Source organism: Citrus sinensis, chromosome 8, assembly GCF_022201045.2.
Source record: "Citrus sinensis cultivar Valencia sweet orange chromosome 8, DVS_A1.0, whole genome shotgun sequence".
Classification (NCBI taxonomy): Eukaryota; Viridiplantae; Streptophyta; class Magnoliopsida; order Sapindales; family Rutaceae; genus Citrus; species Citrus sinensis.
The window spans coordinates 14,323,613-14,395,701 of NC_068563.1; the positions used below are offsets into that span (position 1 = coordinate 14,323,613).

At 34.1% G+C, this 72,089-nt stretch overlaps 1 long non-coding RNA gene and 2 other non-coding genes across 3 annotated transcripts; all 3 read right to left on the bottom strand.

Moving 5' to 3' along the window:
* Nucleotides 1-25,083: 25,083 nt before the first annotated feature.
* LOC102609904 (uncharacterized) lies at nt 25,084-27,481 on the bottom strand. Its single transcript, XR_008051325.1, has 4 exons — nt 27,216-27,481; nt 27,046-27,120; nt 26,339-26,460; nt 25,084-25,409 (listed from the first exon to the last, which is right to left on the bottom strand). It is a non-coding gene; the product is annotated as an uncharacterized LOC102609904 (long non-coding RNA).
* Nucleotides 27,482-41,134: 13,653 nt separating this feature from the next.
* LOC127899548 (small nucleolar RNA R71) lies at nt 41,135-41,242 on the bottom strand. Its single transcript, XR_008051426.1, has one exon. It is a non-coding gene; the product is annotated as a small nucleolar RNA R71 (small nucleolar RNA).
* Nucleotides 41,243-54,135: 12,893 nt separating this feature from the next.
* On the bottom strand, nt 54,136-54,239 carry LOC127899556 (small nucleolar RNA R71). The gene has a single exon (XR_008051434.1). It is a non-coding gene; the product is annotated as a small nucleolar RNA R71 (small nucleolar RNA).
* Between the last annotated feature and the right edge of the window lie 17,850 nt (nt 54,240-72,089).

Sequence of the window (72,089 nt, forward strand, 5' to 3'; positions counted from 1 at the left end):
TTTATGTATTTTAGGGGCATCATAGTCATTTCACAATGAACGAGAGATCAGACGGCAAAACGGACATCACTTTTGAACTCAGGACGGTCGAAAACCTTAGGAGGAGCATAAAAGGAAAAATGGCACTCTTCACATGTATGGTACTATTCAAATGTACGGTACTGTCTACGTTACTGTTCATGACACTATTTACATAGACAGATCAATGATGTGGCATTGACTAATGAGGTGTCATGATCCTGTTGGACTAAAATTCTTATGCACTGTTGATCGATGACGTGGTAGCATATCAGTGGACCTAAAATCTCGCGTACGGTACATGTATTACACAGGATTATTTTCAACCAAACCGCGTCACTGTTCAAGCCGGGTCAAACTGTGTTACTGTTCACCCGTGTGGTCAAACCGCGTACTGTTGACTGATGACGTGGCGCAATCCTGAGCGTCTGAAATGTTTTCGATTCGATGGCCATGATTTACTCAATGTATTTATAAAAAAGGGGCTCTCCCCCCCTAATTTGATATCTCTAAATCCATTTTTGAACTCCATTTTCTGTAATTCCCTCTCCATCTTGTAAGACGGTGAGGCCAGACATAAAAGATTGGTCATTAAGACTTGATGATGCATTATGGGCATATAGAATGGCTTTCAAGACCCCGATTGGGATGTCACCCCACAGGCTAGTGTATGGAAAAGCTTGCCACCTACCTGTGGAACTCGAGCATCGTGCATACTGGGCCATCAAGAAATTCAACTTTAACATGCAACAAGCTAGCTCAGAAAGAAGATTACAGCTGACAGAACTTGAAGAAATTCGTAATGATGCATACGAAAATGCCAAGATTTACAAGCAACGAATGAAAGTCTTCCATGACAAGCAAATTATGAGAAAATCGTTCACTCCAGGTCAGAAAGTGCTTTTATTCAATTCTCGTTTGCACCTATTCCCAGGTAAGTTATGCTCTCGATGGTCTGGTCCCTTTATTATTCATACTGTTTTTCCACATGGGGCAATTGAAATTAAGGACCCAAAGAACGGTCTCACATTTAAAGTTAATGGTCAAAGATTAAAGCCATATCTAGAGTACTAACCACATGGAGAAGACAACGAAATAAATTTGAGTGACCCACCAGATTTGAATTAAGTTTTTCTTTCTTTCTTTTCGGTGATTTGATTGTTTTCTTTCTTTTTATTATTATTTTTTTGCTAATTGAAATTATTTTTTGCATAAGTGTGTTTGCTTTTTTTCTTATCATTAAGTTTTTTTTTCTTATCATTGTTAATCATGAGTACCATACTTAAACCGTTCCTCCTGAACATTCTTAAACCATTTCAACGTGTAAAATCTCATCTCAAAAGGCAGATTCAATTTTGTAAAATACATCGTATTTGGGCTCTGCAACTACCAGAATTAGTATCCTATATTGAGGATTTAGAAAGCCAACTCAGAGAGATTGAGAGAAGTGTTTACGAAATCCAGTTGGAGCTTGAGGTAAATTCAATAAGAGGACGATTTTAATTTTCTTTGTGTGTTTTAATTTATTTTTCCGTTTGTGTGCTTTAGTTTGTTACCCCGTTGAAGTGGCGGATAATGGTACTCTGTGACAATCAAGTTGGTTACTTTAGTTTTCCCATAATAACTGATATTCTGAGGCGAAGGTATGGACAGAAACGAGATTCTAGCAAAGCTTCGCAATTGATTCCCTTCACTTCCTCAGAATGCCCTCCTTACAACTTATAAAGCTCGGTCCGAACGCATGTGATTTCTCATGAGAAATAATATACCTGCTGATATCCGCTAGTTAATCGAAACTAAAGTACGATTGGCAGGTGAGTTACCTCCAAAATTTATTGCGTACATGCCTAGTTGTGGTAAAGGACATTATGTAAGAAAATGAAGAGCTCGAAGAATTTCTGTTGCTTGTCATAAGTGTGCCAGAATGAGTTGCGATAAAAAAATCATTTTCTTTAGGAATGATGTCTGATAATAGGAAAGATAAAATTCAATTCATTAGGGATGACTTGAATAAGGAGTCATTGGATGATATCCTTCTGTCTCTTGAAACGCATCCCAGTGGATATGTGCAAGGAGCGATTCTCCAGTTATGGCCATTATTCCAGAAAGAGCATGCACGATATAGTCTCGGGAATCTGACTATAAACGACCCTGTTTGCCAATTTATAAGAAAACTGGATGGGAAGCCTATCCTCGACCCATAGAGGGCGTTCAAGCCGTTTCTGGACATAAAACCAGAGGATGATGGAGCCACAATCGCAACTACCTATAAATATCCTTTTACTTCACTGTTATTTTTATTTCACTGTTATTTTATCTTTTCCATTATTGTCTTTTTTATCATTATTTCTATTTCTATTTCTTTTTACTGTTTCCTTTTTGACTCGTGATCCATGTGCTTTACGCGTTATTTGACACTGACATGCCACCTCATACACAGTTGTGACCCACTGTCACAAAGATTCTTAAATATGACTTTTTGTTAAGCACTCACAAATTGTTTTTGAAAAGTATCCCAATGGCAGCTACTCCCAATAGACAATTCAAGAACATTTGTGTGCTTTCTGGATTTAACTATGACAAACATAAAGAGTTCGTTGAGGCAGCCATAGATCTTGGTCGAAGTATAGCAGAGAGAAAATTACACTTGGTGTATGGAGGAGGTAACTGAGGGTTATCAAAATTGGTCTCAGAAGCTGCTTTTGTCAGAGGAAGCCAAGTGTTAGGCATCATCCCAAGAGCTCTAAAACCTTTGGGCAGTTTGTCTGACTCATCGACTGGAGAAGAGTTAGTCATCTCAGGTATGCAAGAAAGAATAACTGAAATGCTTAATCATACTGATGCTTTTATTTTCCTTCTAGAAGATCTTGCAACACTAGAGGCACTTATCACACTAGCATCTTGGGCCCATCTGCACATTCACCAGAAACCCATCGGTTTGTTAAATGTCAATAACTTTTATGATGGCTTCATCGCATTTCTTAACCATGCAATAAAAAACTACTTCATTCCTTCCAATGCGAAAAAACTTTTTATTTGTGCTCACACTGCTAATGAGTTACTTGATATGTGACAAGCTTATAGACCGGAGCCAAACCCCTAGACCTTTGCGTTGGAGCGTCTAAATAATGATGGTAATAGTAGCCACAGTAAGAAGTACAAATTAGATTTAACTCTTCGTCTGTAAATATTTTCTCCTGTGTTGCACCATCCAGGTGATGTCTTCTAAACTCTACTTCTTTCCTTTAAAACATTGAGGACAATGTTTTGTTCTGGTTGGGGGGATAGTCGACAATTATGGAATCTTGGTTAAGTTTTTACTAATTTTTTGTTGTAGAAACTAAATGTTGCTAACTTTTTGTGTTGAAGATGGCTGAATATGGAGTGTAGTTACTCTAGAAACACATCTTCTTCATTAAAAAAAAAAAAACATTTCTTCTTCTATCATTTTAAGTGTAACTTTTCTAATTAGTTTTTCTGCATTATTTTCACATTTCTGCATGCATATTTTCCTTTCATGTTTAGAATAGGTTGGGGGGTAGAATGTTGTTTAAAAAAAAATTGTGTGATTTGTTTTAACATTGAATGACATGATTAATTTCAAATTTTAGTGTTTGTATTATCTTTGGTCTTAAGTGATGTTATGCTATGTTTGCTACTTTATATGTTGATGTCGGAGACAAATATGAGTTGCTTGAAGGAATGAACATGTCACAATAAGTACCAAGTGAGTTTTTGAGCCTATCATTTTTCTTGGAGAGTAACCCTTTTGCCCATTCTTTATACAGCTTAGCAGTTTATTATTTTATACACGATCTCTAGATTTCTTTTGAATTAACCCTAAAAAAAATTGTAAAATTAAAAAAAAAGAAAAAAATGTGTGTTGCTACATCTGGAGGCTCATCTAATTAATAGATATGGAATATTCTTTAGAACCCTAAAAAATGATGGAAAGGCCATCTTTGATTCGTTTGAGCCTTTCTAGTCATCCCTTTTGTGAAATATCCATAGTTAACCTTTAAGCCTTAAAACAAAAAAAAAATATTTTCTTTGTCAACTTATCATCTTGACCCACTCCAATTTGGAGTATTACCCGATATCTTATAAGTTTCATCACCTATTTATGTTTAAGAAAAATGTAAATAATTATTTTATTCAGTGACGTTGTGCCAAACAAAAGCAAAAAAAAAATTATTTTTTTTTAAAATAACAATAATAGGTGAAATCCACCTTGCAACTTCCAAAAAAAAAACAAAAACAAAAATCTTTGCATTTTTCTCAAACATACACTTTGTTTTCCTTATTTCTCTCCTTTGTTAGTCATGTCCCTAACCTACGTTACGTCCTAATAAAAGTCCTTTTTAATTTTAGGGAACTATAGTCTGAAGTAGAAGCTAGTTATATGGGCTAAAAAGATGTAGTGGTGCATAAAAAAATAAATAAATTGGGTTGACTAGTATTTTTATTTGACTTGAGATTGTATTATTTCTAAGCTGAGTGCATATTTCTTTCATCTTGATGAGAGCATGTGATATCACTTCTTTATTATTTTCTCTCAATTACCATTCATTGGAGTGACTATTTTTATTGGGTTTAATTTCTTTGTGAGAGTGTCACTACTTCCAGTGAGATTTTGGGGTTTGACATGTCATTCTTGAAAGTAGCTATGACAAAGTCTATTAGGCTGATTCATGTGGATGGTTGATGTGGGTGTGATGTTTCTTTAGACTGAGATAATGCTTATACTTTTATTTGATTACTATCATTAGTCTGATTGAATAAACATGATTGTTAAAAAAAAAAATTATTTTGGATTTGAATTTTGTTTTCGCTTTATTTGCCAGGGACTAGCAATAAGCTGGTTGGGGGGTGTGTTGAGTGTTAGAAAAAATATATTTATAAAGAAGAAAATCGTCATTTTACACTTCAAGTTTTACTAACATCCTTACTTTTATGTATTTAAGCTTCTTGTCATTTAATTATGTGTGTTGAATGATAATTAAGTACTTTATGTATTTTAGGGGCATCATAGTCATTTCACAATGAACGAGAGATCAGATGGCAAAACGGACATCACTTTTGAACTCAGGACTGTCGAAAACCTTAGGAGGAGCATAAAAGGAAAAATGGCATTGTTCACATGTACGGTACTGTCTACGTTACTGTTCACGACACTGTTCACATAGACGGATCGATGATGTGGCATTGACTGATGATGTGTCACGATCTTGTTGGACTAAAATTCTTATGCACTGTTGATCGATGACGTGGCAGCATATCAGTGGACCCAAAATCTCGCGTACGATATATGCATTACACATGATTATTTTCAACCAAACCGCGTCACTGTTCAAGCCGGGTCAAACCGTGTTATTATTCATCCACGTGGTCAAACCGCGTACTGTTAACTGATGACGTGGCACAATCCTGAGCATCCAAATTGTTTTTAATCCGATGGCCATGATTTACTCCATGTATCTATAAAAAAAGGGTCCTCCCCCCTCTAATTTGATATCTCTGAATCCATTTTTGGGATCCATTTTCTGTAATTCCTTCTCCATCTTGTATTTTCTACGTATTTTAATAAATTCCCATTTTGCCCCTAGTTCAATTATGAGTAGCTAATTTTCTTTCAAGCTTGGGTTGAAGGTGAAGTCTCAACATGTGTCATGGGCTTTATTTGGTAAATTTATTTTCTCTTCCCCTTTAGTTTTTGTGGATGTTTTGACTTCTCGTCGACAAATAATAATAATCTTATCTAGATACCGCCTTGGTTTCACCGGCTTTCTAGTACAAGGTTGTTATTATTTGGCACGATAAGCCCTTAGCACCATATTGATTAGAGTGTAGTTCATGAGGTGTGGATTCCCCCCTCATGATTTAATTGGTATTAATAAGGAATATTTAGCCCATGATGCATGTTGATACGGATCCAGATACCCAAGTATGTCAATTTAATAGATTTTCACTTCAATTTACTCTTGCCATCTTAATTCAAATTTTAGGATAATCCAAATCATTTTCACCACAAATCCAACCACCCATTTAGAAAATTAATTCTACACACAATTAAAATCCACTTCCTCGTGGGATCGACACTCGTCACCATTGATCTACACTACAATAGATTTGTACACTTGCGAGTTAAATAAAATTTGCACAACAAGCAGCTATTGGAGAAGAGTATGTAACCGTTGCTAGAGCAAGCAATTGGGTGCTGCAGCAACCAATATTACCCTTACAGTAACTTAAAAGATGGAACCTCTCACTTACCGCTGGAGATAATATGTGACAAATGGATGGAAGGATTTGGATAGAAATTGGGGAAAAATATCTCCGAAATTAATGCACTAATTTCTCTTGTCTATTTTTATGCGATATGCTTAATAAATTTAAAATATATTCTTCCCTAATTTATCTCTTTCTACCAAATTTATTTTCATTTAATTTCTCCTATATAAAGGAGTTACTGTGCTTAGTGACCTCTAACACTATTTTCCCTATCCTTCGCAGTCACAACTCCAATACTTCTTAACTCCTTCTTCACATTTTACTCATAAGCAAATTACCATCGAATTCTTACTGCTCTAGCAATGCCAAGGTGCAAAAGGATAACCAGCCGACTAAAAGATCCTTCATGATTCCAAAGTTACCATGCGGAAGAAAAATACGAAGAATTCATTGAACCGCGCAAGATTCTGGAAGAAAAAAGGTTTCAATTCCCACCCTAACCCACAGGAATTGTGCAATCCCTATACAATGCTGTAGCAAAGCATGGGTGGCTAGAGTTTTGTGACCACCCTCGAGACCCTGTGCTGCAAGTAGTGAAAGAATTTTACACCAATTTGGTAAGCCCTGGTCAGCACTACATTTGGGTAAGAAACTCATTTGTTCCATTAGATTCTCGAGTTATAAATGCCTTTAAAATTTACCTGCGAAAATTAATTGTGAGTATGCCAAGTTGATTGACAAATTAAACCCGCAAAAATGGAACAAAATTTTCAAGACACTCACAATAGAGGGTGTATCGTGGGTTAATGAGGAAGGGCGGGTAATTAACAGGATATATTTAAAACCCATTGCAAAGGTGTGGGTGAAATTTTTGAAATCCCGACTTATGCCAACCACCCACACCACTACTGTTTCACAAGAAAGGTTGGTGCTGTTATATGTTATTGTTCGAGGGCTTCTCATAGATGTGGGAAGCATTATCGAAAAAGAAATCTGGGACTGTGCCATAAAGAACCATAAAGCAGCCGCTTTGCTATTTCCCTCACTCATCACCAGCATCTATGTAGTATCAGGAGTTCGTTTTAATGCAAAAGATGAACATGTCAAGAATGATGGTGCCCTTATTGCATGCACCATCGAGAGAATTGTTGGTGAAGTTGCTGGAGCCACATCTGAACTAGCTGTTGTAACAAGAGCAAGATGAGTTATTAGGTTAGAATAGAGAATACAAGCACTGAGCACCAGCATCACTCAATGTGCTGAAGCTCAGCAAAGGGAAAACGATCGAATTTAGAGCTATTTACAGTACCTGGAAAGCCACATGCACCAATTTGATGTATATATGAAAAGTACCCATCGGAATTTCCCAGATGCATTGCTCCAGTAGTACAATTTTGACACCAACACTACAGAGGCTCCAACTAAAGTCAATGCAAAAGCTACTGATACAGACGAACCAGAAGAGGAGGCTACAACAGAACCACAAGCAGAGGCTGAGCCAGATTTTGCTGACCAATCTGACCAACCTGAGGAAGAGGGTGACAAGTCTGCAACTGACAGTTCACCAACAGAGGCAGAGGAAGAGTCTGAGAAAGAACGCAAAGAACCTCCAGTCAGGTCCTATTTCAAGTCCAAAAAAAAGCACATCATATAAGAAGAGGAAGAAAATGAACCTGAAAGGGAGCCTCCTATTCCAGTCCTTTCTAGGAAGGGCAAGGAAAAAGTAATTACCCCCTGCCTCTGACAATGAAGTCGAGCAAGTTGATGTAGAGCTTGAAGCTGCAGTAGCCAGAAAACTCGTACACTCACAGAGACTAAGCAGCTACTTGATATCATTGCCGCCATCATAGCTGAGGGACATGCAGCTGATGCCCCCACTCCGGCCCCTTCACAGCAAACTCCCAACAAACCTATTCTTGCCAGTCCTAGAGGACCCAGCAAAAGAAATGGAGGAACCTCTAGCAGCGTTGCTGCAGTAACCTCACCAGAAGAAAAAAGGACCATATATGTGTCAACCAAGCAAGCTGCCCCAACTATAACTCCTCCCACCAGCTCATTGCAGGAAAAGCAACAGACGTTGCCAGCTAATCCCTGCAAGAATCCCCTAAGGATAAGCTGCGAAGTGCATCCAAAAAGCGTTGAAGTCACTACACAATGTTGCAGCAGTATCCAAACAAGGGAGTATGCCCTTCCTGCTAGTCATTTTAATTAGTTTTGAAAAACTTTTCTTTCATTATATTTTCATTTTCTGATTTATTCTACATGTTTTTGTCTGGTTATGTGGTTTTATTTTGTGTGCTTGTGAGGACACCGTACATTTAAGTTTGGGGGGGTTGTGTTTCTGTGTGATCTGAATGTGTGTTTATGTATGTGCTGTGTGAAGCTCTGTTATCTAATATTTGTGTATGGATTTGAAAACCTAATGAAGATAAAATGAGTGTTATTCAATATGTAAGAAAATGCTGAGTGGAGATAGTTATAGATGGAAGTTGAAATTTTATCCTCACACTTAAACTTTGATTGGGTTTTATGAGGATGCTATAGCAAGGCTAAGAAATAAAAAAAGAGTAGAATATCTCAAGTTGGGGGAAAGTTTGGTTAAATTTTGCTTATTATGAATTGAATTTGGCTTCAATGGCTCAAGTTGCTGAGTAACTAAGGCTGAGTATGTACCCTATATGCAGATTTGAGTTTAAAAGCAAATAGAGTTATGAACAGTGTTGTAGCATCTATGTTGACTGTTCTAAAAAAAAAAGTGAGACAATAATAAGAAGGAGTCCTCTGTCTAGGATATTGAGTAGGCAGGTCTGTTCATAAGCCCCATGTTCAGCCTTGGGTTAAAAGATATCTTTAGATAAGATTATGTTGCGGATATTGCTACAACAACTCTGATCTGTGCATTGATTGAGTAATTGGGTGTCATCATTACAAATGATTGACATTCACATGAAAGATGAATGTTGCAGTGAAGAGGGTTGAGTACTCTTAAGTTTTCATTTTTATTAGAGCAGTTTGAGTATGTGTGATTTCTGCTACCCTATATGTGAATAAAATTTTGCTACCTCTAAATTACAAGCAATCTCTTGGTAATGTTGTAGCATCTCTGCAATTTAATCAAAGTAGCACACACACACTTTGGACAGAAGGAAACTTAAGTCTAGAACTGAACTACTATAGCTATTTTACATGATTAAGGTTGTGATATGAAGGTGGAAGAATTCTTGCGAATTTGATGACAGAGCTAAGTTATTTATTGCATGTTTGTGTGCATGAAGTGTTAGAATGTTGTCATTATTTGAGGACAAGTAACGGTTTAAGTTTGGGGGTGTGATAACTCTGTGAAATGAGAGTTATTATGGCAATTCCAGACTTAAATCAAGACCACTTAGAGAGTAAATGATGTGTTTTTATTACATTTTTGTTACGTTTTGCATAAACATCCATTTTAGTTTAGTCTTAATAAGTTTTACTTGATTTAAAGTAATTTGTGCTCAAAACATGTGCTTAATTGTAGGTTTTCAGAAGTTTATAATCCATGAAGGGATGTTGAGGCAGTAGGCTAGCAAAAAGAGGGAAGAATATGGCAAGAAAAGAAGTGAAACAAAACCTGGAATAGTGTAGTGTTACAGTCGTTGCTGGAGCAACCATTGCTGTAGCAATCCTGAAACAACGATGGAGAAAACTTAGCATGGGATATTTGTAGAATTGCGATTTGCAGTTTTTTAATTTGACTCATGTACGCCCTATACTCTTGTTTACCTAGTTTTCAGTTATAAAAAGGGGCGCGCATCACATAAAAAACAGCGGCAAGGAATTAACATTGAAAACGATCAAGAGGAAAAGAAGAAAAACGGTCAGAATTGAAGGGAATCGATACTGTATCCTCAAAGAATCCATCAGAGTTATTTAGATTTAATCTTTGTCGTTCTCACTTATTTTTCTCTTCTCTTTGATTAAACCAATGTATTTCATGACTAATATTTTGTTGTTTGTTTTTCTCTGTCAAAGTATGAACTAAACTTGTTGTAGTTGAGTGACAAACAATCTAAATGGGATTTTGACTGTTCGTATGAGTTGCCACATAATTGCTATAGCATTTTACTCTAGTAATTATTATTATAACTTTTATTTCGGTTGACCACCCATTTAATGGTTCAAGTTAAGATAAAGCCACAAAAGGGCATGTCTTAGTGGATATTATTAGAGTAATACTTGATCTTAATTTGAGTTTCCTGGATTAAGTTTATCTTGAATCCGATAAGGGCTATACTTGAAGTTAAGATTTGTGAAGAACTAGAAATAGGTACTTATCGTGTAGGGTGGAGAGAATAGATGTTCATAATGCCATACCATAGGTAGAATAGCAGCTAGTCATTGCTAAGATACTTAAAGGTATGAGAATTCCAACACACGACAGCTGAGGACACAAAATAATTCTGCCCAATGCTGTAGAAATTGCTGTAGCAACCGATCCTAATTTAATAAAAAGCAGTCAACCCATGAAGAGAGTTTGATCATTCAACTACCTTATTCTCATTTGATTTCTCTATGCAATTTATTTAATTTATTTCATTTCTGCATTTATTTATTTTCTTTCCTTATAGTTATCAATTTCGATAGTAATCAACTTTCAATTTGTTCATCTTGAAATAAAGGTAGGTTGCACTATTGTGATTGCTGTAGCATTTCTAGTAACATCAATCCCTGTGGAGACTATCTTGAATACTCATCACTTTATTACTTGTTGTGTACACTTGCACATTGGCATCAATAGCAATTGATTGAAAATTAACCAACACTTGTCATTCTTCCTGGAAGGTTTCTTTTGTTTTCTTTTGTTGTATTCCTGATAGCACTATAGTGTTCTTCTCATTTCTTCATCATTAGATGCTCTTGTCCAAGCAAGCATTGTTATTTTTCAGGGAGATTGGTCATGCCATTTTGACAATTGTTTGCTTGTGAACCTCTGAGCTCTTCTGGTTCTTTTGACTTGCTTTTTTAACTCCTGTACTTGGACTATAAGTTGCTGCTGTAGAGAAATAATTTCGTCCAATGCTTTATTTTGTTCTAAAGTATTGATATTATTCCAGTTGATAGCTTTCTTTATAGTCCAAATTCTGTTGGATCTGTCTTTTGGATTACCCATTTGACTGCAATATAGTGATCAGAAACTCGTTTAAGAGATTCTTCTCCAATTTCTGGAGCATTGATTACGCCAATGAATCTGGCTAAGCAAGATCTCCTTGGCATATGCAAACAGGACATCAGATGCTTTCCCTAAATCTGGCATCTTTCACATGGATACATTATTCTGATTTCCTTAGGAAAGGAAACTGAAATCCTGCCATCTTTTAGCCTGTCTGCTTTTGGAGCTTCATGGACCTATAAGGGCTTGTTATTCTGCTCATACTCATTTATCTATTGTGGTGGAAAGCTCAGTTGGTTTTGTTTAAAAGTTATGGGTTGGATGATTCTTCCTTCTCCAGCAGTAAATCTAGTGATAGAAAGATTGTTATGGCTCATAGAGAACATATGGGTTTGAATCTTGTAGGTCATGGTATGGTGAACCGCAAGGGCTGATTCATCTGGTTTCATGGTTAATCCATTTATTTGAACTAACACTTTAATGGTTTTTAGAAGGGTTGGTGTTGAGTGTTAGAAAATACATATTTATAAAGGAGAAAATCGTCATTTTACATTTCAAGTCTTATTAACAACCCTTACTTTTATGTATTTAAGCTTCTTGTAATTTAATTATGTGTGTTTGATTTTAATTAAGTATTTTATGTATTTTAGGGGCATTATAGTCATTTCACAATAAACGAGAGATCAAACGGCAAAACGGACATCACTTTTGAACTCAAGACGGTCAAAAACCTTAAGAGGAGCATAAAAGGAAAAATAGTACTGTTCACATGTATGATACTATTCACGTGTACGGTACTGTATACGTTACTATTCACGACACTGCTCACATAGATGGATCGATGATGTGGCATTGACTGATGAGGTGTCACGATCCTGTTGGACTAAAATTCTTATGTACTGTTGATGGTGACGTGGCAGCATATCAGTGGACCAAAAATCTCGCGTACGGTACATGCATCACACAGGATTATTTTCAACCAAACTGCGTCACTGTTCAACCCGGGTCAAACCGTGTTATTATTCATCCACGTGGTCAAACCGCGTACTGTTGACTGATGACGTGGCGCAATCCTGAGCGTCCAAACTGTTTTTAATCCGATGGCCAAGATTTACTCCATGTATCTATAAAAAAGGGTCCTCCCCCCTCTAATTTGATATCTCTGAATCCATTTTTGGGATCTATTTTCTGTAATTCCTTCTCCATCTTGTATTTTCTACGTATTTTAATAAATTCTCATTTTGCCCCTAGTTCAATTATGAGTAGCTAATTTTCTTTCAAGCTTGGGTTGAAGGTGAAGTCTCAACATGTGTCATGGGCTTTATTTGGTAAATTTACTTTCTCTTCTCCTCTAATATTTGTGGATGTTTTGACTTCTCGTCGACAAATAATACTAATCTTGTTTAGTACCGCCTTGGTTTCACCGGCCCCCTAGTACAAAGTTATTATTATTTAGCACGATAAGCCCTTAGCACCATATTGATTAGAGCGTGGTTCATGAGGTGTGGATCCCCCCCTCATGATTTAATTGGTATTAATAAGGAATATTTAGCCCATGATGTATGTTGATACGAATCCGAATACCCAAGTGCTTCATTTCAATAGATCAATCGTCAATTTATTCTCGCCATTTTAATTTAAATTTTAGAATATTCGAAATCAATTTCACCAGAAATCCAACCACCCATTTACAAAATTAATTCTACACACAATTAAAATCCACCTCCTTGTGGGATCGACACTTGTCACCATTAATCTATTCTACAATAGATTCGTGCACTTGCGAGTTCAATAAAATTTGCATAACAGTTGGCTTGTGTAGGTCAAGGGTAAAATTTGGTTCCACCTGAACAACTACATGTCCTTGGTTGAGTCCCACTTCAACTGCTGAGATTAGGGATGGCAAAATCCGGGTCTGGGTCCGGGTTTAGCCTTCCCGGTTCCGGACCCGGACGTCATTTTCTTTTTTCCGGACCCAGATTAAAACCCGGTTTTTTCCATCCAGGTCCGGGTTCAACCCGGAAAAATCCGGGTTCCCGGATTCCGGGTTTTGAACCCGGATCAATAATGAAATTTCAAATTTCACTTTCATTATTAGTGATAGAACCAAAACACAACTAATGTAACTAAAGGAAATATTAACATAAACAAAAAGATGAGATTTACACACACTGGACAGCCCCTGCAACATAGCATAAAAGATTGGAGAATGTCCCCAAGCTTTTCTCTACCACATACCAACATCATCACAATTAATGGCATAATAATCCAGTGCTCATAAATCACAATTAATCAACTCTCTGCAAACTCTACAATTCAAACAGCTAGTGTGCAAACTCTACAATTCAAACGGCTGTTTCAAGTAATAAAACAGCCACAAATATAAATCCATAACACAATTACACAAGTCTCAATTCAAAGTTCAAATTAAAAACCACAAATCCAAAGTTTAAACTTTTCTCCATCATTTTCTATTCTTCTTCACTTGATTCATTGTTGTTCACAACTCACTCATCAAACTTTCATCAACAAGTTGTTCTGCAGAAAGTATTGCTTCCTCTGGAATTCCATCTAAAAAATATGAATAAATCATAAAAATAAGAAACAAAACAGCTAGTTAGTAATAAATTGATACTATAACAAATTAATTTATTTTATGTAATAAATAAATGTTCCATACCTTTTAGGTTGTGGTCAAGCCAAAACCAATTTTGAGTACACACCAACGCTTCCACTGTAGATGGCTGAAGTCTACTGCGATGAGGACTCAAATGTCTACCTCCAGTGCTAAAGGCGGACTCGGAAGCAACTGTTGATACAGGAATGGACAAAAAGTCTCTCGCAATCTTTGCAAGTATAGGATATTTGCCTTGATTATTCTTCCACCATGACAAAATATCAAATTGACTAGTTGAAGGCAAAGTACTTTCCTCAAGATAAAGCTCAAATTCTGTTTTGAAATGATTATTTTGTGAGTTCTGATTTCTAAATGATTCCCACTCATCAGCCATCTCATCTAAGTCTAAGTCTACCATGATAGAATCATCTGCTTCAGCACCTTTAGAACTAGTTGAACCATTAACCCCCGAATTTGCATTTGATGAATATTTGACTTCATACTCATGCACTAAATCAACAAATAATTTGTGCACCCTTTCAATTTCAAATTCAGCTCTTTCTCCATAGATTTTGGGAAATAAAAAGTTAATTAACAACATTTTACGCCTAGGATCTAACAAAGTACCCACAGCAAGAACTCCATGAATAACATCCCAATATTTGTCATACTTCGCAATCATCTTAGTGGCCATATTTTTTACCCCCTCAATTGGTGATTGTAACCATGCATTCATTGACAATCTAATTTCACAAATCTTGCTAAAAAATAAATTAGATGTTGGATATCGTGTCCCCGAAAAAAGTTCTGTTAACTTATAAAAACTCTTCAAATAATCACACATAAGTTTCGAAAAATTCCACTCCAACTCACTAGGCAAAGATGTATAATTTCTATCACGCTCCTTTAAACGAATAAATACATCTTTATACAACAAAGTTGTACTAAGCATCAAATAAGTGGAATTCCACCTAGTTTTACAATCAAGTGCTAAGTTTTTAGTTTCTTTAACACCTAATTGTTTTTTGGCAGCCTCAAATTTTTCAAATCTAGAAGGTGTTGTTGTTCAGTAATGGACACTCTCTCTAATCTTTTCAACTTCTTTTTGTATCACAGATAAACCATCTCTAACTATCAAGTTTAATATATGTGCACAGCAGCGCATGTGAAGGAATTTCCCACCCATAATCATTGAACTAGCTGAAAATTTTCCCAACAACAAATCAATCATGGACTCGTTTGCAGAACAATTATCAACAGTTACAGTAGACAACTTCCTATCTATATTCCACTCCATCAAACACTCATACAACTCATTGCACATAACTTCACCACTATGTGGAGCCGGCACATATATAAACCTAAAAATGTAAAAAAATAATCAAAATATTAAATAAAGCAAACATTCATTTATGTTGAAACGAAAAAAAAAGTCTCGAGAATATTACCTCATAATACGACTTCGCAACACCCACGAGTTATCAATATAATGTGCCGTAACAACCATATACCCTTTCTTTTGGTTACCAGCAGTCCACATATCCGTAGTCACTGCAATTCTACTGTCACAAGCTTCCAAAACACTCATTGCCTTCGTCTTCTCAATATCGTAAAGTTTCAAAATTTCAGCCTTGATAGTGTTTCTACTAATAGTCTCAATTGAAGGTTGGAGAAGCTTTAACAGTTCGTAAAACCCAATATACTCAACAAATGATAGCGGAAGCTCATGCATTACAATCATTCTAGCTATAAAAACCCTCACTGTTGCCATATTCCACTTTGGTTCAGTACTACAATTACTAAGAACAGTAGTTCCATCTGCTTTAGAAGAAAAAGAAAGGTGCATTTGCTGCACATTCTTGATTGACCTTCTAGGACAACGTTTCGCATGATTAATCAAGTGATTAGTGCCCTGAGAATAATGCCCTTGCATAACTAACCCACAATAATTACAAATCGCTTGAACTTCCTTGCCTAACTTAACTTTTTAAAAATGATTCCAAGCATCAGAAACTAATCTACCTGAACTACTCCCTTCGTTGCCAGCGCCTCGTTTTTTTGAAGCGCCAGCAGTAGTATTACCCCTACCCCTACGGCCACGGCCACTCCCACTCCCACCCCCCTGCTCTACTGTTGTTGAATCAGGTTCTAATTCAGCAGTTGTATCATTATTTTATGCTGCCATATCCATGCCAACCCTCACACCCACACTTTCATCAGTCTCGGAAACATCTAAATCAACTCTTTGTTCATTTTCCATTACGAATTTAACACCCTACAAGAATTATGTCAAAACAAATTAAACTAACCCATCATTCCTCCAATTTCTTCCATTTTATATTTATTTTTTTTACTGTAACAATGTTCTAAGTTCTAACATTTCAAAAATACATTTTCGAATCTATTAACAGTAACAAATCCATTAATAACAACAATTTATTTTTAACTATAACAGCTTTCTAACATTTGAAATATACAATTTCGAATCTAGTAACACCAACAATCAACAACATTTCAAGCATAAATCAGTGGTATAACAGAACAACATTTCAAGCACAATCAACAATTTATTTTTAACTGTAACTGCAACAGCAACATTTCAAACATAAAACAAAGTATAACAGCAACTCACGCCGGTGAATCAAACGAATTGAGGAACTGCACTGCTACAAGCATGCGACGGTGGTGATCAAAGTGCTATCCTTGTAGGACTCCTCACCCAGGGCATCCAACTTAGCAATTGCCTCGTCAAAAGCCTGGTAAATGGAACAACAGAACACAACAAAGAAAGCAAACTTATTAATTTGAAAACAGTAAATCATACACTATTTAATTGCTTTGTAGAGAATGCTAGAACTTATTAAACAAAGGCCATATGTGGTAAGAATTTTAATATCCGTAAACAGTACGAAGATCAGAATTCAATAACTAAAAGAGTATTAACTGAATACAATAAAATCAACTTGCCATTCTTCTTACACTTATAACTATTTTTGAGTGGTGTTCACAGGAATCACAGTAGTAGATTTTACACCAAGTACACAACACAAATCAATGGTGTTCACAGCAGTATAACACAAGTACACAACACAAATCACATAGCACAAATCACACAACACAAATCACATAACACAAATCACTTATCAATTCTGTTAATTAATTCATTTTCAACATGCGAATTCGAGCTTGGAGAGTCTGATCTGATGGCAATAATCTCTCTCGTCAGTAAAAATGCAAAGGAAACATGCTCAGTTACAAAACCAAAACGGTCAGCTAGAGGAATGATCCCCAACATTCTCAGAAGAAAACCGAACCCAGAAAATTCACACAAGGAAATCAAAATCAACAGTAAAAGGAAATGTAATTTTCACAAGCTTCTTGAACCCAACCTTGCGACGACGGCGAACCCAGCCGAGAGTTGTTTGACTTGCTTGCGGGACAGCGGAAGCCGGAAGGTAGCAGCAGTGGCGGCGGCACAGCTAGAGTTTGTCTTGTTTGGGTAAATCGCGATTTGTGTGTGAGTTTTGAAATAGAATTAGGTTTTTTTTTTAATGTTTGTATTTATATTTACTAATAAATATAATTAAAAATAATATAAAAATGAATCCGGGTCCGGGTTCCGGATACATGGGTTATCCCAAACCCGGATCCGGACCCGGATTCATCCGGGTTATTAAAACCCATTCCGGATCCGAATTTTTTCCCTCTCCGGTACGGGTTCAACCCGGCCCGGATTATCCGGGTTCGTCCGGGTCCGGGCCGGGTCCGGGTTATTTTGACATCCCTAGCTGAGATCAAGGCTTTTTCAAAAGTTTGCCATCTTGTATCAAAAATGGTAAGGAAACAAGTAACATTTTTGCCTGCAAGAAATAAAAGTTGAATTCTAATTCTGATTGCACCGAGATGCAACCCACTATATCCTTCAGTCCTATATCTCTTGATATCTTGAGGAGAGAGAATAGGAAGATAGGTTTCCTTGGAACTAGAAGAAATATACTGGACTGTAAGGTTTCCTTGGAACTAGAAGAAATATACTGGACTGCAACTTCAAAAGATTTATACACAGACTTAAGTTTCGGCTAACGAAAAGGAACAACAAATTTTATGGAAGAAATTAAGGTGTTTACATTAGAGAACTTATAGGGATTTAATGGATCTAATCTAAGAGGTTGGATAGCCTTTTGATTGGTTTCGTCTTAGGTTTCGAAATGAAAATTTACAATGGGAGAATTATTATTTAGAGAGGAAGATGAGGAAGAAGAGGAGGCTTCCATATTAGGAATATGAGCTTCTGACTTGGCTATTTTCTAGTTGTCCATAGTCCTCGACTGCCTTAACACCGGGTCTTAATATCCAGGAGGATACATAGTAGACTTTCTTCTACTAGTGATAAGCCCAACACAAATAGCTCTCTTTGGCCTAACAATAGGGCGCCACACCTTTCAAAGAAATTTTTTCTATATATCTCTTAACCAAATAACCTAGTTTTGAGAACACAAACTTTCTAGTCTTCTATAATATTTATGTTGTGGAAGATTCGTTTCAACGGCGACCATAGAGCATACTTTATTATAGAAGGGTTTAGGAAACTCCTTTTGGGAGTACTAGCTCTGATACCAAAATAAAGAAAGAAAAACACAAAGGATTATTTTATTACTAGAAGAGAGAATACAAGATTTCACCAAAGTATTCTTACTACAACTCTATATTACAAGTCTGCAGGACTCGATGATCTTACACACTCCTAGGGAGTCCCTTTTATGGTCATCAAGGGAATCTCTTTTTACTATTAGGAAGCAATATGACAGAACTTATTTTTATGTTGGTTTATTTATAAAAACTTTAGTTCTAGGAGTGATTAATTCAATCGTATGGCTTATGGGATGTGGTTATTGTTTTAATAAGCACATATGCATATTGGTATAATTATAATTAATTAATTAAATTTAGCATTATTAAACTAGGTCTTTTTAAGTTCAGTTCTTATAATCTAGACAACAGTGCTCAATCAGGGAATCAATTATCTTTTTTTGATTTGTTGTTTTGACCTGTAAATTAAAATTAAGATTAAATTTGTGATTTTTGAAAACAAGGACTGAACGTTTAATTTCTCTTATGGTTCAAGTAACTTGTTGGGTTACTTTTATATCATTAAAATCTTTTTAATTAATTGATTGTCAATTGCAAAAAAAATAATCTCTTGTTGTTCAAGTAAAATATGTCAGGACAATCACATGATAATCAACAAGATGGCCAAGTTACCAACTAATTTTGTTGATGTTCTGATGCGTGAAGAAATTCCTGACAATAATCCAGTAATAGTTTCTATAGCAGAAGTTGAGCATAATGGCACTCTAAGGAGAAATTTAAGAACTGTGATGTGGAATCAATTTAAAAGGCAGAAAATTAATGGAGAATACACGTATGTTTGTAACTACTCTGGTAAGAGACTAGGAGGAAAAATTAAGAGTGGGACCAAACACTTCATGATCATTTTAAAATATGCCTTAGTTCTATTCAACCATTCTTTAAGGTGGTTTCCCAAAATACAATGAAGAATGACATTCTAATGATCTATGATTATGAGAAGTCTAAAACAATAAGTTTGTTGGAAAGTAATGAAAGCAGAATTGCTATTACTACTAATATGTGGACTTCCAATAATAAAAAAAGGGGGTTTATGGCCATCACAACGCATTTTATCGACGAATCGTGGAAATTATAGAGCCAAATTATGAGGTATTTTCTATACCATGAAATATTTTAAATTATTTTATATTAGCATGACTAAGTTTTTTTTTAATATCTTTGATAATATTTACTTTCTAATTAATTGGTATTCTTCATTTTTAGGTTTATTAACTCCATGTCCACATACTTCTGATGTTCTTGTTAATGTGTTGATGGAATGTTTATTGGATTGGAAAATTGATCGCAAATTTTCTACTTTAACATTAGATAATTGTACCACTAATGATGCTATGATTGAAATCCTTACTGAGAAGTTATCTGATAGTTCACTTCTATTGGGTGGAGACTTTTTCTATATGTGTTGTTGTGACCATATCCTAAATTTAATAGTGAAAGAAGGATTGGATGTGATTAGTAATAATGTTGAAAGAATTCATAATAGTGTTGCTTATCTCTTGATTGCAAAACTAGGTGGAATTTTACCTATTTAATGTTTCATACTGCTTTGATATATAAAGTTGTTTTCCCTCGTTTAAAACAACGAGAGTCACAATATAAATATTTGCCTTTTGAAGAAGATTGGATGTTGGCGGAGGAGATTTGCGATAGATTAGAAATATATTTTTAAAGTGGCTGAGTTATTTTCTGTACCTAGTATCCTACAGCCAACCTTTACTTTCCAAAGATTTATCACATTAGGCTATGGATTTCAGAGTGGCTTATTTCTCCATGTGAAGTAATAAAGGATATGGCATCATATAATATATGGTAACAAAATTTGACAAATATTGGAAAGTGATTCATGGGATAATGGTTGTAGCCACTGTTTTAGATCCAAGATTCAAAATGAAATTATTGGAGTTTAACTTTCCAAAAATATACCAAAATGATTCTTCGTATGAAATTAATAAAATTTATGAGTTGGTAACAAAATATTATCTGAAGAGTAATACAAAAGAAGGAGTTTGTCAATCTATAATTGCTTCATCTTCTCAATCAGAATTAGTTTAGGGATAGGTGGATCATTTGGCATGATTTGACTTATTTGTTAGCAATTCCACTAGTGATGAGCATGTTAAATCAGAGCTGGACCATTATTTGAGGGAACTTGTCTTACCTAGGTCTTCTAATTTTGACATATTTGCTTGGTAGAAAGCAAATGGAAGTAAATACCTTACTTTGCATACTATTGCTAAAGATATTTTAATCATTCCTATTTCTACAAGTGCTTCTGAGTTTATTTATATTATCAAACAATTGTGTTTGTGTGTGTGTGTGTGTGTTTATAATTCTATTTTATTTTCACTTGGTTTTAGCAAACTGTTGTTCATACGTGAGTTTGTTTATATTATCAGGTTCTAGTTCTGGTTCTTTTACACAAAAAAAAAGACACGACTCATTTTATGAAGATATAGATGAGGTAAATTGCTATTTGAATGAGATTAACCATCTTATTTATTACAAGTGTTTACAAATGGCATATGACAAAACTTTTTCTTAAATAAATTTGTAGTAGACTAATAGTCATTAATTTTATTATTTGATATTGCAGGATTAAAGTGACAATCATAGACTGTATGAATATGATAAAGAAAAGATAAAGTTGAAAAAAGAAGGATTTGAAACATTACTATACATTATTATTTTTTTAGTTATTATTTATCCAAACATTTTGTAGTTTTGATATCATTTAAAGATATTGTTTCAAACTTTTGAAGTTTTTTTCAATAATTTAAATACTTTATAATATGGTGATGATTTTATTTTATTTAAGTCTCAAATTTTTTATTTATTGAAATTATGTATCCAAACCTATTATAAAATAATTAAATAAGTAAATGGGGAATGAGGTGGAGATGGGAAATCATTCCCCACATGTGGATTGCCCATCCTTACCCCACTAAATTTATTGGGGAATAGGGCATGAAATGAGGGTCAAAATTTTTGTTGGGGTAGGGAATGGGGTAGGCCTTCCCACCTAAATGATTGGCTTCCCTTGTTAGGAATTATCTACTTATCGTTAAAAGAAATCCTAAATCTCTTATACGCTTTTAAACATTACCTCACTTTCACTTGTCGCCATTAGTCATTCTTACATATTTAGCAATAGTCCCTCTAAGAAGTATTGACATTGGTTTCATTTCTCATACTCATGATACAGACACTTCAAGAGTAGCCCGTTGAATCACTCCCATTCTTTGAAGAATAGCTCGTCTTCTCTCTAAGTAGACTTAGAGATTTCCCTACGAGGTAGCATTGGTTTTATGCACTAGAAAGTATTTATTTAAAAACTTAGTTATTATTTGTCCCCATTATGTGATACTATTAGCAAGCAATGTATTGAACCAAAAACAAGCTCTATCCCTTAGAGAGAATGAAAATAATCTAAGCTTAACATTTTCATCTGAAAAATTTTCATATTTAAAAGTTTGACAAATAATATGAAAATTATTCAAATGGCTGTATTGGTCCTTGTTTTCTAAGCCATAAAATGATGGGAGACAATTTAGCACATTAGGTTTTAACTTAAAACTCCTAACTGATACATTTGTTGTTTCATGCATGATGTGCTCAAATTAGCTAGTGGATTGAAGTAATCCTTAAATGGCCTTTCTTGTGGTGCTTGAGGTTATTCTTTCAAATTCATTTGAATTTTAACTTGTGATGCAATTTGTCTATGTGTGTGAAGTGTCTTTTCCAATTCAAGATCTATAGGTTCAAAATCATATGATTGTGACCTTTGACAGTGCGTGCAAAGAATACATAAAATTTAAAAACAAAACTACTAAAAATAAAGAGAGATGAGAAGTTAGAATGTTGGCCTTATCACGCTGTGACACACTTACTATGAAAATACACTCAAAACCTGCATACAAAGTAATTCACACAATATTTGCAAAGAAGATTAACCCTACAAATTAAAATGACTTACTTTCCTAGCAACGACGCCAAAAACTTGATGTTTATTGTACTCTCAATTGCACAAATCTAATATAATATAGATTTATGGTGACAAGTGTCGATCCCACAAGAAGGTAAATTTAATTATATAAGGTTAATTTTTCTACATGTGTATGTGAATTGCATGGAGATGATTTTTTTATCAATACTAAGATTTAAAATAAAAATGGAAAAAATAAATTAAGGATGAAAATAATTCAAATAAAACATTGAGTTTCTAAATTCACTCTCAACACTTCACCATAGTCTTAATATTCATTTTTTCTTCCAATTAATTTATGAAGGGTATTTACATTCCTTATAAGCCTCACTCTAATAAATATGATATCATACACTCAGTGTGTTAGAAGGTAATGATCTTCCACTAAGTGTGGTGTTAAGTACATATTGTGCTAGACAATAATAATTCTTCTGTCGACAACGTGGCAAAATCATCCACTAAATAACTTAGATGTGCTCTCTGTCAACACTAAGTCAAGATGACCCACAAATACTGAAGTCTTTTTTCTAATAAATATGGTGTGAAGTGCTCACTTGCAAGACAATAATAATCTTTCACTAGAGACCGGTATATCATGTAAAATCTAGACAAGATACATTGTCTGTTGACAATGAGTTAAAACAACCATATAAATTAGAGAGAAAAATAAAATAAACTTGCCAAATTAAGCCCATGAATCATGTTGAGGGTTTACCTTGCACCCAAGCTTCAAATTAAATTAGCCACTCATGATTGGACTAGAGATAAAATGGTAATTTTATTAAAATAAGTAGAAAATAAAAAGAAGGAGAAAGAATTCCAGAAAATAGAGCTCAAATTTGGATTTTGAGCTGTCAAATTAGTGGGGGAGAGCCCTTATTTATAGACACAATGAGTAAATCATGACCATTGGATGAAAATAATTTAGATGCCTAAGATTACGCCACGTGACAATATTTGATTGGATGGGACATATCATCATGTCCCATAACATGCTGCCACATCATTGGTCAACGCCACATCTGCATTTTTTGGTCCAATAGGCTACTGCTACATCATCAATTAATGGCACATCATCAGTCAATGCCACCTTAGCATTTTTCAGTCTAATAAGATACTACCACTTTATCTAATCAATACCACGTCAGCTGGGCCTCACCAAAATCTCAAAATTATATATTTTTTCCTTTATGCCCTTATAAGGTTTTCAACTATTCTAAGCTTAAAAATGTTTTCCACTTGGCTATCCACTTCTCATTAATCATAAAATGTCTAAAATACCCCTGAAATATATAAAATACTCAAATTATAACAAAACACACACAATTAAAGTTTAAAGGACTTGAATACATAAAAGTATAAATGTTAGTGAGGGTTGGAGTGCAAAATGATAATTTCACCCTTTGTAAATATACATTCTCTAGCTCTTAACATATACATCTCCGCAGAATTAGTGCTAGATGATGCAAACACTGATGAAATAAATAACCAAAAATAGAAAAGTCTTCATAAAGACTTCAAGAAAACATTTAATCATATCATAAAAATGCTTAACATGCATAATTGAAATGTGGCAGTTGCACTGTATAATTCAAATATCATTCTCCTAAATACAAAAGTGTCAAAAGGGCAAGTGAAAGTGATTGTCTCCTAGTCCTTTGGTGCAATTGGAGCCTAATTATATCCTAAGTAGTCATCTAGAAAGCGATAGAAGTTATGACTCGCTAATCCATGGTAAAAGAAAATAGTATTTTTGTGTAACAAAATTCAACTTCTTATAATCAATGCCTACCCTCCAACTTGTAGCTACTCTAGTGGGTATTAATTCATTATTGACGTGGTAACGACTGTGACTCTTGAATTTTTAGGACAAATTGTATAGGACTGACCCATGAACTATTTATTAGAAATGAGGTAAATGATACCTACATCCAATAGTTTAAGAACTTAAGCTCTAACGACCTCTTTCATATTGGGGTTTAACTGACATTGCATTTTCGTAGTAGGTTTAACATTTTTATTAAGATGAATGTAATGCATGCAATCTACTTGGTTTATACCTTTTATGTCAATTATAGTCCATCGTAATGCCTCTTTGTGCTCTCTTAAAATACACTACTAAAAATGACATTAGAATGATGTCAGCAATTACTTTTAGTGACACTTGTTAATTGTATCGATAATCTGGCAGCAAAAAATAGTGACACTTGTTTGTGGTGTCACGAATATGGTGTCAGTGATTATTATTACTATAATATCACCAATATTATGACGCTATAGTGTTAGTAGTTGTTGATATTATATTGGTGCCTATAATTACTGTTACCATGGTATCATTATTTAATTTATTTAAAAAAATAAAAATTTAAATTGTTTCATTACTAATTGATTTGTGGGTAAAATTAAAAGGCACCGCAAAATAAATAAAAAACACCTCAATTCACATTGCAAAATCTTTCATTTCATATTTAAATATTGGTAGTATATATATTATTACAATTGTACCAAATACAAATTCAAACAAGTATTAAAGAAACATATAAATTCTGAATATCTTAAATATAGGAGCCCTGATTCATTTTCCATGCCGTGGAGCTAGACTAGTGAGCTATTAAGCTTTCTTCAAAGGATGGCTTCTTCCAAGTCCACCTCTTGGATTTAAAAGACACACAAGTAGACATTCGATTTGCGAAAAATACAAGTATTTAGTTGGCAACAAAATTTTCCTCAATGCCTCAACACCTTGAACTTCATTATTTTCCCACCTACAAGTGTAACATATAGAATTAATAAAAAATTAAATCTTGGACATTTACAATAAAAAATATGCTCATACATTACATGATTATCGTATGCTACAAATAACTTGACAACATATGCGGCCCACTCATCAAGAAGTTACGAAAGATCATCCATAGTGTGTACTTGTCACATCCAACTTCAAATCCAATTACTAACAAGTCAGTATATATTACAAACTTCAAAACTAAAACAATAATCTGTAACCAACCACTCAACAATTTTTAGAAATTACAGAAAGCAAGAACATGGAAATAAACAGAACCAGCACACAACACACAACACACCTAACAGTAATTACCAAAGATCCCTAACAAGCTCAAAATTGATATTAATCCTTTTCATCTTAAGTATTCTTAGGCTACCACTGATAAATTAAATAAGTATTCTTAAGGAAAAAAATGTATAGTACCAAACTCTTGCAGTACTTTCCAATTTCCTATCAAATCTTCAAGACACAATTATAACAATCTGGGGCCAAAATACAACACCACCTTTTTAGAAACTTCACTTTTGCAGAAAGAAACTAAATATATTCAGTTATTGAGGTATAGGAATAAAAAATGGCTTAAGGTCATTGAGATGAATAAAGCAAATGGAAAGATTGAAGAAAGATCTCTGGATCAATTACAACGATCTCTCAATCATTCATTTAGACACGCTGCACTATCAATTATTTAAAAAGGGTGGAGCTTATTTTTACTAAGGTGAACATTCTTTATGTTTGTGGCTCAAAATAGCTACAAGAATATAACTATATTCTCATTTTATGGGTAGAAAGTGAAGTCCATTAATGGAAATTCCAAATCCAAAATATAGGTATAGAATATAAGACAATAAAACATATATGCTATATTTTAATAAACCATCAAGAAATGATTAAATTAAGCATTACCTCAATGGCTTCAGCTACTCCCCATGGGAGACGAGACAAAAATGCAAGTTTCATAAAAGTCAGCATGTGCTAGCTAGGAAGGATTTCTTTTGACTTCATCTACAATTTACTGAAGAATTTTGCTGCACATTTATAGAACATAAAAAAGTATTAAGATTAAAATTTTAAACCATGTTTGAAATTTAACCAAAAAAAAAAATAGAGACTAGATACATAAACTTCTTACATGTGCATGAATACTCCTAAGCTTCATAGCTAAATAATAAATATAGTTTTTGAATGCATTAAAGTTTAGGTTACCAAGCATGTAATTAATCTAACCTAGGTGATAATGCCCTGTAGGCATAATGCAAGACTTAATTTTTCAAGTTTAAATAAAAGATACAAATTGCAAAACAAAGCCATGTACATGTTCAGCAAGCCAACAAAACATGCAATTCACAGTTTTCATTTTTCATGTCATTTCATTTTTTTAATTGATTATCTACTGATTCTGTAGATTGTAATATCCAATTTGACACAATAAATTAGTATGTTTAATACACACCCCATGTCTTTGTACGCTTCTCTCTTTTGGTTTCTTGTACTTTAGGACATTTAACACATAACAATTGATACCTACATAAAACAATCTAGGAAATTGATGCAAGCAAATGAATTAATTGGGCAACTTACTGCTTTCACGGATGAAATAATGCAATCCTTACCGAAAGGGCTCACAGCGCTGGATGGCAACTTGCCAAATAGCAAATCAAGTAGAAGTTATCGTCTTTTTGTAACTTCTACAAAAATAGTACAAACATATTACATATTAGAGAATGCCAACAAGCCAAATAGCAAATGAAGGAAACCAAGACTATGTAGAATTCCAAATTACTTCAAATTTCTCCTTGTCGTCTCTTGTAAAAGTATTTCTTGAAAACAACAACTTTGTAGGGTCTGTTGCAAGAAAACAAATGCATATAACTCAAAAGCCGGTTGATTTTTCATGTAATAAGCAAAACTTAAATGCATTTGGTAGAAGTTAGAACAATAACTAAAAACTATTAAAAACAATTTTAGATTACTACAAGCACAATGTCCTATTTAAAAGAAAATTATTAGAAGCACTTTCCACAATTAAAAATAATTTTCTTCTTAATTCGGTGAAAGATTATAAAAATAAACAAAAAATTTATTTGTAAATCAAATTCGGGATATAGTTTTCAATTAATGGAATTAGGGAACTTAACTCCACGTGAAGTTGCATGTGATGTTGGATGAAATCTAAAAGTTTTTATTATATTCTTTTATTGTTGGATTAAATCTTTGAGAAAGTGAAGTGCATGCGATTTTAATATGTGCTACGTGGGCTATGTGGTTTCTTTTGTATAAAAATGATAAGTGTAGAGCAGTGGATGCACCCAAATCTTTATGCATGTACCCTAGATAAAAAAGAGAATAAACAGATTCTGTAAATTACAGAGAATATGCAGCTTCTGGCGAGTTACACTAGGCCATCTATACTATATATTGCACCATCCAATAAAAAAATATTTTATTTGGCCTAAACAAAATAAATTACAGACATATAATTAAAGCATATCCAATAAACTAACACAAGAGGACATAAAAATCTGAAATAGATTATTTCAATCTTTTTTCAATTATATTCCACACGTTTTTCCATTTATTATAAAATTAATTAGATATTATCCACTCTATCAATCTTTCATAAAGAAATAAAAAGAACTCATAAAGCATTGTTAAAGCACATCAATGAACATGATCAAATAAACTAAATTTTCTATGAAACTCATATTATTATTATTATTATTATTATTATTATTTGTACATACAGTTCTATAAAGAGAAGCACCATAAAATTTGTAAAATAAATCTTACTTTCTTTTAACTTTTTTTTCCCTTTGTTTAGAAATCAAACTTTCCTAGGACCAAAATTTTACTTTATTATTTTTTGGGAGCCAAGTCAAAAAGGCAGGTTAGGGAGCAGAGTGTGTGAGTGTGAGAGAGAGATTTGTTGAAAGGTAAATCAATAGACAACTTGTGATTAATTGTTCTTTGATCGTTACTACTCATGATTTTGCATTTCGTAAGCTACACATAGATTCATTCATTCATTCAATGTTAGATATAGATATATACAAGGTTGTTATGATGCGATACCCCATTTGTTTGACAAAATTACTCAACGAACCAGTGAATACCCACAAATATGATTGGTGATTGAAGATACACTTTAAGACTTGAAGAAGCAAGATTTGAGATCTAAAATTGTTATTTTAACCTTTTAAAACTTGAAGAAGCAAGACTTGATGATACTCTTTAAAATTTAAAGAAGCAAGACTAGAAGAAGCAAACCTGGACACTATGGCTCGAAGTCTTGAGAAGATCTTGTGGAGTATTTGCAGGCAGTGGCATGGTATTGTGGTGGTGGGTAGCTAGCACGACTGTCAATTTGGGTGGCTGGTTGGCTGGCGGTGTCGTGGTGCCGCGTTTGTTGACTCATGAAAGCGGAGAAAGGCTTGACGTGGTGATGCATGATGGAAGCTTGACGACGTGACAAAGAGGCTTGACGCGGTGATGTGAAAGTGTGAGATCTGAGTCGGTGCTGGAGCACTGGATCGAGAGTAGCAGCGCTCTCTTTCTTTCAATTTTCAAAGTATTGTAATGTTAATTGTTAAGGACTTAGGGTTTGTTTTTGTGTCTTGTGAGTGTGAGGGGTGAGTTGTCACGTGTTAGTGATACCTTAGTGTCATTACGAAAAATTATAATGGCTTTTGTTTAAAACTTGAAAGCTTAATTTTTATAGGTCTTGGGTTCGAGTTCTATCTCGAACAATATCAGAATTACTTTATTTTGTTTATAGATACCTTAGTGTCAGCAATCTCTGATGTCTAATTTAGAGACACTATAGTATTAGTACTTTGTGATACTCATATGTTAAACATGGAAAATAGTCCATATATATATATAAATACTGATACTTTTTAATAAAGTGTCACGAGTTAAATATCAATAAAGACTATTTTTCTAGTAGTGACACTTAACATCTATTCTTTAGAGAAAACAGAAACAATATAAGCTTAATATCTTCATCTGAAAAATTTTCATATTTGAAGGTTCAGTAAACAATATGAAAATCATTTAAATGATTATATGCGTCCTCGTTTTCAAAACCATAGAATGATAGGAGACAATTTAACATATTGGGTTTTGATTGAAAATACGTAGCAGCGACATTTAGGTATCTTATGCATCAACTGCTCAAATTGGCTAATGAACTGAGGTAGTCCTTACATGGCCTCTCTTGTGGTACTTGTAGTTGGTGTTCTAATTCTATTTAAATTTTAGCCACAATTTTACCTTATGATGCAATATGTCTTATTGTATGAAGTATCTCTTCCAATTCAAGGTCTATAGGTTCTAGATCATGTGATTGTTATCTTCGACCGTGCATGTTATGCCTAGTTCATGAGATAAACGGAACATAATTTATATAAAAATTTGAGCATATTTTTGTTGAATAATAATTTATATTTAAATATAGTATATTTTTTTGAATAATCAGCTTGCTATACATGCATGAACAAGACACGTAGGCGAGTACAAACCTCATTACTTGTCATTCACCAAAACAATTTCACTATTTGAAGAATTAAAGAATCTCTTCTTTAGTCCACACAGTGAGAGCTCATATTATTCTATCTATAGAACAACAATCATGAATAGCAACAATAAAGTAGAATAACTACACATAAGAAAAAATATTTACATTAAATTATTTTTCATAGCAACATGTAAAAAATTAGGAAAAAATAGTTATTACATTTAAGATCCGTTAAATATACTTTTAAGAAAATAAGACAGTCGTTAACCGACTTTTCTTGTTTTTCTATACATTTATGTACCACCCCATAGAAAGTTGAAGCACTAAGTAGCTCATTTTTTTTTCCAATGGACCTTATATCTTTTAATGCATGGGGATACATCGGATTAGTGTAAGTTGCACTAGTATGATATAAAATGCGTCCTAAAAGAAAACTAAAGAGGCTCCTAAAATCATCATCATAGTTTTTAGTGTCTATCAACCTATCTCAAACTGCTGTTATGTATATTCCTTTTTGTCCAAATGTATACTTAGATCGCTCCTTTTTGTCCAATTCTATACTTAGATCGAAATTTAGAAATTCACAAATTTTCTGACGTATATCAATGTATTTATCTTTATCTCTAATCCCTATTATGATTATGAAGGTTATAGTGTTTAAACAATATTCTTCACTATGCAGAAGTATAGAATAACTTTTTATGTCACAAGCGTTTTAAAAAACTCATCTTAAATGATGGCATTAAAAGTCCTGTATACTTCTAAAACTAATTTCTTTTACTGCTTCTTGTTGCTAAAGTGAGAATGAGGAAACTACCTTAGAGAAAGCACGTAAAAGACATCGAGATGAAAGAAATTGATTGATGCGATCACAGTTGTCTGCATCTTATTGGTCTTCGTCATTGTCTACACGAGCGGTTTTACTAACATTTAACATAAGCTCTTCAGGCATTGTACAGAATTAACGCTTCTCCTTATTGGTTTGTGTTTTTTCCTTTTTTTTAAAAAGTTACTTAACACACACCTCTCAGACCCCACTGCTTAGCCTTTTTTCTTCAAATTTACTGTGAACAACATTGAATGCTACATTAATAACACAAATAAAATTTAGTTGTTAACATCAAGCATAAAATAAATCTATTAACATGTACTTACAAATAATATCGTCATAATTTTTGACCCAATCCTACACTTATTTCATTTGTAGTGTCCATTTTGTAAGCGTATATATGATTATAATCATGTCATAGACAACGTATAAATTAAATTGCTAGTTACATAATTATTCATAAATTGTATATTAAATAGGAAAAAGAAAAGCAATCTAAATGCCTAGAAACAGCATAAAAAACCAAAACTGCTGCAAAATAAACCCACAATGCCTAGTAGTGGACTCTTTAATGAGAAAAAAGATTCACATAAAATTATAAGAATAAGTTACATTCTTAAAATAATTGCTTCCGAAAATAAATTAATATTTAACACAAGTTCTTAGCTTACAAAATGTTCTAAATGATCCCTGCAAATCTTTAAATAGTTGAAAAAATATTTTTTTTTGGGTACTGATAAAATATTAAAAGAAGTAAACCACATAATTTTTAACTTTAGTCAGACAATGCTTATACAAGCATGACAAAATCTCTATGCTTCAACTTGATTTGAAATAACAATACTAAACTGTTTGTTGAATACACAAATCAAATATTGATCTTTTTATTTGTAAGAATTTGCCTGTGACTAGATAGATTAAATATTTCATGGGTTTATTCATTTACAACCCATAAACCAAAAGTTTAATAAAATACTATAGAAGGCAACGAAGTCTGTTTCATCAATGAATTTCAAAGTATCTAACTAGAAGGAATATTACTAAAGGCCAGTTTCACAAAGTTTACTTTCATCAATGAATTTCAATGTATCTAACTACAAGGAATATTACCAAAGGCCAATTATCACAATATTTATTTCATGAGCGAAATTTGAAAAGTTATGTCTTTGACAGATAAACACATATTTCATAAAATGAAAAATTTAAGACAAGATAAGATGCAAAAAGTGCGTTATATTCACTTTTTGTCGCTTCGAAGGGAGCTCATGCAGAGTTTTAAGCGGGAAAGATCAAGTTTGAAAACTTAAGGCTTCAAAAGATACATCCGATTCTTTAAAAATTACAAAAATACGAAATACAAACAGCTTGGCTTATTATGAATCATACTTCCAACTACATATGGCCAACGGGCCATGCCGTGCCGGCCCAGACCCATCAATGGAAGCCCATGCGTGCTCGTGCTCATTCCGTATCGTGCCGTGCTTACTATGCGTTTTGTGTCGTGCTGTGTCATGTCTAATTTTTTTTGTTTAGGCCCAGCCCAGCACACGTGTCGTGCCCGCTCGTGCCGTGCCCACACGTGCCGTACTGTGGGCCATACCGTGCCGTGCCATACTTTGGAAAAAAAAGTCCACTAAGCTTTTTTTTTTATTTTTTCTTTTTTTAAAAGCGCATGCCAAGTTGTTTTCTTATTTTTTTTTCAATCCTATGTACTTTTTTGGATTCATGTGTCTTTATTAAAATTTAATAGAATCAAAAATTCAAACTCAAGTCCATATTCAATAATAATAGGAGAATGTAATATTAGTTACCAAGTTTGACTATATAGTATTAGAATTCATTTTTAGTACTTAACGACAACAATAATAATATTTTTTAAGGGTTAATTTAATTGTTAATTTGGAATTACGTAGAGTCATATATCATAGTTTATAATAATATTAATACATATTTATAAAACCATGTATCAATTATTTATTTAATAAATTATAAACATAAATCAATTATAATGTTTCTGAAACTAAGAATTAAATAAATTTAAAAAAATTGAACTAATAAAATATATTTAAAGATTCAATTTCAAGTTATTTATAAAATCATCAAATTTTAAGTTTACTGTCATTAAAAAATGAAACATGCTTATTGCATACTTTTTCACATACCGTGCTTTGGCTCATCTCTAATCGTGCCATGCTTTTAAGGCTCACGTGCCTAAAATTCTAAGCCTGGCCCAGCCCACGTGAGTGTCGTGCCGTGCCACGTGCTCTACCGAAACGTGTTCGTGCCGTGCCGAGCTGTATGGACACTGAAAGGAATTTAGATCTATCGAAAATAGATGTAGGCAATTAAAACAAAAAACTAATTACTTAATTAATTTTTCCCCAAGTACTGTTTACAGTTACTGTTCACGTTTGTTGTTCAAGGTTACTGTTTATCCGCATCAAAAATATTAATTTTCCAAAAACACAATAAAATGCAGAAAATAAATGACACAGAGATTTTTACGTGGTTCAGATTAATCAATCCTATATCCACGAGGCCACGTCCAGATGAAAGTAATTCACTAAGTTGAGATGTTACAACCTATGGATTTACCAAATTTAAGACTCTCACTTACGGTTTATCACCATACAGTTTACTCAACCTTAGAATGAATCTGCTTCTCTTGAATAATTGCTACCCCTCTTGATCCACGATCCTTAAGGCACTTTGCAAAGTGATCAATAGCAATTCTTCAATTCTTCAATGTCTAGTGATCTAAGATCCACATAAACTCTCAACAGAGATGAAAAGAAGATAACAAAATAAATCAACACAACATTATGCGCCAAATCCGGATTCTCTAGGGAGGAGGCCGAATTTTGCTTCTCTACGTTATGCTATGTGTTGTGCATCCCTTCAATTGTAAAATACCTCTCTTTATATAGGCATTAGGGTTTCACCAAAATAACAAGTCTTAAAAGACTTGGATTCTTTCCAAATAAGAGTTTCTTTCCTCTTATAATTCCTATGAATCTGAATAGGAATAAATATGATCTTCTTACCTTACTTGTCTCCCAAGAAATATTTAGAGTATTTAAAGAACTTCATGTTTGAACCAACTTCTTGCTCTAAATAAATCTCATGCGCCGATTATAGAATCCCACCATTAATTGACTTGCTAAATTAGACATTTAATTAAATTAGGAAACAAATATTTCTAATAAATTGGAATCTCACTAAATTAGGGAATTAATAAATTAATCCCTATTACAAGATATGCAATAAATAAACTTCCAATTTAACTAGACTTACCATAAAATGCCAACTCTATAAATAATGACTTAACAATCTCCCGCTTTGGCATTCTTGTGGCAAAAACAATCCAACACAAGTCTTCCATGAACTTTGGCGCTAAGATATGAACCTGAACAAGTATAAACAACAAGAAGGAACTAACCAAAATAATTAGCAATTAGCATGTTAGTTCATGTAAATAAACCAAGGCAAGAATTAAAATAAAATACTAATTTTATTAATCAATAAATGGAAAGACAATATTAAGCAGAAAATTAAGAATAAGAAAAAAATAAACTCCCCCTAAGAACTAGAATTCGAAAATAAAAATTTTTGAACAAAAATAAAATATCTCTCTAGAATGGAAAATACTACTCCCCCTAACTCATTGCATTGAGCAATTGAAGACTTAAAATAAATTACTCCCCCTCTTTTGCCAAAAGATTGCAAAAGGGAAGAATATGGTGCACCCACAAATAGAAATTTCATAGAAGAGGAAGAAATAAACATAAACGAACTCAAACAAGTTAGAAACAAAGAGGAAAATATCAAAAACGAAATCCCATGCAGGATACTTTCAGAAACAGACACAAAGTGCAGGGCAGACAAATTCAAATTTAAACTGGGAATGAATGAGACAGAATCAGAATGCAATCTACATGCCGTTGGAACACTTATTGAATCCGCTTTGTACAGAATTTTACAGAACCGAATTTGGAGTTCTGTAGACAAAGTTATGACCAAAAGAACGCAACATGCTCAGTTGTGACGGGAGAAGCTTGTCAATGCACTTTTAAAAACTTTTTTGAGTTTTGCTTAAAACAAATGTGACACTTAAGACTTAAAAACATATCATTATGGAAAGAACATGAGAATACACATGCATCAAGAAATGTTTTTTTTTTTAAATGCATTAATAATGAAATTGAACAAAAAAATGTTTGAGAATTTTTCACAACAAGTACTAATTCATGTAATCAAGATTCTAATTTCCTCAATTAAGTAAAGATTAAAGAAATTTAAGCTTGTGTATGTGTGTGTGTGCAAACAACTCAATCTAAACATTTTTCCCAAAAATTCATCAATTTTCACAGTCAAAGTCTTAAATATAAAACATAGAGTTGGTCAAACTGACCTTATCATCTTGATCTCCAATTTTTTACCATTTCAATTGACAAATTTTTTTTTTTTTTTTTTTTTTGTGATTGCAAAGCCTTTCATTTTCTTTTTCATTTTTTAAATCTACGGTCAGGAGCTTTCACTCTAACCCTTAATGTAGCTTTCTTCTCATAGTAGTTCGTCCTCTGTCATATTTGTGATATGCAGACTCAGATTACTCAAGGATAGCTTCACTCTTAATAGTTATAGGTAGCTATTTCTGACCATAGTGTCTGCATATATTTGAGGTCTTATGACAAGATAAGAATCAAGGCAAATAGTCATAACTCAAGTTAAATATTCTCAACAAAGACCATGTCAATATCAAAACCTTGAGTCAAAGTAGAGACTGAATTGTCATTCATGTGTTTTTGAAGAAAGGTTAAATAACTCTAATAAAAACTTATTCAAGGCTTTCAAATCTTTAAAAGCATGAAAAATTGCTTGTCGTCTAAAAGACAGAGCACAAAAAAAATAATGATTTAAATTTATAAATGCATGTTCTATATCTAATGCACAAATGCATGATTTAAAACAAAAAAAATCATTTTGACTTACATGGAGCACACACCTAAAGCTTTCCTTAAAGATTCAAATCATTTGGAGTCTAAAGCTTTTGTGAAAATATCTGCAAGCTGTTTTTTTGTATCAATGTATTCTAAGGACACGATCTTGCTCTCAACTAAATCTCTAATGAAGTGATGACGAATGTCAATATGCTTAGTCCTAGAGTGTTGAACAAGATTTTTAGAAATATTGATAGCACGAGTGTTATCACAAAACACAGTCAAAGTATCCTAAACCATACCATAATTTACAAGCATTTGTTTCATATGCAAACCTAAAAAGTAAGTCAATTCTCCCACCATGCTTATCTCAAATTTCCTTTTCATTTGACTCACGAATTCATGCACATGATAAGAAGTAGAACCAAACACTATATCATCAACATATATTTGAACAACTAAAATATCTGAATTAAGTTGCTTAATAAATAGTGTTCTATCTACTCCCCCTCACTTATAGCTATTTTCAAGGAAAACTTTGGTCAACCTTTCATACCAAGCTCAAGGAGCCTGCTTTGAACCATACAAAACCTTTTTCAATTTAGAAACATGGTTTGGGAAATGGGGGTCTTCAAAACCTTTAGGTTGGTCAACATAGGCTTCTTCATTTAAGATGCCATTCAAAAAGACACTCTTAACATCCATTTGAAATAATTTAAACCCTATTAAACAAGCAACTGTAAAAAGCAAACGAATAGATTTGAGTCTAGCAATAGATGCAAAGGTTTCATCAAAGTCAACACCATTTTGTTTTAGAGTAATAGCTGAGGAAAACTCATGTGAAATTCCATGTAAATTACAATATTCTTCAAAACTAGAGTTTTCAAATTCTCTTCCATGATCACTCTTAATTATGACAATATTGCAATTTTGTTCATTTTTAACCTTTTCACACAGTTTTCTGAACACATCAAATGTATATGATTTTTCTTTAATAAAGTCAATCCATGCATACCTAGAGAAATCATCTACACACACAAATGCGTACCTTTTTCCAGCCAAACTTTCAACTTGCATTGGTCCCATAAGATCCATATGAAGTAGTTGTAGCACAGTTGATGTTGCTTTATCCTGAATGGCTTTATGCAATGCCCTTTGTTGTTTGCCAAATTGACATGAACCACATATCCCTAGTTGTTTCTTCTTGAGTATTGGAACTCCTTTGACAGCACATGTTTTCACAATTTTAGTTAGTAACTTGTAGCTTAAATAAACAAGTTTTTAATGCCATAATTATGTGTCGTCAAGAGTGGTCTTATGGCAAATAATTGGACTAATCAACGTATAACAATGATCAGATGATCGATGTCCTTCTAAAATGCAATTTCCATCAACATCGATAATGCGACATTTGTTCCTGTCAAAGTTGACAAACAAATGTTGATTACAAATTTGACTAATGCTGAGTAAATTTGCTTTGAGATCCTCCACATGCAGAACATTGTCAAGTTTTGGAAATCCTTCCACATTCAAAGTTTCCTTTCCAAGCACTCGACTTTTCACACCATCAGCAAAGGTTACATTTTCTTGATAAAGTTTTTGATAATTAATCAAGGCACTTCTATCACCTGTCATGTGTCTAGAACAACTACGATCAAAGTACCAAAAATCAGTAGTGCAAGTTCTCAAGGAAATAAAGGAAACATAAGCTTTATAATCAGTATTCCTTATCCAATTAGCTCTAGGTTTATTTTCACTTGTCTCAACCTTAGGTCTAAGTGTCATCCTAGGTTTTCTATAAGAATAATTAAATAACATAGCCTTTTTCATATATTTAATGAGCTTGACGCAATTAGGTCTTATATGTCCTTTCATGTGACAAAAATGACAAGTGGGAATAAACCTGCTGTTCTTACCTGATGAGCTGGTGAAGAATGTGCAATAGCTTTACATTTTTTAAGATATAAGAGTTTAACTATTGGTGGAGAAGCTGTTTGTGAAGAAGCTTTAACAAACACACCTTGAGAATTTGAGTCTTTATCATGTTGATATCTAAGACCATGATGATTTGAGCTAGATTTGCTAAGTGACAAGATATGGTCTAACTTCTGAGTTCCAGAATTCATCATCTTAAGTGACTTTTTTGTATTATCTAATTCTATCGTCACTGCAAGCAATTGGTTATCTTTGTCATTAAGTAAAGACTTGTAATGAATTACTTCGCTCTCAAGTTTTGCCTTATCATCTAAAAGATTTGATACTTGAGTCATCAAGGTCACATTCTCATTATAGACTTCTTCCCATTTAGCGAACATTATCTTGTAGCTTTCATGAAAAGCTTTCTTGTCATTTAGATCAATGTCACTGACGTCGCTATCTGAATCATTATTCTGGTTAACATGTTGCGCAATTGTGTCAAGACGAGAATCATTGTCTTCTTTGCAATGAGCTAATTGCAAGGCTTCAGATTTGGATGCATCTTTGATGTTTGATTCATGTTTATTGCCATCATTATGCACAACAAGTCCTCCAGCAAGGTCTTCTCTATCAATGCTATCATTTGAATCATTATCACTACAAGTGGATTGCATTACTTTCTTTTTCATAATAGTGTTAGCATATTGTGCTTGTATGTGTCTTATGCCTCCACATTCTCTGCATTGAATACCCTCAAGTTTGTTAAAATCAAACAATTTAGAATTAGAGTAAGAAGAACCTTCTTGAGCCGTTGGAATCACTAATGTAGAAGTCTTCCTTGGTTTGTTGAAGTTATTCTTTTTCAACATCTTCTTGAAATTCTTTGCAACAAGTGCAAGAGAATTATCAATGTACACATAAATCATCTTTCTCATTTGGTTTGGCGAAGGGAACCCGTGTTTTCGTGTAACACCCTAGGTGAATCCCACATTGGCAAAGCACGGGAGAGATGATGGGTATATAAGGGGTGATCCACACCTCAATTGGCAAAACGCGTTTTGGGGTGTATGGGCGCCCCAGAAACAAAACAGTGTGGGCCTTGTCAAGCACTCACAAATTATTTTTCGAGAAGTATCACAATGGCAGCTACTCCAAATAGACAATTCAATAACATTTGTGTGCTTTCTGGATTTACCTATGGCAAACATAAAGAGTTCGTTGAGGCAGCCATAGTGTTGAGTGTTAGAAAATGCATATTTATAAAGGAGAAAACCGTCATTTTATATTTTAAGTCTTACTAACAACCCTTACTTTTATATATTTAACCTTCTTGTGATTTAATTGCATGTGTTTTATTTTAATTAAGTATTTTATGTATTTTAGGGGCATTATAGTCATTTCACAATAAAGGAGAGATCAGATGGCAAAACGGACATCACTTTTGAACTCAGGACGGTCGAAAACCTTATGAGGAGCATAAAAGGAAAAATGGCACTATTCACATGTACGGTACTATTCACGTGTACGGTACTGTATACGTTACTGTTCACGACACTGTTCACATAGACGGATGATGATGTGGCATTGACCGATGATGTGGCATTGATTGATGAGGTGTCACGATCCTGTTGGACTAAAATTCTTATGTACTGTTGATGGTGACGTGGCAGCATATCAGTGGACGAAAAATCACGCGTACGGTGCATGCATCACACAGGATTATTTTCAACCAAACCGCGTTACTGTTCATCCGGGTCAAACCGCGTTACTATTCAAAGTCGGGTCAAACCGTGTTACTGTTCATCCGCGTGGTCAAACCGTGGACTGTTGACTGATGACGTGGCGCAATCCTGAGCGTCCAAACTATTTTTAATCCGATGGCCATGATTTACTCCATGTATCTATAAAAAGGGGGCCTCCCCCCTAATTCGATATATCTGAATCCATTTTTGGGATCCATTTTCTGTAATTCCCTCTCCATCTTGTATTTTCTTCGTATTTTAATAAATTCCCATTTTGCCCCTAGTTCAACTATGAGTGGCTAATTTTCTTTCAAGCTTGGGTTGAAGGTGAAGTCTCAACATGTGTCATGGGCTTAATTTGGTAAATTTATTTTCTCTTCCCCTCTAATTTTTGTGGATGTTTTGACTTCTCGTCGACAAATAATACTAATCTTGTCTAGTACCGCCTTGGTTTCACCGGCCCTCTGGTACAAGGTTATTATTATTTGGCACGATAAGCCCTTAACACCATATTGATTAGAGCGTGGTTCATGAGGTGTGGATTCCCCCCTCATGATTTAATTGGCATTAATACGAATTATTTAGCCCATGATGCATGTTGATACGGATCCAGATACCCAAGTACGTCAATTTAATAGATTTTCTCTTCAATTTATTCTCTCCATTGCAATTCCAATTTTAGAATTTATTCTTGCCATTTTAATTTAAGTATTAGCATATTCCAAATCATTTCCACCATAATTTCAACCACCCATGTACAAAATTAATTCTACATATAATTAAAATCCACCTCCTCGTGTGATCGACACTCGTCACCATTGATCTATACTACAATAGATTCGTGCGCTTGCGAGTACATTAAAATTTGCACAACAAGTTTTTGGCGCCGTTGCCGGGGAGGTAAGTAATTTTAATTCATAGAATTAATTTTTGTGAATAATTTCTTTTATTTGTTTTCTTGTATTTTTTTTATTATTAAAAAAAAAAGAAAAAAAAGTGAATCTACATTTAAAGGTTAGTATTTCTTTTCTTTTTCTCTTCTTTAAAATTCTGTAATTTAATTTTCCATTTATTTTTCTTTGTAATTTTTTTTTGTTTATCTTATTAATTTAATTTTTAGTTAATTTCTTTCACGTATTTATTTTTGTGTATTTTTATAGAAAGGTTGTAATAGCACAATAAGGTTAGTATCGTAATTTCTCACTCTTCTTTATTTTTATTTGTTTTGTTCCCATCTTTATTTTTTGTTTTGTTTGCATCTTTATTTTTATTTTATTTATTTTGCATGCATGGTCGTAGGTCATTATTACCTAATCTTGAACCTATAGACCTTGAATTAGAAAAAACACTTCGCACACACAAACACGTTAAAAATAAAATGGATTTACAAGCACCACAAGAGAGGCCATTTAAGGACTATTTTAGTCCTTTAGCTAATTTGAGCACATCATGCATAAGATACCCAAATGTAGCTGCTAGGAGTTTCGAATTAAAACCTAGTGTGCTAAATTGTCTCCCCACATTTTATGGCCTAGAAAATGAGGATCCATATAATCATCTGAATGATTTTCATGCCATTTGTCAAACTTTTAAATATGAAAATTTTTCAGACGATGATGTTAAACTTAGACTATTCCCATTTTCTTTAAAGGATAGAGCTCGTTCATGGCTTAATACATTGCCTGCCAATAGCATTGCATCATGGGAACAAATGGTAACAAAATTTTTGAATAAATATTTTCCAGTGCATAAAACCAATGCTATTCGCAGGGAAATCTCAGAGTTTACTCAGAGAGAAGACGAACAATTTTTCGAAACATGGGAGCGATTCAATGGGCTACTCTTGAAGTGTCCACATCATAGGTATGAGAAATGGCACCAATGCCAATACTTTTTGGAGGGATTACTACCAAATGTGCAAGAATGGCTAATGGCAACAAGTGGAGGAGAGCTAATGTCAAAAAGTGCGTCAGAAATTTGGGAATTCTTCCAGCGACAAGCGGACAATTCCCAACAACGGAGTCGATCACTCAGGAATACTAGAAGGATTAAAGGAGTGAATGAGGTTCACATTGGCGAGTCAACTTCGGGAATCAAAGAAGTCAAGGAGATGGTTGAAGGTCTTGCTCGACAAATAGCATCATTATCGACTGCTAAATCAACAGAACCACATGACCATGACTCATACTCAGATCAAGCCAATGCCATAGGTGTAATGAGAAAGCCATCAAATTACAACCCATACTCCAACACATATAACCCTGGATGGAGAGATCACCCCAATTTTTCATGGTCTCAAGGATTCCAACAGAATGGACCAGCAGCTCCAGCTCCACCAATGCAACAAATTTCTCAAACTCCTCAAGCCTCTCAGCCACCATTTAGACCATACAATCAGAATCAGAATTTCTCTCAACCCAGACCATGGGAGGATTCATTCCAGAATCTCAAGAATCTTACTCACTCCACGATTGAGCAACAAAACCGCACCATTGATGGACTACGAAATGAGTTGAGACCAGGTTTCAACTCACAAGCTCAATCAGTTTCAAGCCTCGAGAAGATGGTGGGACAACTTGCTTCTTCAGTTCAGACCTTGGCAATGACTATTGAGAAAGGCAAGTTTCCAAGTCAACCAGTACCTAATCCTAAAGGAGTGCATGAAGCAAGTACCAGTTCACCACAGCAGCATGGAGAGGTCAAAGCAGTAATGACCTTGCGAAAAGGAAAAGAAGTCGACAACAAAGTGGAGATGCCGGTGACAAAAGAAAATCAAATTGTACCTGTGAGTGTTGAGGACTCATCACCGAGGAGAAAGAAGAAACCAACCCACGAGAATACGTTCCCAAAGCTCCATTTCCTCAGAGGTTAGCGAAAGGCAAGAAGGGAAAATCCACAGGTGAGATTCTCGAAATCTTCAAACAGGTAAGTGTTAACATCCCTTTGCTTGATGCTATTAAACAAGTTCCATCCTATGCCAAGTTTCTTAAAGACCTTTGTACTAAAAAGAGAAATATGCATGTTCAAAAGAAGACATTTTTAACAGAAAACGTTAGTTCTATACTCCAACATAAAATTCCTTTAAAATGCAAAGACCCAGGCTCCCCCACTATCTCATGTAGTATAGGGAACCACACAATTGAGAATGCTTTGTTGGATTTAGGAGCTAGTGTAAATCTTTTGCCTTACTCTGTATTCGTGAAACTTGGACTGGGAGAATTACACCCAACTCCAGTGGTGTTATAGCTTGCAGATCGGTCCACGAAAATACCTCGTGGTATTGTTGAGGACGTGCTTATCCAGGTAGACAAATTTTATTTTCCTGTTGACTTCATTGTAATTGACACTCAACCAATACAGGATTCAAGGAAGCACATCCCCATTATTCTAGGCCGACCTTTCTTGGCAACTGCGGATGCTCACATTCAATGCAGGACTGGAAATATGCAGTTGTCTTTCGGCAACATGACTATGGAGCTGAACATCTTCAACATTGCCAAACAACCTCACAGTGCAGATGATGGAATTGTTGATGTGGATTTAATTGAAGCATTAGTTGATGATACTTTTGTTTCAAACCTTAGTGATGATCCTTTACAAACATGTTTAACTCACTTTGGTTTTGATTTTGATATTGACAGATCGGTTGATGAGGTCAATGCCCTGCTTGACTCAGCACCATCTATGGACACTAATAAATGGAAGTCAAGAGTTGAACAACTAGCACCATCAGAGAAGAAACTCATCCCATCATCAGAATCACCACCGAAACTCGAGCTCAAACCATTACCCAACACTTTGGAATATGCATTTTTGGGGGAAGAAAGTACTCTGCCGGTAATCATCTCATCATCCCTCAATGATGAACAAAAAGGTAAGTTGTTAGATGTTTTAAAAGAGCATAAAGGGGCATTAGGATGGACCATAGCAGACATCAAAGGTATAAACCCAGTAGATTGTATGCATTACATTCACCTTGATGAAAATGCTAAATCTACTAGGGAAATGCAACGTCGGTTAAATCCTAACATAAAAGAAGTTGTTAGAACAGAAGTCCTTAAACTATTAGACGCAGGTATCATTTACCCAATTTCTGATAGTTCATGGGTCAGTCCTGTACAAGTTGTCCCCAAAAAGTCAGGAGTCACAGTAGTTACCAATGCTGATAATAAATTGATACCAACTAGGGTAACTACAGGATGGCGTGTATGCATTGATTATAGAAAGTTGAATTCTGTCACACGTAAAGACCATTTTCCTTTACCATTTATTGATCAAATGCTTGATAGATTAGCAGGCCATGAATTTTATTGCTTTCTAGATGGCTACTCAGGATATAATCAGATTCCCATAGCACCAAAAGATCAAGAGAAAACTACTTTCACTTGCCCTTTTGGCACATTTGCATATAGGAGAATGCCATTTGGATTATGTAATGCACCTGCTACATTTCAACGATGCATGTTGAGCATTTTTTCTGATATGGTTGAACGATTCCTTGAAGTCTTTATGGATGATTTTTCTGTCTTTGGTGACTCATTTGATCAATGTTTACATCATCTAACACTAGTTCTACAGAGATGTATCGAGAAGAACTTGATCTTAAATTGGGAGAAATGCCATTTTATGGTAAAACAAGGTATTGTTCTCGGTCACATCATTTCGAGCAAAGGTATTGAGGTTGACAAAGCCAAGGTGGATCTCATTTCTAATCTTCCTCCACCCAAAACAGTCAGAGAAGTAAGATCTTTCCTTGGGCATGCTGGTTTTTATAGACGTTTCATTAAAGATTTTAGCAAAGTTTCTAGACCCTTATGCAATTTACTTGCTAAGGATGTACCTTTTATCTTTAATGATTCATGTCTTGTTGCGTTTGAAAAATTAAAGCATTTGTTGACATCATCACCCATCATTCAGGCCCCAAACTGGAGCTTACCATTTGAGCTAATGTGTGATGCATCTGACTATGCAGTAGGAGCAGTATTAGGACAAAGAGTTGATCGAATTCCGCATGTTATTTACTATGCTAGTATGACATTGAATGATGCACAGTTGAACTATTCAACTACTGAAAAAGAAATGCTAGCAGTAGTGTTTGCATTGGAGAAATTTCGATCTTATTTCATTGGTTGTAAAATAATTATATTCACAGATCATGCTGCTCTTAAATATCTTCTCACAAAGAAAGATGCAAAAGCCAGACTAATTCGTTGGGTGTTACTTTTGCAGGAATTTGACTTGGAATTCAAAGATAAAAAAGGGACAGAAAATGTTGTGGCGGACCACCTCTCTCGTCTCCATTTTGACACAATTATAGAACAATTACCATTAAATGAGTCATTTCCAGATGAACAATTAATGAGTGTGGAAGTATTACCTTGGTATGCTGATATAGTTAATTATCTTGTTACAGGTAAACTTCCAGAGCATTGGACCAAGCAAGACAAGGCTAAATTCTTTGCAGAGATAAAGAATTTCTTTTGGGATGACCCGTATTTGTTCAAGTATTGTGCGGATCAAATTGTTAGACGATGTGTCCCAGAAAGTGAAATTCAGAATATCCTTTCATTCTGCCATGAACAAGCTTGTGGAGGCCATTTCAGTGCTAAGAAGACAGCGACTAAAGTTTTACAATGTGGTTTCTATCGGCCATCTATATTTCGAGACGCTTACACTTTCTGTTCTTCATGTGATAGGTGTCAACGAATGGGAAGCATTACACGAAGGAACATGATGCCACTAAATCCAATTTTAGTGGTTGAGATTTTTGACGTATGGGGTATCGACTTCATGGGACCCTTTCCCCCTTCTTTTGGCCATCAATACATATTGGTTACTGTTGACTACGTATCAAAATGGGTAGAAGCAATTCCATGTAGGACCAATGATCACAAGGTGGTGATAGCATTTTTGAAAAGCAACATTGTTTCACGCTTTGGATTCCCTCGAGCAATAATCAGTGATGGTGGTGCCCACTTTTGTAACAAAGCATTCAAAGCACTTTTGACAAAGTATTCAATCACACACAAAGTGGCGACCCCGTATCATCCGCAAACCAGTGGCCAAGTTGAGATATCCAATCGAGAAATAAAGCACATATTAGAAAAAACGGTGAGGCCGGACAGAAAAGATTGGTCATTAAGACTTGATGATGCCTTATGGGCATATAGAACGGCTTTCAAGACCCCGATTGGGATGTCACCCTACAGGCTAGTGTATGAAAAAGCTTGCCACCTACCTGTGGAACTCGAGCATCGTGCATATTGGGCCATCAAGAAATTCAATTTTGACATGCAGCAAGCCAGCTCAGAAAGAAGATTACAGCTGGCAGAACTTGAAGAAATTCGCAACGATGCATACGAAAATGCCAAGATTTACAAGCAACGAATGAAAGTCTTCCATGATAAGCAAATTATGAGAAAATCGTTCACTCCAGGTCAGAAAGTGCTTTTGTTCAATTCTCGCTTGCACCTATTCCCAAGTAAGTTACGCTCTCGTTGGTCTGGTCCCTTTATTGTTCATACTATTTTTCCACATGGGGCAATTGAAATTAAAGACCCAAAGAATGGTGTCACGTTTAAAGTTAATGGTCAAAGATTAAAGCCATATCTAGAGTACCAACCACATGAAGAAGACACCGAAATAAATTTGAGTGACCCACCAAATTTGAATTGATTTTTTTTCTTTTCGTTGATTTGATTTTTCTTTCTTTCTTTTTATTATTATTCTTTTACTAATTGAAATTGTTTTTGCATAAGTGTGTTTATTTTACCATTAAGTTTTCTCTTATCATTGTTAATCATGAGTCTCATACTTAGACCGTTCCTCCTGAACATTCTTAAACCACTTCAACGTGTCAAAACTCATCTCAAAAGGCAGATTCAATTTTGTAAAACACAACGCATTTGGGCTCTACAACCACCAGAATTAGTAGCCTATGTTGAGGGTTTAGAAAGCCAACTCAGAGACATTGAGAGAAGTGTTTACGACATCCAGTTGGAGCTTGAGGTAAATTCAATAAGAGGACGATTTTAATTTTCTTTGTGTGTTTTAATTTGTTTTTCTGTTTATGTGCTTTAGTTTGTTACCCCGGTGAAGTGGCGGATAACGGTACTCCGTGACAATCAAGTCGGTTACTTCAGTTTCCCATAATAACTGATATTCTGAGGCGAAAGTATGGACAGAAACGAGATTCTAGCAAAGCTTCACAAGCGATTCCCTTCACTTCCTCAGAATGCCCTCCTTACGATCTATAAAGCTCGGTCCGAACGCATGCGATTACTCATGAGGAATAACATACCTGCTGACATCCGTTGGTTAATCGAGGCTAAAGTACGATCGGCAGGTGAGTTACCTCCAAAATTTATTGCATACATGCCTGGTTGTGGTAAAGGAAATTATGCAAGAAAACGACGAGCTCGAAGAATTTCTGTCGCTTGTCATAAGTGTGCCAGAATGAGTTGCAATAAAAACCCATGTTCTTTAGGAATGGTGTCTGATAACAGGGAAGATAAGATTCAATTCATTAGGGATGGCTTGAATAAGGAGTCATTGGATGATATCCTTTTGTCTCTTGAAACGCATCCCAGTGGATATGTGCAAGGAGCGATTCTCCAGTTATGGCCATTATTCCAGAAAGAGCATGCACGATATAGTCTTGGGAATCTGACTATAAACGGCCCTGTTTGCCAGTTTATAAGAAAACTGGATAGGAAGCCTATCCTCGACCTATAGAGGGCGTTCAAGCCGTTTCTGGACGTAAAACCAGAGGAAGATGTGAGCCACAGTCGCAACTACCTGTAAATATCCTTTTACTTTACTGTTATTTTTGTATTGTGTGCATTATTGTCTTTAATAATTTTATTACTGTTTGCTTTTTTTTTTCTTATTACTGTTTACTTTTTCCTTTTTACTGTTTCCTTTTTGACTCGCGAGCCACGTGCTTTACGCGTTATTTGACCCTGACATATTACCTCATACACAACCATGACCCACTCTCACCAAGACTCTTAAATGTGATATCTTTGGTCAAGCACTCACAAATTGTTTTTTAGAAGTATCGCAATGGCAGCTACTCCCAATAGACAATTCAAGAACATTTGTGTGCTTTCCGGTTTTACCTATGGCAAACATAAAGAGTTCGTTGAGGCAGCCATAGATCTTGGTCGAAGCATAGCAGCAAGAAAATTACACTTGGTGTATGGAGGAGGTAACCGAGGGTTATCCAATCAGAAGCAGCTTTTATCAGAGGAAGTCAAGTGTTAGGCATCATCCCAAGAGCCCTAAAACCTTTGGGCAGTTCGTCTGACTCATCAACTGGAGAAGAGTTAGTCGTCTCAGGTATGCAAGAAATAATAACTGAAATGCTTAATCATGCTGATGCTTTTATTTTCCTTCCAGGAGATCTTGCAACACTAGAGGCACTTATCACGCTAGCATCTTGGGCCCATCTGCACATCCACCAGAAACCCATCGGTTTGTTAAATGTCAATAACTTTTATGATGGCTTTATCGCATTTCTTAACCATGCAATAAAAAACTATTTCATTCCCTCTAATGCAAAAAAACTCTTTATTTGTGCTCACACTGCTAATGAGCTACTTGATATGTTACAAGCTTATAGACCGGAGCCAGACCCCTGGACCTTCGTGTTGGAGCGTCCAAATAATGATGGTAACAGTAGCAGCAGTAAGAAGTGCAAATTAGATTTAACTCTCCGTCTATAAATATTTTCTTCTGTGTTGCACCACCCAGGTGATGTCTTCTAAACTCTACTTCTTTCCTTTCAAACATTGAGGACAATGTTTCGTTCTGGTTGGGGGGAGGGAATAGTCGACAATTGTGGAATTTTGGTTAAGTTTTTACTAATTTTTGTTGTAGAAACTAACTGTTGCTAACTTTTTGTGTTGAAGATGGCTGAATATGGAGTGTAGTGACTCTAGAAACGCATCTTCATCGTTTATAAAAAAAAAAAAAAATTCAGACATTTTCTTTTTCTTTATTATGTGTTTATGTTTATTTTTCTTCTTTAATTTCTCCTCTATAAATATACATTTTCCAACTTTTGAGTCGAAGATGGCTGAATATGGAGTGTAGTTCCTCTAGAAACGCATCTTCTTTTAAAAAAAAAAATCATTTTCGTTTTCTATCATTTTACGTGTAACTTTTCTAATTAGTTTTTATGCATCATTTTCACATTTCTGCATGCATATTTTCCTTTCATGTTTAGAATAGGTTGGGGGGTAGAATGATGTTTAAAAAAAAAATGTGTGATTTGTTTTAACATTGGATGACATGATTAATTTCAAATTTTAGTATTTGTATTATCTTTGGTCTTAAGTGATGTTACGCTATGTTTGCTACTTTACATGTTGATGTCGGAGACAAATGTGAGTTGCTTGAAGGAATGAACATGTCATAATAAGTACCAAGTGAGTTTTTGAGCCTATTATTTTTCTTGGAGAATAACCCTTTTGCCCACTCTTTATACAGCTTAGCAGTTTATTATTTTATACACGATCTCTAAATTACTTTTGAGTTAACCCTTAAAAAAAAAATTGTAAAATAAAAAAAAAGAAAAAAGAAAAAGAAAAAAGAGTGTGTTGCTACATTTGGAGGCCCATCTAACTAGTAGATATGGAAGATTATTTAGAGCCCTAAAAGACGATGGAGAGGCCATCTTTGATCCGTTTGAGCCTTTCAAGCCATCCCTTTTATTTAATATCTATAGTTAACCCTTTTGAGCCTTTAAAAAAAAAAAAAACATTTTCTTTGTCAACTTATCATCTTGACCCACTCCGATTTGGAGTATTACCCGATATCTTATAAGTTCCATCACCTATTTATGTTTGAGAAAATGTAAATAATTATTTTGTTCAGTGAAGTTATGCCAAATAAAAGCAAAAAAAAAAACAAGAAAAAACAAAAACAAAAACAAAAACAAAAGTTGTTGTTTCAAAAGAATAAAAATAGGTGAAATCCACCTTGCAACTTCCAAAAAAAAAAAAACAATTCTCTGCATTTTTCTCAAACATACACTTTGTTTTCCTTATTTTCCTTATTTTCCTTCTTTGTTAGCCATGTCCCTAGCCTACGTTTCGTCCTAATAAAAGTCCTTCTTGATTTTAGGGAACTATAGTTTGAAGTAGAAGCTAGTTATATGGGCTAAAAAGATGTAGTGATGCATAATTAAAAAAAAAATAAAAAAAGATAAATAAAGTGGGTTGACTAACATTTTATTTGACTTGAGATCGTATTATTTCTAAGCTGAGGGCATATTTATTTCATCTTGGTGAGAGCATGTAATATCACTTCTTTATTATTTTCTCTCTCAATTACTATTCATTGGAGTGACTATTTTTATTGGGATTAATTTATTTGTGAGAGTGTCACTACTTCCAGTGAGATTTTGGGGTTTGACATGTCATTCTTGAGAGTAGCTAAAACAAAGTCTACTGGGCTAATTCATGTGGATGGTTGATGTGGGTGTGATGTTGCTTTAGACTGGAGATAATGCTTATACTTTTATTTGATTGCTATCATTAATCTGATGGAATAAATACGAGTGTTTCTATTAAAACAAAAAAAAAATTATTTTGAATTTGAATTTTGTTTTCGCTTTATTTGCTAGGGACTAGCAATAAGCTGGTTGGGGGGTGTGTTGAGTGTTAGAAAATGCATATTTATAAAGGAGAAAACCGTCATTTTACATTTTAAGTCTTACTAACAACCCTTACTTTTATATATTTAACCTTCTTGTGATTTAATTACATGTGTTTTATTTTAATTAAGTATTTTATGTATTTTAGGGGCATTATAGTCATTTCACAATAAAGGAGAGATCAGACGGCAAAACGGACATCACTTTTGAACTCAGGACGGTCGAAAACCTTAGGAGGAGCATAAAAGGAAAAATGGCACTATTCACATGTACGGTACTATTCACGTGTACGGTACTGTATACGTTACTGTTCACGACACTGTTCACATAGACGGATGATGATGTGGCATTGACCGATGATGTAACTTTTCCAACTTTTGAGTCGAAGATGGTTGAATATAGAGAGTAGTGCCTTTAGAAACGCATCTTCTAAGTTAAAAAAAAAAAAACCATTTTCGTTTTCTATCATTTTAAGTGTAACTTTTCTAATTAGTTTTTCTACATCATTTTTACATTTATGCATGTATATTTTCCTTTTATGTTTAGAATAGGTTGGGGGGTAGAATGTTGTTTAAAAAAAAAAAATTGTGTGATTTGTTTTAACATTGGATGACATGATTAATTTCAAATTTTAGTATTTGTATTATCTTTGGTCTTAAGTGATGTTACATTATGTTTGCTACTCTACATGTTGATGTCGGAGACAAATATGAAGGAATGAACATGTCATAATAAGTACCAAGTGAGTTTTTGAGCCTATCATTTTTCTTGGAGAGTAACCCTTTTGCTCATTCTTTATATAGCTTAGTAGTTTCTTATTGTATACACGATCTCTAGATTTCTTTTGAGTTAACCCTAAAAAAAAAATGTAAAATTAGAAAAAAAAATGTGTGTTGCTACATTTGGAGGCCCATCTAAGTAGTAGATATGGAAGGTTATTTAGAGCCCTAAAAGATGATGGAAAGGCCATCTTTGATCCGCTTGAGCCTTTCTAGCCATCCATTTTATCAAATATCCATAGTTTACCCTTTTTGAGCCTTTAAAAAAAAAAAACTTTTCTTTGTCAAAATTCTCATCTTAACCCACTTTGATTTGGAGTATTACCCAATATCTTACAAGTTCCACCACCTATTTTTGTTTGAGAAAAATATAAATAATTATTTTTGTTCAGTGAAGTTGTGCCAAGCAAAAGCAAAAAAAAAAATGTTTCAAAAAAAAAGAGAGAAAAAATAATAATAACAATAATAGGTGAAATCCACCTTGCAACTTCCAAAAAAATAAAATTCATCTGCACTTTTCTCAAACATACACTTTGTTTTCCTTATTTCCTTTCTTTGTTAACCATGTCCCTAGCCTACGTTACATCCTAATAAAAGTCCTTCTTGATTTTAGGGAACTATAATCTGAAGTATAAGCTAGTTATGTGGGCTAAAAAGATGTAGTGATGCATAATAAAAAAAAAAGAGATAAATAAAGTGGGTTGACTAACATTTTATTTGACTTGAGATCGTATTATTTCTAAGCTGAGGGCATATTTATTTCATCTTGGTGAGAGCATGTGATATAATTTCTTTATTATTTTCTCTCTCAATTACCATTCATTGGAGTGACTATTTTTATTGGGTTTAATTTATTTGTGAGAGTGTCACTACTTCCAGTGAGATTTTGGGGTTTGACATGTCATTCTTGAAAGTAGCTATAACAAAGTCTACTGGGCTAATTCATGTGGATGGTTGATGTGGGTGTGATGTTGTTTTAGACTGGAGATAATGCTTATACTTTTATTTGATTGCTATCATTAATCTGATTGAATAAATACGAGTGTTTCTAAAAAAAAAAAAATCATTTTGAATTTGAATTTTGTTTTTGCTTTATTTGCTAGGGACTAGCAATAAGCTGGTTAGGGGGTGTGTTGAGTGTTAGAAAATGCATATTTATAAAGGAGAAAACCGTCATTTTACATTTGTATTTTATTTTAATTAAGTATTTTATGTATTTTAGGGTTATTATAGTCATTTCACAATAAAGGAGAAATCAGACGGCAAAACAGACATCACTTTTGAACTCAGGACGGTCGAAAACCTTAGGAGGAGCATAAAAGGAAAAATGGCACTATTCACATGTACGGTACTATTCACGTGTACGGTACTGTATATGTTACTGTTCACGACACTGTTCACATAGACGGACGATGACGTGGCATTGACCGATGATGTGGCATTGACTGATGAGGTGTCACGATCCTGTTGGACTAAAATTCTTATGTACTGTTGATGGTGACGTGGTAGCATCTCAGTGGACGAAAAATCTCACGTACGGTGCATGCATCACACAGGATTATTTTCAACCAAACCGTGTTACTGTTCATCCGGGTCAAACCGTGTTACTGTTCATCCGCGTGGTCAAACCGTGGACTGTTGACTGATGACGTGGCGCAATCCTGAGCGTCCAAACTGTTTTTAATCCGATGGCCATGATTTATTCCATGTATCTATAAAAAGGGGGTCTCCCCCCCTAATTTGATATCTCTGAATCCATTTTTGGGATCCATTTTCTGTAATTCCTTCTCCATCTTGTATTTTCTTCGTATTTTAATAAATTTCCATTTTGCCCCTAGTTCAATTATGAGTGGCTAATTTTCTTTCAAGCTTGGGTTGAAGGTGAAGTCTCAACATGTGTCATGGGCTTAATTTGGTAAATTTATTTTCTCTTCCCCTCTAGTTTTTGTGGATGTTTTGACTTCTCGTCGACAAATAATAATATTCTTGTCTAGTACTGCCTTGGTTTCACCGGCCCTCTAGTACAAGGTTATTATTATTTGGCACGATAAGACCTTAGCATCATATTGATTAGAGCGTGGTTCATGAGGTGTGGATTCCCCCCTCATGATTTAATTGGCATTAATAAGGAATATTTAGCCCATGATGCATGTTGATACGGATCCAGATACCCAAGTACGTCATTTCAATATAATTCTCGTCAATTTATTCTCGCCATTTCAATACCAATTTTAGAATTTATTCACGCCATTTATTTCAATTCCAATTTTAGAATTTATTATCGCCATTTCAATTCCAATTTTAGGATAATTTAAATCACTTCCACCACAATTCCAATCACCAATTCACAAAATTAATTCTACGCAATTAAAATCCACCTCCTCGTGGGATCGACACTCGTCACTATTAGTCTATACTACAATAGATTCGTGCGCTTGCGAGTACATTAAAATTTGCACAACAAGTTTTTGGCGCCGTTGTCGGGGAGGTAAGTAATTTTAATTCATAGAATTAATTTTTGTGAATAATTTCTTTTATTTGTTTTCTTGTATTTTTTTTAATTATTAAGAAAAAAAAAGAAAAAAAAAGTGAATCTACATTTAAAGGTTAGTATTTCTTTTCTTTTTCTCTTCTTTAAAATTCTGTAATTTAATTTTCAATTTATTTTTCTTTGTAATTTTTTTTATCTTATTAATTTATTTTTAGTTAATTTATTTCACGTATTTATTTTTGTGTATTTTTATAGAAAGGTTTTAATAGCGCAATAAGGTTAGTATCGTAATTTCTCCCTCTTATTTATTTTTATTTGTTTTGTTCCCATCTTTATTTTCATTTTATTTGTTTTGCATACATGGTCGTAGGTCATTATTACCTAATCTTGAACCTATAGACCTTGAATTAGAAAAAACACTTCACACACACAAACAAATTAAAAATAAAATGGATTTGCAACCACAGGAGAGGCCATTTAAGGACTACTTCAGTCCTTTAGCTAATTTTAGCACATTATGCATAAGATACCCAAATGTAGCTGCTAGGAGCTTTGAACTAAAACCTAGTGTGCTAAATTGTCTCCCCACATTTTATGGCCTAGAAAATGAGGACCCATATAATCATCTGAATGATTTTCATGCTATTTGTCAAACGTTTAAATACGAGAATTTTTCAGACGATGATGTTAAACTTAGATTATTCCCATTTTCTTTAAAGGATAGAGCTCGTTCATGGTTAAATACTTTACCTGCTAATAGCATCACATCATGGGAACAAATGGTAACTAAATTTTTGAATAAATATTCCCAGTGCATAAAACCAATGCTATTCGCAGGGAAATCTCGGAGTTTACCCAGAGAGAGGACGAGCAATTTTTCGAAACATGGGAGCGATTCAATGGGCTACTCTTGAAGTGTCCACATCATGGGTACGAGAAATGACACCAATGCCAATACTTTTTAGAGGGATTATTGCCGAATGTGCAAGAATGGCTAATAGCAACAAGTGGTGGAGAGCTAATGTCAAAAAGTGCATCAGAAATTTGGGAGTTTTTCCAGCGACAAGCAGATAATTCCCAACAACGGAGTCGATCACTCAGGAGTACTAGAAGAATTAAAGGAGTGAATGAGGTTCAAATTGGCAAATCAACTTCGGGAATCAAAGAAGTCAAGGAGATGGTTGAAGGTCTTGCTCGACAAATAGCATCGTTATCAACTGCGAAATCAACAGAACCACATGACCATGACTCATACTCAGATCAAGTCAATGCCATAGGTGTAATGAGAAAGCCATCAAATTACAACCCATACTCCAACACATATAACCCTGGATGGAGAGACCACCCCAATTTTTCATGGTCTCAAGGATTCCAACAGAATGGACCAGCAACTCCAGCTCTACCAATGCAACCAATTCCACAAAATCCTCAAGCCTCTCAGCCCCCATTTAGACCATACAATCAGAACCAGAACTACACTCAGCCCAGACCATGGGAGGATGCATTCCAGAATTTCAAGAATGTTACTCACTCCACGATTGAGCAACAGAACCGCACCATTGATGGACTACGAAATGAGTTGAGAGCAGGCTTCAATTCACAAGCCCAATCAGTTTCAAGCCTCGAGAAGATGGTGGGACAACTTGCTTCTTCAGTTCAGACCTTGGCAATGACTGTTGAGAAAGGCAAGTTTCCAAGTAAATCAGTGCCTAATCCTAAAGGAGTACATGAAGCAAGTACCAGTTCACCGCAACAGCATGGAGAGGTCAAAGCAGTCATGACCTTGCGAAAAGGAAAAGAAGTCGACAACAAAGTGGAGATGCCGGTGACAAAAGAAAATCAAATTGTACCTGTGAGTGTTGAGGACTCATCACCGGAGGAGAAAGAAGAAACCAACCCACGAGAATACGTTCCCAAAGCTCCATTTCCTCAAAGGTTAGCTAAAGGCAAAAAGGGAAAATCCACAAGTGAGATTCTCGAAATCTTCAAACAGATCACAAGGTGGTAATAGGATTTTTGAAAAGCAACATTGTTTCACGCTTTGGATTCCCTCGAGCAATAATCAGTGATAGTGGTGCCAACTTTTGTAACAAAGCATTCAAAGCTCTTTTGACAAAGTATTCAATCACACACAAAGTGGCAACTCCGTATCATCCGCAAACCAGTGGCCAAGTTGAGATCTCCAATCGAGAAATAAAGCACATATTAGAAAAGACGGTGAGGCCAGACAGAAAATATTGGTCATTAAGACTTGATGATGCCTTATGGGCATATAGAACGGCTTTCAAGACCCCGATTGGGATGTCACCCTACAGGCTAGTGTATGGAAAAGCTTGCCACCTACCTGTGGAACTCGAGCATCGTGCATATTGGGCCATCAAGAAATTCAATTTTGACATGCAGCAAGCCAGCTCAGAAAGAAGATTACAGCTGGCAGAACTTGAAGAAATTCGCAATGATGCATACGAAAATGCCAAGATTTACAAGAAACGAATGAAAGTCTTCAATGATAAGCAAATTATGAGGAAATCGTTCACTCCAGGTCAGAAAGTGCTTTTATTCAATTCTCGCTTCCACCTATTCCCAGGTAAGTTACGCTCTCGTTGGTCTGGTCCCTTTATTGTTCATATTGTTTTTCCACATGGGGCAATTGAAATTAAGGACCCAAAGAACGGTGTCACGTTTAAAGTTAATGGTCAAAGATTAAAGCCATATCTAGAGTACCAACCACATGAAGAAGACGCCGAAATAAATTTGAGTGACCCACCAAATTTGAATTGATTTTTTTTTTCTTTTCATTGATTTGATTTTTCTTTCTTTCTTTTTATTATTATTCTTTTGCTAATTGAAATTGTTTTTGCATAAGTGTGTTTATTTTACCATTAAGTTTTCTCTTATCATTTTTAATCATGAGTCTCATACTTAGACCGTTTCTCCTGAACATTCTTAAACCACTTCAACGTGTCAAAACTCATCTCAAAAGGCAGATTCAATTTTGTAAAACACAACGCATTTGGGCTCTACAACCACCAGAGTTAGTAGCCTATGTTGAGGGTTTAGAACGCCAACTCAGAGACATTGAAAGAAGTGTTTACGACATCCAGTTGGAGCTTGAGGTAAATTCAATAAGAGGACGATTTTAATTGTGTTTTTATTTATTTTTCTATTTGTGTGCTTTAGTTTGTTACCCCGGTGAAGTGGCGGATAACGGTACTCCGTGACAATCAAGTCGGTTACTTCAGTTTCCCATAATAACTGATATTCTGAGGCGAAGGTATGGACAGAAACGAGATTCTAGTGAAGCTTCACAAGCGATTCCCTTCACTTCCTCAGAATGCCCTCCTTACGATCTATAAAGCTCGGTCCGAACGCATGCGATTACTTATGAGGAATAACATACCTGCTGACATCCGTTGGTTAATCGAGGCTAAAGTACGATCGTCAGGTGAGTTACCTCCAAAATTTATTGCATACATGCCTGGTTGTGGTAAAGGAAATTATGCAAGAAAACGACGAGCTCGAAGAATTTCTGTTGCTTGTCATAAGTGTGCCAGAATGAGTTGCATTAAAAACCCATGTTCTTTAGGAATGGTGTCTGATAACAGGGAAGATAAGATTCAATTCATTAGGGATGGCTTGAATAAGGAGTCATTGGATAATATCCTTCTGTCTCTTGAAACGCATCCCAGTGGATATGTGCAAGGAGCGATTCTCCAGTTATGGCCATTATTCCAGAAAGAGCATGCACGATATAGTCTCGGGAATCTGACTATAAACGACCTTGTTTGCCAGTTTATAAGAAAATTGGATGGGAAGCCTATCCTCGACCCATAGAGGGCGTTCAAGTCGTTTCTGGACGTAAAACCAGAGGACGATGTGAGCCACAGTCGCAACTACCTGTAAATATCCTTTCACTTTACTGTCTTTTTCCTTTTTACTGTTTCCTTTTTCCTTTTTACTGTTTCCTTTTTGACTCGCGAGCCACGTGCTTAACACGTTATTTGACTCTGACATGTTACCTCATACACAACTGTTACCCACTATCACCAAGACTCTTAAATGTGATTTTTTTTTTGTCAAGCACTCACAAATTGTTTTTCAAGAAGTATCACAATGGCAGCTACTCCAAATAGACAATTCAAGAACATTTGTGTGCTTTCTGGATTTACCTATGGCAAACATAAAGAGTTCGTTGAGGCAGCCATAGATCTTGGTTGAAGCATAGCAGCGAGAAAATTACACTTGGTGTATGGAAGAGGTAATCGAGGGTTATCAAAAATGGTCTCAGAAGCAGCTTTTATCAGAGGAAGTCAAGTGTTAGGCATCATCCCAAGAGTCCTAAAACCATTGGGCAGTTCGTCTGACTCATCAACTGGAGAAGAGTTAGTCGTCTCAGGTATGCAAGAAAGAATAACTGAAATGCTTAATTATGCTGATGCTTTTATTTTCCTTCCAGGAGATCTTGCAACACTAGAGGCACTTATGACACTAGCATCTTGGGCCCATCTACACATTCACCAGAAACCCATCGGTTTGTTAAATGTCAATAACTTTTATGATGGCTTTATCGCATTTCTTAACCATGCAATAAAAAACTATTTCATTCCTTCTAATGTGAAAAAACTCTTTATTTGTGCTCATACTGCTACTGAGCTACTTGATATGTTACAAGCTTATAAACCGGAGCCAGACCCCTGGACCTTTGTGTTGGAGCAACCAAATAATGATGGTAACAGTAGCCGCACTAAGAAGTACGAATTAGATTTAACTCTCCACCTGTAAATATTTTCTTCTGTGTTGCACCACCCAGGTGATGTCTTCTAAACTCTACTTCTTTACTTTACAACATTGAGGACAATGTTTCGTTCTGGTTGGGGGGAGGGAATAGTCGACAATTGTGGAATCTTGGTTAAGTTTTTACTAATTTTTTGTTGTAGAAACTAACTGTTGCTAACTTTTTGTGTTGAAGATGGCTGAATATGGAGTGTAGTTACTCTAGAAACGCATCTTCATTGTTCGAAAAAAAAAAATTCTTTTTCTTTATTAAGTTTTGATGTTCATTTTTCTTCTTCTTTTTATTTTCTCCTCTATAAATATACATTTTCCAACTTTTGAGTCGAAGATGGTTGAATATAGAGAGTAGTGCCTCTAGAAACGCATCTTCTAAGTTAAAAAAAAAAACCAATTTCGTTTTCTATCATTTTAAGTGTAACTTTTCTAATTAGTTTTTCTACATCATTTTTACATTTATGCATGTATATTTTCCTTTTATGTTTAGAATAGGTTGGGGGGTAGAATGTTGTTTTAAAAAAAAATTGTGTGATTTGTTTTAACATTGGATGACATGATTAATTTCAAATTTTAGTATTTGTATTATCTTTGGTCTTAAGTGATGTTACATTATGTTTGCTACTCTACATGTTGATGTCGGAGACAAATATGAAGGAATGAACATGTCATAATAAGTACCAAGTGAGTTTTTGAGTCTATCATTTTTCTTGGAGAGTAACCATTTTGCCCATTCTTTATATAGCTTAGTAGTTTATTATTGTATACACGATCTCTAGATTTCTTTTGAGTTAACCCTAAAAAAAAAATGTAAAATTAGAAAAAAAAATGTGTGTTGCTACATTTGGAGGCCCATCTAACTAGTAGATATGGAAGGTTATTTAGAGCCCTAAAAGATGATGGAAAGGCTATCTTTGATCCGTTTAAGCCTTTCTAGCCATCCCTTTTATCAAATATCCATAGTTTACCCTTTTTGAGCCTTTAAAAAAAAAAAAACTTTTCTTTGTCAAAATTCTCATCTTAACCCACTCTGATTTGGAGTATTACCCAATATCTTACAAGTTCCACCACCTATTTTTGTTTGAGAAAAATATAAATAATTATTTTTGTTCAGTGAAGTTGTGCCAAGCAAAAGCAAAAAAAAAATGTTTCAAAAAAAAAAAGAGAAAAAATAATAATAACAATAATAGGTGAAATCCACCTTGCAACTTCCAAAAAAATAAAATTCATCTGCACTTTTCTCAAACATACACTTTGTTTTCCTTATTTCCTTTCTTTGTTAACCATGTCCCTAGCCTACGTTACATCCTAATGAAAGTCCTTCTTGATTTTAGGGAACTATAATCTGAAGTAGAAGCTAGTTATGTAGGCTAAAAAGATGTAGTGATGCATAATAAAAAAAAAGAGATAAATAAAGTGGGTTGACTAACATTTTATTTGACTTGAGATCGTATTATTTCTAAGCTGAGGGAATATTTATTTCATCTTGGTGAGAGCATGTGATATAACTTCTTTATTATTTTCTCTCTCAATTACCATTCATTGGAGTGACTATTTTTATTGGGTTTATTTTATTTGTGAGAGTGTCACTACTTCCAGTGAGATTTTGGGGTTTGACATGTCATTCTTGAAAGTAGCTATAACAAAGTCTACTGAGCTAATTCATGTGGATGGTTGATGTGGGTGTGATGTTGTTTTAGACTGGAGATAATGCTTATACTTTTATTTGATTGCTATCATTAATCTGATTGAATAAGCACGAGTGTTTCTAAAAAAAAAATAAATCATTTTGAATTTGAATTTTGTTTTTGCTTTATTTGCTAGGGACTAGCAATAAGCTGGTTGGGGGGTGTGTTGAGTGTTAGAAAATGCATATTTATAAAGGAGAAAACCGTCATTTTACATTTCAAGTCTTACTAACAACCCTTACTTCTATGTATTTAACCTTCTTGTGATTTAATTACATGTGTTTTATTTTAATTAAGTATTTTATGTATTTTAGGGGTATTATAGTCATTTCACAATAAAGGAGAAATCAGACGACAAAATGGACATCACTTTTGAACTCAGGACGGTCGAAAACCTTAGGAGGAGCATAAAAGGAAAAATGGCACTATTCACATGTACGGTACTATTCACGTGTACGGTACTGTATATGTTACTGTTCACGACACTGTTCACATAGACGGACGATGACGTGGCATTGACCGATGATGTGGCATTGACTGATGAGGTGTCACGATCCTGTTGGGCTAAAATTCTTATGTACTGTTGATGGTGACGTGGCAGCATCTCAGTGGACGAAAAATCTCATGTACGGTGCATGCATCACACAGGATTATTTTCAACTAAACCGCGTTACTGTTCATCCGGGTCAAACCGTGTTACTGTTCATCCGCGTAGTCAAACCGTGGACTGTTGACTGATGACGTGGCGCAATCCTGAGCGTCCAAACTGTTTTTAATCCGATGGCCATGATTTATTCCATGTATCTATAAAAAGGGGGCCTCCCCCCCCTAATTTGATATCTCTGAATCCATTTTTGGGATCCATTTTCTGTAATTGCTTCTCCATCTTGTATTTTCTTCGTATTTTAATAAATTCCCATTTTGCCGCTAGTTCAATTATGAGTGGCTAATTTTCTTTCAAGCTTGGGTTGAATGTGAAGTCTCAACATGTGTCATGGGCTTAATTTGGTAAATTTATTTTCTCTTCCCCTCTAGTTTTTGTGGATGTTTTGACTTCTCGTCGACAAATAATAATATTCTTGTCTAGTACCGCCTTGGTTTCACCGGCCCTCTAGTACAAGGTTATTATTATTTGGCACGATAAGACCTTAGCACCATATTGATTAGAGCGTGGTTCATGAGGTGTTAATTGGCATTAATAAGGAATATTTAGCCCATGATGCATGTTGATACGGATCCAGATACCCAAGTACGTCATTTCAATATAATTCTCGTCAATTTATTCTCGCCATTTCAATACCAATTTTAGAATTTATTCTCGCCATTTCAATTCCAATTTTAGAATTTATTATTGCCATTTCAATTCCAATTTTAGGATAATTTAAATCACTTCCACCACAATTCCAATCACCCATTCACAAAATTAATTCTACACAATTAAAATCCACCTCCTCGTGGGATCGACACTCGTCACTATTAGTCTATACTACAATAGATTCGTGCTCTTGCGAGTACATTAAAATTTGCACAACAATGGGCGCCCAAAAACAAAACTGTGCAGGCCCTGTTAAGGCCCAAAGTGGACAATATCTTGCTAGGTCTAGGTTGGGTCATGACATTTCGCTTGCAAAACAATACCTTTTTCTTCTTTGAAATTCAAATTCAAGTAGTTAGTCTCATAAACCATCAATTTTCCTATAAGTGAACCTGTAAAGCCCCAAATCTAACATGTGTGAAGCACGTGAAGAAGGAGGTTACTTACAAATCGTAATCCTTACTCATAAATTTCAAACTGAAATACCTCAAATTCTTATTCAAATAAATCCACAAATTCACACATTCTACACTAAATAGTCTCTCCCAAAAATATCAAAAGTCTCAAACTCCAAATTACAAGTTCATAACAGAAATAAACTAAATAGAAACATGAGCTCATTCCTCTTCTTATTCAAATAGAAAACAGAAATGAAATCACTAACTCCAAAGCTAGGCACACATTTCAAACGGAACTTAATCTGCAAAAAGTAATGACGATGGGTGAGCCGTCAACTCTATAAGTAAAACCATTCCTAACACACTAGCCCAACAGATACCAAAAATATTGTAAGCCTTCTTCCATTTAAAAACATATGTTACAATTCATAAATTTCATAAAAACAACATATTTCAATAAGAGAACATAATTTCATAATAATTCAAAATATCTAAAGAATAATCAACTGTGAAAGCAAATCACATAACACATACACAGAAAGCATATAGTTAGCTTATGCCACACAGTGTCATCTATAGTCCCGGTGACCCAGCCAGAAACAGAATTCAGAATATTGTGTGCACACTCAGAACAGAAACCCAATACTGGTCTAGACAGATATATCGTATATTGCGATCAAAATCAGAATCAGAATCAGAATAACTATGGACAATGAGCCAAAACATTTGGAATCCTATACAATCATAAATAATTGAAATCAGACATGGGTACAAAACATTCGTATCAGATTCATAAAAGTCCATAACAATAATTTAGGCTTGCATAATATTTTATAGACAAAATTATAATAGGCAGTCATGTCATAAAATAATTTACATGCTGAAAAACATTTATGAAATATTTTGTTAAAAGGATTTAGATTTGAAAACATTTTCATAAACTGATTTTGTAATGAAAATCCATTAATCTTCTGAATAGTATAAAAACTCTTATAATAATATCAAAATACTTATACATATCCAGTATAATAGGAATGAAGTCACTTACCTCGATAAAGAGATTTGAACTAACACACCTCTAAGCCTCTAAAAGTCTCAATTACCTCCAATACCTTAACAAATATAAGATATAACTATTAATAACTTATCCTAAGAATCTGATTTGCTAATTCATACCCGTACTAGTCTGTTCTTAACATTTTAACTCTTAATCTAAAACTCAAAATGACATAATATTGTAAAGAACCATTATGGACATCCATACGTACCTCATATAAAATTTTCAAGAGGATCCGATACTAAAAATATTTTCAAAACTATTTATTGCTTGACAAATTCAAAATTGTTTCACAGTATCTTAACCGAACAGAATGTATTCTGAGAATTTAATAAATTCAGATACTAATCTGAAAATTATGAAATTAAAACTGGAAATACTAGACACATGTATCAACTCCTATATAAAAGTTAAGAATGTTTTGAGTTCCTTTAATAGTACAAATAAGTTTATGAATCTGATTGCCTTGCTGGAATCACAGTTTTCCAGAATATTAGTGTTCGATTCAAAAATTCATATAGAATTGAAAAAAAATTCAAATCTTATAAAATAAAATTTAATCAATAAGCCCTACATGTCTAGTTTTCAGAAATATAAAGTTCTAAAGAAATATCATTCAGAAACTATATGTTTAAAATTCGAGATACTCATATTGTCCAGAATTTGTCCAGTGTGCTTAATACACCAAGGGTTGATTAATAAAACCCACAATAAATCAAAACCCTAAACAGAACCTAAACACACCTTAAATCATGTATTATAATTTGTATCAATCTAAAATCATGCTAATATAAACCCTAAATAGAGTGATTGGAAATCTCATGGAGAATAAGGAGAGTAAACTTACCAATTGTTTTGATTCTCTCCTAAACAAATGTTTTAATCCAAGGTTGGATTGAAAATGAAAGGGGGTTAGGGGGGTATTTATAGGATTCCTTAATGATAATAGATGGCTAAGATTTTGCCACCACAACTCTTGATCAATTGTTGAAATTATCCTTCATAAATACCTTACTAGTTTCTAGAATTCTTATATATCTCTACAACTTTCTTACATCATCACTTATGTCCTAGATTATGTCATTACTTCTCTTAAAATTAAATATTATATATTATTAATATTATTTTAATACTTAAAGGGGCTTGTTAGTTCAAAATGAATTCTATTATATTTAGGTGAGAGTAATTGAACCTTACAGAACCCTTAGTCATAACAGACATATCAACATATTCTTCAATGGCCAAAAGTTTAGGATGATATCTAGGATGGACAGATCTCAAGATTTTTCTATAAATTTCTTCTTCAGAAATAGGTTTTCCAAGAGCAAAAAAATCATTAACCGTAGCAATGATTCTAGAATTAAATTCAAATATGGTTTCATGTTCATGCATTTTTAGATTTTCAAAATCATATGTAAGTTTCTGAAGTTTAGAACGTTTTACCATATTGTCGCCTTCAAAAGTAGTTTGGAGTATATCCTAAGCGGCTTTGAATGTCTTGCATGTAGAAATTAGTTGGTGCTGAAACATATCATCTCCATTAACAATGTCAGTAAGTCCTTTTGCATTATATCTAGACACATTAAGTTCATCATTAGTCCATTCTTTGACTGGCTTGAGAAATTCTACACCATCTTTATCAATTTTGATAGGTGAAATATATCTTGTGCGTACGCATTGCCAAACTATTTCAAAAATAGCTGTCAAATAAATTTCCATTCTTTGCTTCTAATAAGCATAATTTGTCCCATCCAGTACAAGTGGACAAGCCAAAGAGCCTCCCTCTCTTTGCAAACTCATACCTACAAAATAGATCTAGGTTCCAAGAATCTCACTAAATAAATAGTTAGTGTCCCGTTCTGATACCAATTGAAAGGAATTTAGATCTATTGAAAATAGATGTAGGCAATTAAAAACCAAAAATTAATTACTTAATTAATTTTTCCGCAAGTACTGTTCACGGTTATTGTTCACCTACTGTTCACTGCAACTTTTCACAGTTATTGTTTACGTTTGCTATTCACAATTACTGTTCATCTGCATAAAAATTATTAATTTTCTAAAAACACAATAAAATGTAGAAAATAAATGACACGGAGATTTTTACGTGGTTCAGATTAATCAATCCTATATCCACGAGGCCACGCCCAGATGAAAAATAATTCACTAAGTTGAGATGTTATAACTTATGGATTTACCAAACTTAAGACTCTCACTTACAGTTTATCACCATACAGTTTACTCAACCTTAGAATGGATCTACTTCTCTTGAATAATTACTACCCCTCTTGATCCACGATCCTCAAGGCACTTCGCAAAGTGATTAATAGTACTTCAATTCTTCAATGTCTAGTGATCCAAGATCCACATAAACTCTCCACAGACATGAAAAGAAGATAATAAAATAAATCAACACAACATTTTGCGCCAAATCTGGATTCTCTAGGGAGGAGGCTGAATTTTGCTTCTCTGCATTATGCTCTGTGTTGCGCATCCCGTCAATTGTGAAATATCTCTATTTATATAGGCATTAGGGTTTCACCAAAATAACAAGTCTTAAAACACTTGGATTATTTCCAAATAAGAGTTTCTTTCCTCTTATAATTCTTATGAATCTGAATAGGAATAAATCTGATCTTCTTACCTTACTTGTCTCCCAAGAAATATCTAGAGTATTTAAAGAACTTCTTGTTTGAACTAACTTCTTGCTCTAAATAGATCTCATGCGCCGATTATAGAATCCCACCATTAATTGACTTGCCAAATTAGACATTTAATTAAATTAGGAAACAAATATTTCTAATAAATTGGAATCTCACTAAATTAGGGAATTAATAAATTAATCTCTATTACAAGATATGCAATAAATAAACTTCCAATTTAACTAGACTGGCCATAAAATGCCAACTCTATAAATAATGGACTTAACAGACTCGTGTTGTGCCCATGCCGTGCCTCATGCCGTCCAACCCATTGGCCACCTCTACTTCCAACCAAGCCATTTGGGCCATTGCGAGGGAGATCAAATTTCATAATGAAAAAATTATGTCTTTTACTGAGAAAGACCAATTTGAAAATAGAATAGTTAAGCTTTTGAAATATCGAATTTGTCAATGAGATTAGAAGCAGATAATGTTGAGTTTGCGAAGGATTTTGAGAGAGAGAAAGATTTAAGATTGGAAATATTGTATGAAATTGAGAGAGAAATGGGAAAGATGGAAGACAAGTGAGTGTAAGTTACTGGTTTTAAAGTTAAGCCTATTTTTTTCTATTATTAAGTATTCTTACTATTTGAGCCATTAGATTCATTTAACTTAAATCCAAATGGCTAATTATTTACTCCAGCATGCTGTCAATAATGTAGTTGAGTTATAATTTAAAAACGGTAGAAAGTACATGTCTAGGGATTCCCTAGAATGAATGGCCGAGAACATAAATCGGCGATAACTAAAAGAAATCGGGCACATTTGGTTGAACTGGTCAGCCCAATATGACATACATTGTTCTTCAAATGAAGTTGGACAATAGATACCTCTATGTAAATCTCAATACCTTATTATTTTTTTTAGCTATCCCATTAAAATAATTAAAATTTTATAAATTTGTTACAAAACTTATTCTTAATGCCATAATTAGAAATTTATAATGAAAGACCAAATATTTTGTTTTCTTTCATATAGGTAACACCCTATGTTCATTGACTATTTTTAAAAATTAAAAACAAATTAAAAATATCCATAAAAATTACTTTAAAATGTAAATCTTTTTAATTAAACAGACGTATAAATATTATTTCTTGATCATACTTTCAAAAACATAAAAAAAATTAATTTATATTAGTAAATTATCAAAAATAATAATTTTAAAATAAATTCATTCAAAATGATGTTTTATTTGTACATGGCATACATTTGAATGGCAGTAACAATAATGGTAGTTTGCAAAATCCAATTGAATGTCTAATATTTAAAGTATGCAAGGATTAAATTGGAAGAGAATTGAATTAAAGTTGTAAAGGGGTAGTTAGAAAATAAATTATTTGTATATGAAAAAGCTATGTGTATGATATAAACTAATGCTTGCCTAAAGAAAACAGACCTAGTGTTAATATGAAGCATGCAAAAGACAACAATGAAACATGATAGATTTATGAATTTGTATGGAGAGCGTGAATGAAAATTTTGTGCAAGAGGCATGGATGGAATTGTAGGTTGCGAGTGATCCACGGATTCTCAAAGTTAGCTATAAAATGATAAGAAATGTGATGTTAATCAATTGTATTGTTAGTATAATATAGAATTAAAATGGTTCGAATGAAAATGATGGCCACTAATAATATCACCTAGTCAAATAAACTGAGGGAAATTTGTGAAAGTAGCAATAAAAGTCTAAGAGTTTTCAAATTTTACCCTTATAACTTTTTCTTATTATGACTAGTTAAATATTAGTTTTTCAGACAAAATAGCCTTCATTGCTTTCAATAAAAATTACAAACAAACACCACTCTTGTAAATTCATCAAATCTCATCAAACACTCTCAACGTTCTCAACAAGTCACTAAACTTCACCACTCTGACAAATCACCGAACCTCATCAAAAAAATAAAGTATTTATGAGGTATAATTTTCTCACTTGAATATAATAGAATTTACTTTAAGCTAACAAGCCCCCTTAAGTATTAAATAATAATAATAATAATAATATTTAATTCTAAGTAATGATGACATAAGCAATGACGACATAAATAATGACATAAGTGATGATGTAAGGGAAATTTGTAGAGATAATTAGGAATTCTAGAATTTAGAAAGATATTTTTGAAGGATAATCTCAACCATTAATCAAGAATTATGGCGGCAAAATCCTAACCATCCATTAGCCTTAAGAAATCCTAAAAATACCCGTTTAGCCCTTTCATTTTCAATATAACATATAAATTTCACCCTCTTGTATTCTAAATCATAACATTAAGAGTAGAGAAATCCTCAAGTTAGAAATGTTTAGAGAAGTCAAGGTTAAGAAGTAAATAACACTTCAACTGTAATGTAGGGACAAAATTATTTTCATAGTTAACTTTAGTTTTAACTAATCCTTTATTTTGTGATGGCTACAATGATGTGATTGTTTGTAATCTAAATTTTTATATGGTCGGCTATGCAACCTAATTTGTGATACTTTTACTTAATTATATTATGGTCAGCTCTACCGCCTATATTATAATCCTATTTTGTTTAATCTTTATATGGACGACTCTATTGCTTATATTAAATATTGTTGTCCTGAAATAACGCTGTGTGTGAATTCTGTTGCACATCTAGTAACTTCACATATTATGACACAAGTTGCATTGAACATATGCATTTTATGGATTATTTTATAAGAACACATTTTAGAAAATGGATTTGTGAAAAATGGTTGTTTTACTACAAGGTTGTAAAGTTCTCAAAGAGGGCAAACCCTCAAAACTAAGTAAAAAGAAATCTTTTGGGGACGACGATATGCAACGCCCAAAAGATCAAACCTTGGGTTTTATGATGGGCTCAACATTGTTTCAATAAAAAAATATATCTTAACTTTATGTAATAATAAAGTTCTTAAAATATAAACTAAGGAATCTCTATTTGTCTCTTACTTTTTGTAAAGAAGCTTTGCTTGCTTTGTAAAAATTTTTTAGAATTCATATTTTTATTAAAAAGTAACAGTATGTTAAACATCTTTTACTAAAATAAATATTTTAGTGGAGTGTTACAAATTGGTATAAGAGCCAAAGGTTTAAAGTAATTCTGTAGACCATCCATATGCACAAGTCAATGGGAAGGACAAGGCTCGGCTTTTTAGTTAAAACTTGAAATTAGGATGATTGGAATTCTTACATTTGATTTGTCTGACACGTAGAAATTAGATTAAAAAGTTGTTGAGATGTCAAGTGCTAAGGGTAACAAAAGTAGAAGGAGGGAAGGAACTTCAGGGAGCAATCTGTAATTGATCAACTTACAAACATTGTGGCACGACTCTTGGAAAGGGAAGTTAGAAGAGATGAACATGCTCAGGCAATGAACAATGCAGAGAGCAAACTTAGAAGATTAAATCCACCTACATTCGAAGGAGGTGTAGACCCTATTGTAGTAGACCAATGGTTGCGAATCATGGAAAGAATGAGAAGCAGCCAAAGTGCCAGAAGAAGAAAAAGTCACTTGTGTCTCCTTTATGCTACGAGGTGCTGCAGAATACTGGTGGGACTCTATCAAATGAATTCATAATGAAACAACGATGCAATGGGTGGAATTTAAAGAACACTTCTATAACAAATACTTTTCAGAGACTGTTCGCTTAGTCAAAAGAAGAGAGTTTGTTTATTTACAGTAGGGAATGATATATGTGCTAGATTACATCCAAAAATTTGATGAGCTCTCTCGATATGGCTTACATATAGTTGCAACGGAAGACTTCAAAAAGGACCATTTTATGCAAAGATCTCGCAAAAGAATTAAAGGTAGCTGGAGTTCATGATGCTTCCTTCAACGAACTCATCGATTGAGCCTTGGTAATCGAGCAAGTAGATGAAGGAAAAACAAAGAAACAAATGGAGTGCAGACTAGGGGAATTTTCTAGCTAACCACGAAAGACAACACTCAAATAACAATAAGAGAAAGGGGAACGCCAGTGGTTCAAAATTAGAATAAAAGTAAGTGCCTAAAAAATCATCAGAAGGAAGTCCTACAAAAGCCACGATGCAATCAGTATGGTAGAACTCACCTTGGAGAATATCAAGCCAATACCAGAACATGTTTTAAATGTGAAAGGGAAGATCACTTCAACAAGGATTGCACAAGTATTCACACTCACCAAAACGAATGCAGAAAGAAACCCCTCAGAAATAGCAAGTGAACTATCTATCTTCAAAATTCTTGCACGTGTGCTAATAGACTCAGGAGCTACACATTCATTTGCCTTACCAGCATTCATTAAGAAAATCAAAAAGGTCCCTGACGTAATAAATAGCCCTTTTAGTGTCAAGGTACCATCGGCTAAAATATTAAACTCAAAACAACTAGTTAAGCCATGCGAGGTCAGCATTAGTGGTCATAAACTATGTGTTGATCTAATAATCCTCAAGATGCATGACTATGATGTAACTCTTGGCATGCATTGGTTGTCGAAGCACCATGCCTAGATAAATTGTAAGAAAGAAGAAGTAACTTTTCGACCACTACAAAATGAATCATTTACCTTCAAAAGAGGGTGTAAAGATAAAAAGATGCATGTCATTTCTGCTTTAAAAGTAGCCAGACTTTTAAAGGGAAGATGTAAAGGGTACTTGGCAAGTGTGGTCATCATAACATGAGAGCAAAGGCCAAAATTGGAAGATATTCTAGTTGTCAATAAATTTCCTGAGTGAAATACTAATTAGGCAACCCAAGAGGGGAGGTGAATTGGGTTTTTAAAACTTAAGATAAACAAAGCACATAAAAATTCAATATATTCCCTTAGTGAAATAAAAAAACAATAAATTTAATAAAGCACAATAATAAAAGAGTAAGGGAATAGAGAGCAAACACAATGAGTTTTGCGTGGTTCAGACATCCCCGCCGACATCCACACATCCAAGCTCACCCGGCTTCAGGATTTCACTATCCAAGCCTCCTAAGGCTTCAAGTTCTTTACAATTGACTTCCAAGGTGTCAATAGACCTTTACAACAAGAGATTATCCCCAATCTTTTAACCCAAGTGTATCCCAACACTTACAACTTGATTTTACAAAAACGGTTACAAATAAATTTCTCTCACACAATGTGTTTGATTACAAATGAAAGTCCAATGTGTGCGAATGAATGAATACACAAAGTTTATACTCATATTGCAGAGGAATGTTTAATGATAACAATAGTTGTATCAATTAAAATGAATTTGATTTGAGCCATTTTATAGTTGAAGAAGAAAACTAGCCGTTACTGACTTTCTGGTGATAACCGACTTGTCACTTTGTGAATTCGGCTTGCTGCTTTATATTACCGTTATATTCAAAGATTTGAATTTTTGCACATCCGATTTACTACTTTCTGAATCTGGTTAGCCGCTTTTATTTCAAAGAGTTTCTGTCCATAATCGATTTACTGCTTTCTGAATCCAGCTAGCCGCTTGCTACAGTGAAACAACTATTTCTGAAATTATAGTTTTGCCCCAACACTTTCTAAAATTTTACTATAGCCCAAATATTTATAAAACTTTACAAATAAGTTCATTTTTAGAATTTTAAAATAATACTTGTTAATTTCAAAGTCCTCAACACTTTTCGATTCAAACCATAAACTTGAAAACAACTAATTTCATAAAATCATTTTCTTATTATAAAAACATAATGTGTAATTCTTTATTTATCCAAAACATGTGGTTTGTTATCATCAAAATCAACATTTTATAGCCATATAGGCTAACAGTGTCCCACTTTTTTATGATAAGAAAACACATTATAAAATTTTGATTTAATTATGAAAAACTCCCCCTTAATAAATGCAAGATTAAAAAGCCCCTCTGCATGAATGCACATGAATATTTTTCATAACAAATAGTTACATATTATATATCCCCCTTTATCATCAAAAAGAATAAAAATGCTCCCCTTATTAGGCATAAAAACCTTAAGACAAGCATATTAGTTCCACATTAGTTTCAAAACATAAGTGAAAAAAGTAACAACAACTATATCAAATCATCATCATTTCTCAAAATCATCAATATAATCACATATCAACCATCAAAAGAATGCTCAAACTACATGTTATTCTACCCCTTTTGACATCGTCAAAATGGTATATTACTTTGTCTCCCCTTTTGACAATAAAAATGTTCAAAATACATATTATCCAAAATGAAAGCAGCAAGAATTAATTAAAGTTGCCGAGGCAACTCCCCATATCAATAATCAAGAAAACAAGTAATAGATCAAGTAAAGGCATGCAAAAGTTATAAGAACATATTTATCCAAGCTCTATAATTATTAATTACATTTTAGAAATCAAGACAACTAAACTCATCAAAGATCTAATGTGACATTTTAATATAGCTTAAAAAGTCTCGTATGCTTAAAAATCTCAAAGTATATGTATTTCTCTCCCTTTCAATATCATTTGAAACAAGTAATGCATATTCAACAATACATTGATAAAGTAGAAAAAATGCATCTATTCACCAATCATAGATTGCATATGATCAAACTTCATCAAATACAATGTAATCATCAAAGCACATTCTTTATCATCAAAACTTAAGCAAAGCATAAGTATATAATGGCAATATATAGATAATCAAAATCAACATAGTTATTAAGATAAGCCATCATTATGAGCTAAAAGAACAAGTGATCAAATTCATAAGTACAATAAGTCATATATGCCAATTTTATAAATGAATGATGATATAATGCAATCAATGGCACAAGAATTCACACATACTTAAGTGATAAACAATTAATGTTTAAGTGATGGATAATGATTTAGAAATAGCAAATGAGCAAGGAAAACATAAAGATAATGGAT